Genomic DNA, 65,687 nt, shown 5'->3' on the forward strand with positions numbered 1-65,687 from the left:
GAAAATAATGATGGCTTAGAAGATTTTGTCTCCCTCAAATAAGATCTACCTTGGGGTAAGCGGTCCAGTGTTGCTATGGCAACTTCAGGACCCTTGGGATTTGGGGGTTTTTTCTTAGTTTATTTCCTATCAAACTTGTCCTCAGCATCCAGTATAGCTGCCACACTCCAGCCCTCGTGTTACATACAGCAGACATGGAGAATGGCAGAAAGCTATGTCTTTCCCTTTTAAAGAAAGTTCTGGGAGGTACCATCTTCACTTCTGCTCAAAGATCTCTAACCAGACCACAGTCATATGGCACTGTGGTAAAACGGAGACTGAGATATGTAATGATGTGCCCACCTAACAATGGATCCCGTGACTAAAGAGGAAGGGAGGGTGGTTCTGGAAGTCCCCTCCCCCCTCTTCTAACTCTTTTGTTCCAAGTTGACAAGTCAGCTGTGATTTAGGACGTACTTCTTCATCCTCAAACGATGCTATTTCTACTAGAATGATATTAGACTGCCTGTCCCTTGGTGTCTCCATATCGACTCTTCTTCATGACCAAAGAAAAATGATGCTCAGAGGGAAGCGGCCATGGTTACAGCTGGACCGCACAGCGGCAGTGGTGTGCCGGGCTGGCCTCCTCAGGAGGGCAGGTGACATCTTCCAGGGCAGGCTGGTCTGAGCAACCTGCCTCACCGCAAGAATACTCGGGAAACCAAGTTCCATCAAGCGATGAGAAAAACGGAGGCATCCATTGCAGATCAAAACTACACTTATATCCCACCTCACTCCAGTTAGAATGGCAGTCATCACGAATACAAACAATCACAAATGCTGGCCAGGATGTGGGGAAATGGGAGCCTAACACACTGCTGGTGGGATTATAAATTAGTGCAGCCGCAATGGAGATCAGTATGAAGGTTCCTAAAAAGACTAGAAATGGAACCATTATATGACTCAGCTACACTGCTCCTTGGTATCTTTCAAAAGAATTAAAGTCAGAATAGTATAGCAATATCCACGCTTGTAGCAGCACGGTTTACAAGAGCTGAATTACACAACCGGCCTAGGTGTCCGTCAACAGATGAATAAAGAAAATCTGGTATATACACACAATGGAATTTTACTCAGACACAAAGAAGAACAAAATTATATCCTCTGCAGGAAAACAGATGAAACTAAGTAAGATCAGGCAGTCCCGGAAAGTCAAGGGTTGTGTTTTTTTTCTCTCATATATGGAAGCTAGAGAGAAAATATGGAAAAAGAGACTTTGTGGAAATAAGACCAGGAACATTAAGGAATCAGAGGAGGGATCTGGGAGGAGGAAAGGAGAACTCACTAACACGTATGCAGAGATGGGTGTGCAGTGGTGGGCGGAGGGAAACATACCAATTACTGTGCACATGTATGTCTGCACCCCTTTGAACCTCTCTGTGATAGATAATTACAGTGAACCAATAAAAATCTAAAAATATCACAGTATCTTTTTCAAACAAGAGCATCTAGAAACAGGTGTAGGGATTGGTGAATTATGTTTTAAACTTAACAAAAGGAAAGAGAAGAGAGCTGTAGCCCACTATGGGCCAGGTACTGCGTAATGTGTAAGGGGGTCAGCTCCCAGTAACCCTCATGAGAACTCTGAGAGGTAAATGTAATTACCTCCATCTTCCACGTGGCTCACTGAGGCTTAGAGACATTGATTGGTCTCTTTACTGGAAACGGAACGCAACCCTTCCCATCCTACCATGTTCCACGTTGAAAGAATTAGCCCCAGCATGCGTAAAGGTTTCTGCACTGCGCCAAGCCCGTCACTCAACCCTCCCGGTAGCTGTGGCTCCACCTTGCTTATTGTAGCAGCTGAGATTGGTCCCAAACTCACGAGCGTGGGATTGCCAGGGACCTACTTCCATCCCTGTGCTCCTTGGAGTCTTCTGAAAGTTCTCAGAACTGAAGAGCGAGCTGTCGGCTTTCCTGGGAGTCTCATAATTAGGACGAGTAGTTAATTGGCGTGTACGGGGAGGCTGGTGAAGGCTCCTCACATCAACAAAAAAGGCTCGTTTTGCTTTTGTTAGCATCGCCCTGTGCCCATAGCAACAATCGGTGAGTCTAACAAAGTTGAAAAGAAAAAGTACCCGAGTTTGCAGGAAGGTTGATTGCCCCGGAGAGGTGGACTCGCTCACCAAGACGGAAGTGTTCACCCCTGGTCCTAAACGATGTGATGGTCAACCCCACAAATACAGAACTACAAAACGTGCCTCTTGTTTTCTTTAAGATGAGGATTCTGGTCAAGAGGTCTTTGTAATGACAGATGTGTGTAGAATCCATTTCCCTTCTGCCTGAAGGCATCTGCTTTATGTTCATAATAAACAGGGATGTTTGCAGCCACGTTCCTGGGCCCGGGCAGGCCATTGGGAACACTCACCGCAGGGAAAGGTAAATTGACTGCCTCCCAAGCCCGGAGCACTAGCACATTACATTTGCAGCAGCAGCACTTAACCCTCCCGGCTCACCTTCCCTTTCCGTGTCTCTGTGACAGCCCATGATAAATGGGCCCACAGGTGCTCGCTGAGTTATAGCTGAAACACGTGAGGCCTTGGCCAGCATCGCATTAACTGGCCGGCAAGGTGAGATGTGAGCAGCAGAAAAGGCCATCCTGCGGGAAGCCGGGGCCCGCCTTGCCAGGCAGAGGGCCGGGGGCAGCCACAGCCCTGTGGCTAGGCCAAGGTCCCTGAAGCACTCTGCTCCTTCCAGAACCACAACCGGAGTAGGTGAGGCTCAACTTACAGTCCTTCAGAGGCACCTCCTGGCTCACAAGATGAAATCTAAATCCACAGATCCGGGGCCCGCGGACTCCTCTGAGCCCCGCAGCCCGGGTGGAGGCCTGACAGTAGAGTGTCCGTCCCTCTGTGTTTCGGTACTGACTCTTCCTCCGTCCAAGGACAAATCATGTTTGGAGCCTCGCTGGTGAGGTTACAGCTGGACCAGATGGCTGCAGTGGTGTGCGGGTCTGGCCTTCTCTGGAGGACACATGACATCTTCCAGGGAAACCTGGCCTGAGCAGCCTGCCTGACCGCTTCATACGTGCCCAGGGCCGCCAAGGTTTTTTTGTTTTTGTTTTTATCATGGGTGACGAGAAAAATGGCAGCATCAAATGCAAGTCAAAACTACACTGAGATTCCATCGCACTCCAGTTCAGCATCAAGAATACAAGCAATAACGAATGCTGGAGAAGATGAGGGGATAGGAAGTCTTGTGTACTGTTGGTGGGATTGCAATCAGTGTATCCACCGTGGAGATCAGTATGGAGGTTCCTCAGAAGACCAGGAGTGGAAAACCGCACCGCTTCACACCCACGCTGAGCCACGCTGATGTCTCATTCATTCTCTATTTTCTACTGCTTTGTGGTGGTGCTTTCCAGTTCTGTTTTATTTTTGCTTTTGTTTTAGTACTGGAGATTTGAACCCAGGGGCATTCTACCTCTGAGCTACACCCTCCAGCCCTATTTTTTTTATTTTTGTTTTGAAACGGGGTCTCACTGAGTTGCAGAGGGCCTCACTAAGTAGCTGGAGCTGGCCACGAACCTGCGATCCTCCTGTCTCAGCCTCCCGAGTACTGGGATTCCAAGCGTGTGCCACCACGCCCGGCTTGGTTTCTAGACTTTTGCGGGACCGTTTTCCATGTCTAATATGGCTTTCCTGTCCCCACCAGCTCAGCTCCTGCTCCCTTCATGCCTAGGCTCCAGGGCCATTCTGAGAGCCCGCCCCTGGACGGCGAGTGTACGAGCTTCCCGTGGCTCAGGTGACCACCATAAACTTAACAGCTCACAACAATCCTGGAGGCCATGAGTGTGCTGCAAAGGTGGGGCACACCTGTGTCCACTCTGGGGGCTCTGAGGATAGGTCCCTGCCCTGCCCAGAGCCTACAGGCCTCTCGCAGTGCTTGGTGATGGCCCTGGCCAGCACCTCTGTCCTCTCTGACCACTGCTTCATCCACAGTACATCTCCTTTCTCCAGCTATCTGACTCTCCTGCCTCCCTCCTGCAAGACTCTTTGTTTAATTACACTGTTGTTCCCTTGTACCATGTAGCATAACATTCACAGGTCCCCAGGATTTGGACCTGGACATCTGGGGGCGTTATTCTGCCTGTCACAGTGAGGTTCTGAGCTCTCAGCACTCACCCTACTGGCTGTTGCATGATGAATCTTCCTCCTGTAGGTGACTAGAAACTCTTGAGAGGACAGGGGTCATATCTGCTTTGCCTCCCAAGGTACCCCAGTGCCCATAGCAGAGAGTCTGGCCATTAGCTGATGTTTAGTAGACAGTTGTCTGTTGGGTACGTGGACAGTGGAGCAATGCCAAAGTCCTGGCCCTGTGCAGACATCGGACAGTCTCTGAAAACCTGCAGTGACACGTCTTCAGAGGGATGGGGCGGCATCTGGGAGGGGATCTGGAAGGATCTGGCTGGACTGTGTCACAAGGCAGCAGCTGCTGACTCTGGTTCTCCGGGGCAGAGAGGAGTGAGCCGGGCTCAGAGTGCAGGAGGCGAGTTCATCTCTGCTGACACGGTCATGGCACTGACGACGGCATGGCAGAACGGGTATCTCAGATTTCTCAGTTGCTGGGAGAGGTCTTAAGTGCTTCCAGGAAGTCAGAAAAGCCCACATCTGGCTCTGAGAGGCTCAGTCCACTGCCAGTTTGGAACAGAACCAAAGAGAGGAGGCAGCCATCCCACTAAGACACGTGGCCAGGGCAGTCAATCCCCTCTCATCAATTCTGCACACCATTCCTGAGCACTGGACGTGAGCTGGGCACAGTGCTAGGAGCTGAGGGAACACAGATGAACAAAAAACCAACCTCTGGGATTTAGCTTCTCCTTGGCGACAGGCCACAGAGGGAAAAATTCATTTAAATAAGAGTGGTAAAACATATAACAGGTAAAGTGTTAATAGAGGGGCACGTGGAAAAAAAATATTCTAAGGAAAAACCTCAGCAGGGGGACTACCAGGGTGGCAGGGGTGAGGAAGGCATATCAGGAGGAAGAAGTAAATGACTCCCTTTCAAGAGGTGTCCCGTGTGGAAAAGCGTGTGTTGTATTAGAGGAACAGGTAATAATGAGAAGGAATGGGTGAGGTGGAGTGGCCTCGTCTCCTGTTGACTGATAAATTGCAAGAAGGCCCTAAGCCGCCTAACCAACCTGTTGTTAAGTCCTTCAGCTATAATTATTGACCGCTCTGTGGGCCTCCGTGAAATACTTACTGACAAGCAGCCTTCCCTATAGCAGAAGTCCCCACAGTTGTCTCAGTAGACATGGCTAGCTGACAAGGGCAGATGGGTCTCTTTTTATGACATGCATCTTGCGCTGTGTCTGATGACGAGGTTTGCACTCAGATCAGAACCTGGTTTATCTTCCTCATGGACCCCTGGAGCAAGACCACGTCAACTCGGTCGTCATATTTATCTAGGGTTTGCTTGGGAGAGTGCTCGGTCAGAGAAAGTCGGAGTATACAGATGTGCTGGCCTTGTTGCTGAGCTGGAAATGTGCAAGGGAAGAAAAGGAGGCACTTAATAAATAGCATCCACTCTTCCCCACATCACACACAGTGCCACCGAAGCCACCATTCAAATCGGTGTTCTAATTTTCAGCTTCTGGACACTTCTGGGGGGAAAAGACTGATTCAGAACCCCAGGTTACCTGAGATGCCGCAGTTACATGTTGTAATGGCTCCAGAAATTTATATGTTGTCAAAATGAAATTGAATTTTGAAAGGCTTCAAATGGTTGCGAAAAAACAGCCATCCCCTTCAAACGCACCCGTCGCGAGGCTGCTCTTGTGAATAGCTCGGCACGCTTTGCAAATAATATCTCATTAAACCACTCAGCCTCCCGGGGAAGAAGCAGTGGCAGCTTCTAGACTGTTTTCTTCACAAGCAGTAGGAGGGCAGTCCTGCTGTCTCAAAGAAAGTTTGGAGAGCCCACCCACCCCCGAGCTGAGAGTTTTTCATCTTCTTGGTAGCTCAGAATACATCCAGAACAACTCCTCAGCACGTCAGGAAGCTCATTAGGCCTTCCCACCACTAGGGGGCAGGCCCCACGCAGCTGGCCAGTCCCCTCTTCTCCCCCACTAAGCCCCACCCTGGGCCAGACTGCTCAGAGCTGAGACCCAGAGCCAAGGGGAGCTCCTACAGGGCATACTATACTGTAGGTACGTAGCACCTGCCAGAAGGTTAATGGATAGATTGTGGCGTGTGCTTTATTAAGGGTAAGTCAGAGATTGGCTGACCTAAGCCAGGTGTCACCAGCCGTCTCAGCAGCCTCCTGCCTGGCGGCTCCTACACAGCTGTACCTGTGGCAGCCACTATAGATGAGCTCATCCAAATCCCAGCCTCCTTTTCCCTCTTGCTCCCTACTGGAGAGGCTGGAAGGCTAAATGCATGGCTGTCCGGCCTCCTTTGTAACTACAGTGGCCTCATTCTGACCAATGAGCAAAATCTGCCAGGCTCTGAAAAGGCGTTTATGTTCTGATTAAGGAGAGCCCCAGTCTGGCTCAGCTCCTTGCTCCAGTGGCTTGCCAGAGGCAGGAGAGCCCTGTAAGCAGCCTGGCCTGGAGCTCGGGCTCTTCCCTCCTTTCCTTTAACCTTACCCTGCAGTTCAGAGGATGGGGCGGGAGAGGGGGAGCCTGGCCTCTCGGATGCTCAGATCCCAGATAAAGGACAACAGGGGAAATCAGAATAAGGTCCGTCGATTAGATAATAGTTCTGTTCCAATGTTAATTTATCTGATTTGAACCATTCTTTGTTCTTAGAAAACACATGAAGAATTTGGACACAAAGAGATATTATGTCCACAACTTACTCTCAGAAATTTCAGGGAAAACATTACATACAGATATTTACACATATACATGTATGTGCACATATGTGTATGGATATAAAAAGAATGAAAGATCGAACAAGCTTGGTAAAATGTTAACATCGGGGACATAGAAGTAAACATATATAGTAATTCTTTGTACAAGTTTTTTTTTACTACCTTTTTTTTAACAAGTCTAAAATTGCTTCCAAATAAAAAGGTTTTGGAAGTGCCCATGTACTCTAGGACCTCACTGAGTTCTATTTGCACAATCAGAGGTGACATTATGGGGACCTCGCAGACTTGTTTTGACTTCCAGTGACCCATTAGAGTACAGGAAGGGCATAAGTGTTAAAAAAAAAAAAAAAGAACATGGACTCCCCGCTCAGGTTGCCTGGCTTCTGGTTCTGCTTCTGGTTCTGGCTCTGACCCAGCAGCTTCTGAGGTTCCTGAGTCATAGAAAACCATTGTGGTTATTGGAAGGTTTTGGCAGAAGGTGTCCACTTCGAAGTGGGTGCCTGGCATAGTTCCCAGCCCTTGCTGAGTGTTGCCTGAACGCTACTGTTCTCATTGGCCCCCAAGTCCTCTTACAGTGAAAAGGAGCCCATGTGCGTTAGATACTGACCTAGACAGGTTTTTTTGGTGCTGAAGCCCTGATGTGAGCTTTTATCCCCATAAAGGCAGGGTGGCCGCAGCTGTGGGTGCAGACGTGCCTGCAAAGATGAAGAGCCGCATCCCCGTGGTGCTCCTGGCCTGCGGCTCTTTCAACCCCATCACCCACATGCACCTGCGCTTGTTCGAGGTGGCCAGGGACCATCTACACCAGACAGGTTGGTCGGGGAACCCCAAGTCCAACAGAATTGGGGAGGGTTGGGCTGCGTGGGACTTTGCTGACTGCTGCCATTGTCACCATTAGTAAACTGCTTAGTTGATGCATTTAGCACAAAGGGAATGGCGTACACATCCTCCATCATGTACAGGGGCTCCCGCGCCTTGGCTGTGTGGCATGTGTACAAGATAGATCCCAGGCCATAAAGGTGATCATGTGTCGGAGTCCCTCTCCTCCCCACCCACCTCACATTGTCCACGAACGCTAAAAAGACATCGGGCACTTTATGGAACCTGTGCCTCCTTCCAGGCCTTCCTGCTGGCACTCCTCATACGGAACTACACGCCCAGGGGAGTAGGTATCGCACGTCTTGGAAATCTCCCACTGCTCTTCTGTGGGAGAGCAAACGTTCCATCATGGAGATTTTCCTCTTGATGAGTAGATCTTTGACTATTACAAATTAACAATCTTGTATATATAGGGTATTGCCAATACAGATGGCATGACATTGTGAGGAATATTTAATCATCTGGAAACATATAATCTGGGAATGTTTCATCTCCTTGACTTTCCATTTCATTATTAAGGCAGTAAAATGGCATTCAGAATCCGCGTGGTTATTTATAAAGAATATAAGTCATTTATATGGTGATATCATCTATATGGAAATGTTTACTTATTATGGATTTATGTATGCTTTAGGTATTCATAAATATATTTTGTATTATTGAATTGTTCAAAAATTTTTGTCTCTAAGGGCATTGTTTTTACTCCAGAATCAATTCCTATTCACTTTTAATATAGGAAAAAGTATTTGAGTAACCTGTAAATCATTTCTTTAAGGAAATCATGTGCAAGTGTTAGCTTATTTTAAAGGAAAATGACGCCTTTGTTCATAAAACATATTTTCTTATTATTGAAAAAGTGAAAATGGATGCCAATCCTTTGTATATAAATAGCTCTTATGAGGGAATTTTTAAATATCAAACAATACTGTTGAAACCAGTGGATATCGGTAGCCACATACCAAACAAAAGATATGAATATCCAGTACATTTGAGGATGAATGCCCTAAATCACTAGAAGTCAGTGAAAATAAAAATTAAAACATGATAAACACCACAAGCTGATAAATACCCCGAAGGCAGCTACTCTCACCACAGAATTGCCACCATCTGTCACCGGGCTGGCAGTCGGGGCCCAGTAAACATCACTTGTGGTTGTCCATAGTTTTAGCCTATAAGACCGGCAAATATTAAAGGCTGACAGAATTTGGTGCTAGCAAGATAGGGGAGGGAAACAGCCATGCTCATGTACTGGTACTGATCAGATAAATTGTAAATTCTAAATTTATAAGATATAAATTATAGATTTAGAATCTGTATTCGCATTCATAGCAAGGAGAAAAATCAGCCAACGGGGAACCAAACCAGAACCGACAAAGAATGACACAGATGCTAGAATCGGTAAAGAGATGAAAACATTTATGTGCCATATGTTCAAAAGTTAAGAGACGCGGAATGCATAAAGACAACCCAAGTCACACTTCTTGACATAAAGACTATAATGTGTGAGATGGAAAATGGACTGAACAGGATCAACAACCCATTAGACATTGTGGAAGAAAAGGTAAGCGGACTTGAAGATGTAACAAAAGAAACTACCCAACATGGAATAGAGAGAGAAGAAATCATTTTAAAAAAGAAAAAGTAGTCGGGCATGGTGGCGCACGCTTATAATCCCATTTGAGAGGCTGGGACAGGAGGGTCACAGTCTGAGGACAGCCTCAGCTACTACTTAGGCCCTTTGCAATTCAGTGAGACCCTGTTTCAAAATAAAGATTAAGAGCCGGGTGTGGTGGCGCACACTTGTAATCCCCGCGCTTGGGAGGCTGAAACAGAAGGATCACACAGGTTCGAAGCCAGCCTCAGCTACTTAGTGAGACTCTGTTTCCAAATAAAATAGAAAAAAGGTCTGGGAGTATAACCCGGAGGTAGAAAGCCCCTGGGTTCCACCCCCAGTACCACCAAAAAATAAATAAATAAATAAATAAATAAATATTAAAAAATAGGGCTGGGGGTGTTAGCTCGAAGGGAGAATACCCCTGGGTTCCATCCTAAGTACCGGAAAAAAAAACAAAACAGAAAAAGTATCACGGATGTGTGGGCTAACCTCGAGTAGTTTCATACAGTTGCCATTGCAATTTCAAACGGGAAAAGCAAAACAAGAGGAAAGTGGAGGAGAAAGTGTTTGGAGAAACGATGACTGGAATTTCCAGATGTCATGAAAACGGCCCACAGATCCAAGTAGCTCGACAAACCCCCAACCACCGGAAATGGTAAGACCAAACCAAGACGTTATAATCAAGTTTCTCAAAACCAGGACGAGGGCATAATCTTACAAGAACAAGCAGATTGCAGATGGCAGAGGATTTCTCATTACTGAATTCACCAAAGAGAATTCAGTGCAGTCGACTCTTTAAAGAACTGGGGGGGGGGGGGACTGTTGACCTAAAATGCTGTATCCATTTTTTTATCCAGCAAAAATATCCTTTGGAAACAAAAACAAAGAGATAAATAGATAGATAGATAGATAGATAGATAGAGAAATATTAATGCCCAAATAACTCACCACCAGCAAACCTGCACTACAAAAAAAATCAAACAGAAATGATATAAAATGAAAATATTGATCTACAAAGGGAATATGCTAAGCGTTGGAAATGGTAAACACAAAAGTATTATTATATGGTACTACATAAGATTTTTTTCTTGTTCTCTAAATTTCTTTAAGAGGTAATTAACAGCAGTGGCACATGTGTATTATCTTGGTACTTGGGAGGCTGAGACAAGAGGATTGCAGGTTGAAGTTTTTCAATTGTTATTTCTTCAGACATTTTTTCCCCACTTTGCTCGGTGCCAAGGAGGGATACCTCCCATCAGGCAGCCGAGTAGAGATCCCGGGACGAGGTGACACCCAAGGCTTGAAGAATGTAGAAGACGGAGTTTAGGGGCACAGCTTAGCTAGAGGTTGTCCTGGGCAGAGAAATCAGAATGAGTAATAGCTGGGGTGGGGAACGTCACGTGGCAGGTAGAGAGGTGGGGCTGATGGGGCACAGAGCCCTGGGCCGCGGAGAAGGCCAGGCTCTGGCCATCCTGAGGGGTGTGGTGTACATCTCTGTGCAGTCAGGCACCCCCCACCCCTGCCCACTGCCCCAATGCCAGCCACAGCCCTGCACAGCCAGCAGAGCCACCGCAGGGCCAGGGCCCGCCTGGGGCCTCCCGGGGCCCCGGATAGAAACAGCGCCTTTTCTCTCCATCTGAACCGGCTTATCATCAAGGCAGAATGAAAATCTGGCCCCACAGCTGACTCTCCTTTTTCCTAAAGAAAACTAAATCTCCCTTCTGTTGGGGTAGTCACTGAAACAACTCACACTTTTAATTTTATTGCATGCATATAAATTGAGCTGAACAAGCCGAAGCACTTTGTGTAGTACCTTGGAGTAGAAATTAACGATGTCTTCCTGCCTTGCTGCGGACACACCGGCTCCCTGTTTGCTTTGAACTCGCCCCCACACGTGCCCTTCTTTGGACTGCCACCGTCCTGCCTTCCTTCATTTCTTCCTTTCTCTCCCTACGCAACAACAAACTCTTAAAAATGGATGGAGACTCTATAATAAATCAAAACAATCTTCCTATCTCTAGCCCTGTGTTAACACACCCCCCATAATGAAAAGCGCGTACATTGGATAAAAGGAAACCTACATCTGCAGAGTTTTATTGTTAATAATCCACTGCCACCGTCATGCGCGCTTGATGGATAAAATGTTGCCCCCAGCTGGCTTTTTCCCTCGCTCCTTTACTTGAAAGAATGTTTAGGGATGAGACACCGGCTGGTACAAACGAGAGGTATCTGGCGCTTTCCGAACTTTGTGCTGCTGGCCTTTAATCATAGACGCGTCCCTCTCTCCTTGTACCCTGGGCTCTCACAGGGGAGACACTCAAAGGCTTGACGGATGGATTTGTGGAGTGGGCGTCGGTGGCTTTTGATAGTTCGTTTGGGATTTTTATTCTCGTTTTGCTGATCTGAGACAGACACGCTTCTGCCCAGCATACGAGCTAGTCAATAGCCTCAGACACACCCAAAGCGTCCATTGACTCCACTAAGAACCCCGCCTGCATTTCTCTCGAGATGTTGGATGCCTTCCCAGTTGTAAGTGGTTGTTATCCCAACATGTAGTCACAGACTCACTAATGGAAGCTGAATTCAATTTAAATCTGTTTTATGTTATTTAGACGGTTCGTCATTTCTGATCAATATAATTTGGCCATTGGCCTGTGTTTCAGCAAACAGTCCACTTGTATTTCATTTTTAAAATCAAGTTTTGTCAGTTTAATTAATAATCTGCCAACAACTTGTTAGCACTCCTCGTTTTATGTACTCAGTGTACATTCATTCCCAGTGCAGTGGTGCACACCTGTGACTCTTGTACCTGGGAGGCTGAAACAGGAGATCACAGATTTGAGGCCAGCCTCAGCAACTTAATGAGACACTAAGAAACTTCATAATATATTTTTTCAAAATAAGAAAGGAAGGCTGGGGTGTAGCCCGGAGGTAGGACGTCTCTCGGTTCAACCTCCAATACCAAAAAAGGAAACAAACAAAAACCATACATTTAGACCTTTCTTTCAATTCAGTGGTATTCTAAGTGCACTGCGTGCACTTGCTTAATCTTCAGACAACCCTGGAAGGCGGGCGCCCTCACTGTATTTTACAGATGAGGAGACTGAGCCACGGCTCCGGGGTGAGCACCCTGGGAGCTCACAGGTCTAGGAAGCAGGAGGGCCGGCCCTCACTGCCCTGTGTCCTCCGCTCATTCATAAGGCTCCTGCAAGCATCAGTCTGTGCTGGGCGATGTGCCAGGTGCAGGGACATAGAGAAGCAGAAGTAGCCCCTGTGTTCCTGGGGGGCAGACACTGATCAGATCCCATGGGGGGTGCTCAGGTGACCTGTCAGTGCTATCAGTGTGAACAGAGCGGCGTGGCGCTTTGGTGTAGGTTAGGAGACAGGGAAGGTGTTTCTGAGAATATTAGGGCTGAGCTGGAGAACAATAGAACATGTTGTATTTGAGAAAACTACGTGGAGACAGAACCAGAAAGGGACATTTTCCAGTGAACTACAGGTAAAAATAAATAAATAAAAATAAATAAATAAATAAATAAATAAAGATATCTAGGACCAGAGAGCGAGAAAGAGACAGAGAGAGGGGAGGGCACGCTACAGGGAGAGATGAACCAGGAGGAACTGTATCAACCGAGCTCCACACAGCAGGAGGAGCTTACAGAGGACCCAGAGGAGACCCAAGAGATGAGGGGAAACCAGAGAGGTTCCGCTGTAGAAGACAGAAAAGACAAAGGGCCCCAGGATGGGTGTGAGAGCTCAGCAGTTTCGTTGGATGAGGGTGGAAAGGTGCGTCTGTGGGCTCAGCATCATGGACTGGTGGTGTCTGAGAGGGGCTTTTGTTGCAGCAGTTGTATCGACGGCCAGGTTAGCTATCAGCTCAGGAGGGAACACAGGCGGCTGGTAGAGACGGTCCTTTGGAGAGCAGCAAAGATCCAATGAGACGAGATCGAATGGACAAGAGCCAGGAGAAAAGCCTTGTCTCCAGTGGCCCAGGGAGCTGTGTGCCCCATCCAGGGAAGAAATAGCCACCACCTCTGACTTCTCAAGGGAAACTGGGAATGCAGATTTTTTGTGTGTTTAAATGGTTGGTGGTGGCTGCATCATTTGCAGTTGCACAGTATGAAAAGCAAAACAGCCTACTATAAACAAATATTCAACTTTATAAATAGGTCCCTTTTCCAGACACGTGGGTTAGCAGTGCTGAAATTACTTTCTGTGTATCCTGTGATTGAGCAGTAAGTAAATATTTTGTGGATAATGGAAGTCAGGTTTCTCATTGTTGGAGAAGGCAGTTACAAATATGAACAGAGGGAAGACAGAGATGCCCTGTGCTGTAGGAGTGGAATTGGAGGTTTTTATGTGAACTCATCAAGAGTCCAGATAGAAAGGATAGGTGGGTGGGTGGGTGGGTGGGTGGACGGATGGATGGGTAGATGGGTGAATGGATGGATGGATGGATTGATGGATGGATGGATGGATGAGTGGATGGGTGGATGGGTGGATGGATGCATCCGTGGGTATGGATTTGTATACCAACTTGCATACATCTCTATCTTATCCCCTATTTGCTAAAAGTGCCTAGAAATAATTATGCCCCAGTAACAGTAATTAGACTAGCACCCTGATTTTTATTTCTAATATCATTCTGTACTAAAAGGGCTTCTTAGAAAAACTCTGGGACTAGAGAAAAGAAGTAGAAGAAAAACCTGAAATACCTCAGGGTAATAGAAAGTAAGGAAGTTTTTAAAGAACGGGCATGTGTCAAAGGGACATGGACCAGTGTACAGGTCTCCCCCCAGCCAAGAGTGGGACAATTAGAGGATAAAAATTTAAAATGAAGTGTATATGTGTGTGTGTATATATATAATCACTAAATAAGTTTAAATCAAAGAGTTTAAACTCTCCCAGTCACTTATTTTATTACTTCTCCTTCCCTAAGGGCCCCCAGCCAATCCTGGAAGCCCCCAGCCCATCTGCACTCTCCCTGTGTACTTTATTACTGTTCTGTCTGAGATCCTAAGGTCAGACTTTTCAAGGATACTCACAGCGATACCTACAGCCCAAGTCCCCCCCTCCCCTCCACCACACTCCCCTTGCTTCTCCCTGATTGAACTCAGCCCCCCCACCCCCATTCCTCTGAGTCTTCTCTAGAGCAGCCAGGAGCTGCTGGGGAAGGCCACACCCCAGGAGCTCTTACAGTTTTGACCTCAGATGCATCGGCTGCAGCGTCCAGTGCATGAGGGTTCTGGTCCACATGGACTCACATGCACCCAACATCTTCTCAACTCTGAGCTTCCCAGGAAGCCTTGCTCCCAGCCAAGGACTGTGCCACCCACCCTTGAGGACAAGAGCAGCCACACAGGGGGCTCCGTCTCCTTACCACACACCACTTTCCAGCATCCACCCTTGTGCCCTCCACCTGCCATCTAAGTAGAACGGAGCAGGAGCTGGCCAGTCCATCCCCCTGGGCTGAGGCTTCCATCCCTCCTGCCCCAAGGGAACCCACCATGGAGGATGAAACCAGGCATCAGCAGCCTGAATCCACCATGGCAGCTATGTCTTATTTATATTTTTTAAGAATATTTTATGTTATTATTTTTGGTACTGGGAATTAAATCCAGAGACATTCTACCTCCAAGCCACACCCTCAGCCCTTTTTTATTTTATTTATTTTTGTGTGTGCTGTCCTGAGGCTAACAGGTGTTAGGTGGGTTGTCCAAGTAGACTTGGAAATTGCCCCCAGGTAATAGCCAAATTAGGGGTGAAGAGGAACATGATGTGCCAGGCTCCATGACCCAGGTGTGACCATGGCTTTATTAATCAGTAGAGGAACCCTTAAAAAAGGAGAAGATACAGGAGTGCCATAAGGAAGGTGGAGTGGAAGAGTTGGGGAGGTAGGTAACCGAGTCAGGGCTGGAGAGTATAGACCTTCATAAAAATTACCATGGAGTCCAAGACAAGAGCCTTATCAGGTGTGAAGTCCTACCTACAGCTATATTTTACAAAGATGTGTTTTATTTGTTTCTCAATAATACTTGAATCAAGCCTGGCGTGGCGGTACACACTTGTAATCACTTGGACTCACATACATCCAACATCTTCCCTCCTCAACTCTCTGAGCTTCCCAGAAAGCCTTGCTCCCAGCCGAGGACTGTGCCACCCACCCTGGAGGACAAGAGCAGCCACACAAGGGGCTCCGTCTCCTTACCACACATCACTTTCCAGCATCCACCCTTGTGCCCTCCACCTGCCATCCAAGTAGAATGGAGCAGGAGCAACTTCGTGAGACCCTGTTTCAAATTAAAACAGTGAAACAGGGCTGGGGCTATCGCTCAGAGGTAAAAGGCTCGTGGGTTCTATCCTCAGTACCACAAAAATATAAATAAATAAATACATAAATAAATAATAAAAGAATATTTGAATCGAATGGGACAGGAGAAGTTGGGATGGAAAGGAACACCTTAAGCACAAGAGTAGCAGTGGTACCCAAGAGAGCAGCACATGAGCTGTCATGACTAAAGGAGGCCGTGTAAGGATGCTCAGTTTTCAGAAGCTTGTATGACCTCTGCCTTCATATGCAGGGACACTGAGTAGACCTTGTCTCTTACACAGCTAGTGTGTGGGGGTTCAGAGGGACCTGAACTTGTGTCTCTGGCCCCTGGGCCTCGGTGATCCTCACCATCCTTGAAGCTTAAAGGCAAAGCAGGCTCTGCTGAATGTACAAGCCCCGAAGACCGATTTGGGGAAAGCGGATAGTCTTTGTGGACTCACAGGAGGTAGAGAAATGCCAGTGTCTTGGATCTTGGAGCCACGGATCCTCGGATCTTCCAAGGCCATTGATCTTGGAATCTGAAACACCAGGCGAGCAATGTGAACCTGAGATGAAGGCGACCCCACCCAGTGCTGGGGCTTGCTGACTCAGCGTCCTGGCCCTCTCTCCATTAGAGAGAGCAGGTCACCTAGTTAGACTCGAAGGGTCGCTTGTGTAGCGTTGGACACCCCCGCCTGCCTGCAGCTTGGCTGGGCGCGCATCCCCCACTCTTTGCCAAGGTGGTCTTGTGAGACACGTTAAATGCCTAGATGAGATTTTTGCAGTCATGGCTATCGTTGGCTTCCTCTTCTGGAAACTTCCAAATAGGCAAACGGCCCGCTCCCTGTGAACTCTTGCCAGCTCTGAGTGGTCATCACTGTTTCTAAGTGCTCGGAAACAGTTTGAAACTCTGTTCTTTGATTTTTGCTCTGGTTCAAATTCAGAGTTCCAAACTCTGGTCTCCAGAATTTGTCCTTCCTGCTTCTTCTACAGTGGACTCCAGAGATGCCTCTAGAAGATGCTGTGCTGGATTTCGGCCTTGGAGAGCAGACCTGGGAGCAGAGCTGCAGTCAGATCTCTTCCCTGTCCCTGGCAGGATGCAGAGGGTCAGGCCCAGGCCAGGCAGCCTGCAGCTCAGACCCCACCCAGACCCCACTTTCTGCCAAGATAAGCCCTGCACTGATTTGGCTGCTTTTGGGTCCCTGGATCCTCTATTTCTGCTTATCTTAGATGACAAAAAAAAAAAATAATAATGCAAGCTGATGGTGAACTTCAGAGGAGACACTGCTCCCCTCCTGAGACCATGGTGTCATAGAAAGAGGTCACTGGCTTTGAAGTCAAGCTTGGCCTCAAACTCACCCACCAGCTTTGAGACCTTGAGCAAGTCTCTCTAGCCTGCAGTTCCTCAATCATAGCAGAGGAATAATAGCTTCTAACCTTATAGGGTTATTTATTGTAAGACTCACATGAAATCATGTGTATCAAATGTTTTGTGCCAACAATATAGCAAATATGTGCTCAGTCTCTTCTCTTGTGCTTTGCTTAGGCCCCACTCAGAGCTGGCTCCAAGCATCTAGCATTTCTGTAAGCCATAACCAGACAGATTAACATCATGTTCTCTAGCCGGGCACGGTAGCACAGGCCTGTGAACCCAGTACTTGGGAGGCCAAGACAGGAGGATTGCAGACTCGAAGGCAACCTCAGCAAATAGTGAGACTCATCAACCTACTGAGACTCTGTTTCAAAATAAAAATAAAACAGAGCTGGGGGTATAGCTGAGGGTAGAACACCCCTGGGTTCCATCCCCAGTACCACAAAAAGAAACCCAAAAAAACAAAACAGACAACATAATATTCTCATATGTATGCATGGTAGTGTTAAAGCCACGTGAGCCTTCCTCCTGTTTTCTTTTAGCCCTTTCTTGATACTTTATGATGCTGTTACCTAACGATCCTGCCCCACATCCTTGTGGCATCGCAGATTAAATTACATCGTAAAGATAACAACCCCGTCCACAGCCCTGTCCTTTTCTCCCTTCTTTGGACAACCTTGAGGAGGGGACAGATAGTTTATGGCTCCCAGTTTTTCCTCTCAGTGACTCGCATTTTAAATTGAAGCATATTTATTGTAACATCATTTGCACCAGCAGTTTTTCTGCGTTAAATAAAAACGTCTGATCGGTGTCCAATATGATGCAGAGTACTGTTGCTGCCCCTGTGGTTTTAGTTTTAATTCGCTATTACACACTGCATATGGAGAGAATTAAATGCATCATGATAAGGCGGTGCAGTACAATCTGAGATAAGGGGGAAATTAAGCTATAATAATTCCATGTAAGGCAGTGACAGCCCCGGTTCTGGGTCTCCTTGGGCTTCGGGAGATACCATGAGAGCCCGAGTAAATATTACATAAGCTCAGCATGCTACTTTAATCTTGGGCTCACACGGACGCTTATTAATCAAATAGAGTGATTTTAATATATATTCATGGGCCGGGCTACAGCTTGACCTGAAAGAAACTGTTCACTTTCCCGTTTCTAATTTAAAAGATTTTTTTCTGGAGAAAATAGGTTTAAGAATGTTGAATCACTCCAGCAATTGTTTTGAACCAAGATAGTATTTTTTTTCCTATCGCATGAGGCTTCAAGGATTTGAGGTTACAAATGTTACATTCCAAAATCTTTCAGTGAGAGGTGCTTTTCTGATTTAATAACAAATCAGTATTTTTCTCTGTGCTTATATTTCCACCTTGAGATGGACCTTAACTGAAATGGATCTTGAAAGGATGTGTTGGGGACACTTTCCATGGCAGGTGTTTCTAGTGCCAGGCTCAGTGCAGGGTACGGTGTAAACAGCTCTGCACAGGTGCTGGGCTCTGATACCCAAAGTGCTATGAAAACTAAGGAACTCTTACTCATCCTCATGAACCCTTAGGCACCTCCCACCCCTTCTCCCATCTTCCCATCTTCTCCTCCTTTCCCCCAACCTAAATGCAAAACTAAAACATAATCAGCAGACTTGCCTTATCTTTTATTTATTTAGCTTTACTTTCTTATTTCTTAGAAGTGTTGCAAACCACACATCCAATAAGAGATTAGTATGCAGAATATATAAAGAAGTCTCAAGCCAGGCATGGTGGTCCATGCCTGTAATCCCAGTAGTTGGGAGGCTGATGCGGGAGGATCGCAGGTTCTAGGACAGCCTCAGTAATGTAGTGAGACACTCAGCAGCCTACAGAGACCCTGTTTCAAATAATAAAAAAGATTGGGGTGTATCTCAGAGGTAGAATATTCCTGGGTTCACCAGGTCTCCATCAACAGATGAATGGATTGCAAAACTCTGGAAAACACACACAATGGAATTCTACTCGGCCATAAAGAAGAACAAAATCATATCATTTGCAAGAAGATGGAAAGTCCTGGAGAGCATTATATTAAATGAGATCAGCCAAACACAGAAGGAGAAGGTACATAGGTTTCCTCTAATATGCCCAAACTAGGGAACGTAGAGGATACCAGTGGGACTCCAGGTAATGGAGGGGAAATACCAGCAAAGCTTGAATGGAAAGATAGGGGAGGAGGAAGACTGAACTTGTTAATGAGGGTCTACATCCGAATATGTGTAAAATTATGAATATGACATGGTTACCCTGGACAATCATTGGTGGGAGGGGGGAAGGGAAAACAGGGGTGGGGGAGCGGGCACCAAGTATAGTTTAAATGTATACCATTTATGTTCAATAAAAATAAATAAATAAATACAAAAAAGGGTATTCCTGGGTTCAATCTCCCAATACTAACAATAAAAAAGAAAAACTCTGAAAACTCAATATAAAAACACAGTTCAACTAGAAAATGGGCAAAACACATGAAGAGACATTTTGCTGAAGAGGATACAGATAGCAAATAAGCACATGGAAAGACATTTAGCAATATTAGCCATTAGAGAAATTCAGCTTAAAGACCACAATAACACATTACTGTATACCTACCAAATGCCTAAAATAAAAAATGGCAGCCAGGCATGGTGGCTGGTGTGCATGCCTGTACTTGGGAGACTGAGGCAGGAAGATTGCAGATTAGAGGCCAGCCTCAGCAAGTTAGTGAGACCTTGTTTTAAAATAAAAAAAAATAAAAAGTGCTGGGGGTGTAGCTCAGAGGTAGAATGCTTTGGGTTTAATCCCTAGTACCAAAAAAAATTAAAATTACTAAAAAATGGCAACACCAAATGCTGAAAAAGAGTGAACAGACACTGGACCACTCATAACCAATGCTGGGAGTGGAAAATGGAATAACCACTTAGGAAAGCAATTCGGAGGGTTATTATATAACTAAACTTGCAACTGCCTTGCGGTCCAGCAATTGTACTCTTGGGGATTTTTCCCAGAGAAATGAAAACTTAGGTATACACAAAAACTAGTACACGAATGTGCATTACAGCTTCATTCAGAACAGCCCAGAACCAGAAGCCGCCCAAACGTCCTTCAAGGGATGAATCCATCCACCACATAAGACGCTCCTCAGCTATAAAAAGAAACGAACTATCCACGCAGCAACCTGGACGAATCCCCGGGGAATACTGCTGAATCAGAAATGCCAATCCTCAAAAGTGGTACATCATCTGATTTCACTGACATACATTCTGGAGCTGAAACATCGTACACGCAAAAAACAGACCAGTGGTTGCCAGGGGTTAGGAAATGGACCTTGGAGGGCAGGAGGGAAGAAGGTGTAGGTATCAGAGAGCAGGGCAGGGGTTCCTCCTGGCCGTGGAGTGTTTGTCTTGGCTGTTGGTGAGGTGTGAAACTATAGATGTGATAAATTTCATAGAACTCACACACTCAGATGAGTGCAAAAGACTGGCTACATCTGATTCAGATCAGTGGGTCATGCCAACTTCAATGTCATGGTCGTGATATTGTAGTATAATATTTCAATATGTGCCAGGCGTGGTGGTGCACACCTATAATCCCATTACTTCAGAGGCTGAGAGAAGATGATCTCAGGTTCAAGGCCAGCCTCAGCAATTTGTCACAGCCCTATTTCTTATTATTCTTATTTTTTTTGTATTGGGAATTGAACCCAGAGGTAACCTACATCCAAGTTATACCCCCCAGCCCAATTTTATATCTTATTTGGAAACAGGGTCTCAGTAAGTTACTGAGGGCCTCACCAAGCTGCCGATGCTGGCCAACAACCTGCGCTCCTCCTGTCCCAGCCTCCCAAATACTGGAATTACAAGGGTGGACCACCGTGCCCGGCTCTGAGACCCTATCTCAAAATTTAAAAATAGGACTGGGGGTGTAGCTCAAAAGTAGAATGTCCCTGGGTTCAATCCCCAGTACAACAACAACATAAAAAAAAAACAAGATATTACCATTGGGAGTAACCAGGTAAAGGGTGAGTGGGATCATTCTGCTTTGTTTTCTTACAACAACATGTCAACCCACAGTCATCTCAAAAACACTTAACAAAAGAAAAAAAAACCCAAAGTATATTAATATACAGATGAACCGGTGAAGTACAGAAGGGACCCTGCCCTTCAGTGGACATCTTTCATTTCAAGTCCTCAAAACAGCTCTGTGAGACAAGTGGTACTGTGCCTGTATTACTAGAATAAGGTCACTTGAAGCCTGGAGAGGGCACATGTTCTGCAGGTGTTTGGTTCAGCCCCAGACTCAGAGGCTATCCCGCATGGGTGCCCCTTCTCCGGAGCAGACAGAGCTTTCTCTGGCACCTTTGGCTGCTGCCACCAGCCAGTCAAGCCAAACTCTCAAGTCCCTAAGGAGACAGCTCCAGGGTTAACATGCCAGGACTGGTAACCATCTCTGTCTTCCAAATGGGAAGTGACCGTCATTCAGAGTCAGGGACCAGCCCTGGGCTTCTTAGCTAAGTAGACCATAAAGAGAAACCGTGCAGAACATTCAGAAAACCCAGTCCCGCATCAGATAAGTCATTCGGTGAAGTACAATTCCCACCAGCACAAAGGGCATTAATTAAAACGAATTGAATAGATGTGTCTGTATAAATATTCCTAAAGATGAGGTTGTCAAGACAGAGTCAGACCTTGGGGAAATTTACGAGTTACTGATAATTATGGGGAAAATAAATTTAAAAGGACAAAATCATTTAAGACTAGATTTTAGAAACTAATGAGATTGGTTACTTACAGGGGCAGATGGGAAAAGGGCAGAAAGAATTCAGGGATGGGAAAGTAGCCGGAGCCAGGGGGAGCAGAGAGAGACCCTGCTTTGAGCATGCCTCTCTCCCTAGTGTTGGCTCTTGAACAAGGAAGCTGGTAAGAGAACCTAGCTCTCTCCCAAATGAACACCCACCGTCCCAGAAGGCAGTAGAAAAGAAAAGGCCTAACCTCAGTCATTTGGAAACAGCATTGTGACCAGATGCTGCAAAGCTCGCAACCAGAACAGCAAAACGTTTCCGCGGGTATCGTCCTCTAGCTGGTATGCTTCTTTTCCATTGGGGTATGAGGGAACAATCTTGGAACTACTGTATGTAAATATTAGAATCAAACAAAGGAATAAATTATTGTGGAGGATAGAGCCAGGTTTCTTACTGTTGACAAAAGAATGCTAATAAAAAATAACAAAAAGGAGAGGAGGAAGCTAGAATGGAATCTCTACTTTTCATTGGAATTGGAGGTTTGGGTATGGACACACACACACACACACACACACACACACACAAATTGTTATAGAAGTAAGTACAGAGACTTATGTGAGTGTATGCACTAGGAAAAGTAAGTAGCTACCCATATAGGCGTAGATATAGTAAATATAATTATACATCCATGCAGATAATTTCCAAGCTATGTCCCCTAAGAGGGCCTAGAAACCACAAAACCCCAGTAGCATTGAATGTAACGAGCCCCCTTGGCTTCTAAATGTCATTCTTCAGTAAAAGAAACCAGAGCCCCTTGGAGAAATGGGTCGACCCCAGGCCAGGGGCCTGACGCCTGTGGATCCAGAAAGCACAGAAGCGCTTAATAAGTGATGGGGCATGTCACAAAGACACGAGGCAACCTGAAGGAGCTTCCATTGGTCAGATGTGGCTGAGTCAAGAAACAAATAATGATTCTGGATTAACCCCAGAGAATAAGGTAGACACCCCTGGGTCCATATTGATAAAATGCAGGAGAAAAGGCAAACCTTCCTCATTTAAAGTTTTAATTACTACTCTAGAAAGAATGTTGGAAACAGAAAAATCCCCATCTCACACACATCGCAGGAATGATTGCTGCAGACCAGACTCGCCGATGGATGCTACAGTTAGTAGGCACGCGTGTCGTGGGAAACGGGATATTTGCATAGTCTCATGGTGTTTTCCTACATGATACTTATTAATTAGAGATACCCAGGGGAAAATAATAACTACACTGTGGGGAATTCTGACAGATACCAACTCAACCAAGTATCCAAGTTAATGTCCTCAGAACCAAGATAAATCAACATCCCTAGTAGCTCCGAGAGGATGCACAGAGGAGGGTGCAGCATCCCTTCTGGGGCATTCTTGCCTAGATGAATAAGCTTAATCTAATCACAAGAAAACATCAACAAACCAAGCTGAGGGAGGTTCTAAAAATAACTGGTCAGTACTTTTCTAGCATCCAGATCTTGAAAGACTGAGGAACTATCCCTGATGGGAGGAGACTGAAAATACTGGATGACTACATGCAATTGGAGATCCTGGATTAGACCCTGGACCACCAAAAAGGCTCAGGGGAACAGTAGGGAAATATGAAAGATCTCTCCAGATTAGTGGGTAGTGTTAAATTACTATTTAACTTCCTGGTTTAGATAATCAAACCTTGATAATGGAAGATGTTAACATTAGCAAAAGCTGAGGAAAGAATATATAGGAACTCTTTGTACTACTTTTGCAATTTTCCTGAGTCTAAGATTACTATAAAATAAGTCAGGTTACAAAGGAAGTCAATTATGTTGAAATCAGTATCCAAATATTTAAGCAAACGTGTTAGAATAAAGAAACTTAATTTTATCATAGAAGACTATATTCCATATGAATAGCTTGGCAACATATCACAAAATACGTTTGCATGCTGTTATTTAATCTCTAAAGCAAACCGATGAGGTTGGATGGAGAATGTTGAGGAGGGAGATTGGTGATCCCTGGTCCACCCCCAGTGGCTCTGCCCATCCATACCTATGCTTGGAAAACTTTACAGCCATTGAAATCTGAGGAATTTATTCTTGAGTCCTGCTTAGGACTTCAACACACGCTGGCCTCTCCCCGCCCAGTGTCTGCACACACAGAACCTCCTTGAGGACTGCTGACATGAATTATGGAAGAGTTTGCCTACAGAGAGTTGGCACTCCAGTGTTACATCATGAACTACAGTGCTTTGTGCTTGGTTGTCTTTCTCTTTTTTTTCCCTGAGGTTTTAGTGCACGGGCACGTCCTCTGGGGCTATGTTCAAAAATTAGCATAGGACAAATCACATATAATCAACAATACCCTGGACATCCCCAAATCACCCCATGCATAATGATGTGTATACAACTGACACTTATATACTGCACATGTGTGTCGATAAGGGGCAGACAGCACACTCAGAGTGAGTTTAGTGTTTTGAATAAGATCATGGACTCTGGAACCAGAGTCCCTGGGTTCAGATGTTAGTCCTACAATTAATTAGCTTTGCAGCTCTGGGCTAGTTACTTAACCTTTCTGTTTGTTCACTGGGAAAGTGGGAGTGACTGGTGAGGTTCGTCCATACAGGAGTTGTGAGGATTAAGAAGGTGACACATGTAAAACCACCAGCACAGCTCCTAAGAGTTTAACGTATACACCACCCCTTATTATCATTATTATGCATTTATATATGTGAGCATTTTGTATAGTGATACATCCATAAATGTAACTTTAAAATAGTTTAATTGCTAAGTGTCATGGTGTGGACCTGGAATTGCCCTAAAGGCTCATGTGTTGGAGGCTCGGTCCCTATTGCAGCAGTGTTCAGAGCCGGGGTTTAGGGTAAAGATTGGAGTATTGCAAGAAACCCGATTCCATCCGTGAATTAATCCATTGAGTGTTGGGAGGTGGTGGACTATGGGAGGCCTGGCTGGAGGGAGCAGGTCACTGAGGGCATGCCCAGGAAGGGCAGGTCCTATCTCAGCCTCTTCCTCCTTGTTCTCCCTCTTGGCTTCCTGGCTGCCATGAAGTGACTCTTCCACCATGTTGGTCTGTCTCCCCACAGGCCCAACGTGTTAGAGCCAGGTGACCATGCTCTGAAAATCTGATACCATGAGCCACAATCGGTCTTCCCTCCTTTAAGTTGATTTGCTTAGGGACTTTGTCACCGTGACAAAAAATCTAACACACTAAACAAGAGCACAGAGTTGAGTAAATTAAACTCTGTCTGCTGTAACTCCCATGCACCAACTCCTCAAAGCAGAAACAAGCTCCCTTTTGTGCTGGTGTCGGGCCCCCTCCATGGTTGCCTCTGGCTAGCACAGAGACGGCTCCCTAACAGCAAGCTGAGGTCCATGTCCATGTTTCTGCAGGCAGAGGGGGCTGGCGCTCCAGTGAGATTAGCTGGCACACATCCCTGTGTGGCAGCCTGTACTGCTGTGATGGGTGTGATTCAGGGACTCCCTGCCTCAGATCCAAGATCTTGTTTAGACTCTAGGTTTTATATTGCAGGATTCTGCTGATATACCATGTCCAGTTCTACTTAATGTGTATTGAGATGCCATAGTAACTGGGAAAAATGACCTGCAATTGCCTCTAGCCTTCCAAGCTTGGAGTCCAACCTGGAATCATGACGCTGCTCCCTGCCTCCTCCCCTCTCCTCTTGGGGCATGAGGAGGGTACTGGCAGTGGTGATAGCTGCTTTGACAGCAGTCTTGGTGGCCACAGTCGTGGTGGTGCTTGTACTAGTGGCTGTGGAGGTGCTGTAAGGAATGGCAGGAATTGTTGGCCATCATGGTGTGGTAGTGACGTTAAGAGCGGTAAGGGGAGAGGTGGTCCTGGGTTGGTGGTGTTGGTAGAGCAGTGGGAAGTGTGATGGTGGTGATGATGGTGTAGGTCATAGCGATGGTATTGGTCACAGCATGGTGGTGGTGGTATTATCACTGTGATAGTGATGGTGAGGATCCGGATGTTGGCCAGCGATGCTGATCATGAGTCGATGATGGTTGTTACAGTGTTGGAGATGATCAGGTAGATGTTGATTCCGATAGTTTAGATAAGTACTTAACCTGGATGGCAAAGGTAGGAGCGTTGTACTTGAGGAAGCTCCCCAAAGTGATGTGATATATATATCACATGTAGGTATATATATATATATATATATATATATATATATATATGCCTACAGTTGTAAAATACTTTCTTATGGTCTCATGGGAAACCAGTCTGATCCCACGATGTGATCTGCCCCTGGAGTTTACCGGGTATTTTACAAAGTGTGACCCTTTGAATGAGCATCCAAAGGAATGACCCCTGAAGGCTAAATGATCCATGTAGACCCTGGGGTTTCTGTCCCCTCATATAAGGTCACTATACACACCCATATGTCCAGGGCTCTCAAGTGAGCTTTACTCCACAGTCAAAATTTTTCTCGCTTTGTCTATTCCAGTGTTTTCCAAGCATCTTTGGTCCTTGAGCCCCTTTTATTTGGAGGAAGCAATAGGTCTCTATCAACCATTGCACAGAACAGTTAGAGAAACACTTGGCAGCACTTGAAATGAACGGAAAAATAAAACTGAAAAAAAGAACCAATGTTTTCCTACAGGGACTAATTTTTAAGTGCTTGGTAAGAATGGTTAGCTTTAGGTTAGTTTGAATTATTTTTTTTATCACAAGTAGATTAGATCATCTTAAATTTACATAACCAGAATTGACCAAGGGATACATTAAACGTGGTATAAATTTCAGGCATTGTTAGAAACAAGTCTCAAAATGAAATTGCATTACCTCTATATGATATTTACATCCTAAAACCTTGTATCCTTTTATTCCATACTCAGAAAATTGATAATTTGGTCATTATAGGAAAGTGGTCCTTGTTTACCTTGGAACCTGGGGCTGGAAATCTGGAGACTGGATGACCAGGGGAAGTTGTCTGTGCCTGTCCAAAGTTTTCTGCCAGCTTATAAGGCCCACCTGGGAAAAGTTAAAGTTCATGATCCCTGCAGGGCATGGTGGTGCATGCCTGTAATCCCAGGACTTATGAGGCTGAGACAGGAGGATTACAGGATGGAGGATAACCTCAGCAAGTAGTGAGACTCTCATCAACCTATCAAGACCCTATTTCAAAATAAAAATAGGGTTGGGAGTTCCGCTCAAGAGGTAGAATGTCCCTGGGTCCAATCCCTCGTACCAGAAAAATAAATAAAGTTCCTAATCAAGATCCTATTTCAAAATTAAAATAGTGTTGGGAGTTTCGCTCAAGAGGTAGAATGTCCCTGGGTCCAATCCCTCGTACCAGAAAAATAAAGTTCCTAAGCCCCGCTGGCAGTGAGGGGCCTGGGTGCAACTCAGAATAGGTACTTTTATTTATTTATTTAATTTATTTATTTTGTGTGTGTGTTACTGGGGTTCCTGGAAACCCTTCTACCTCTGGGCTACATTCCCAGACCTATTTTATACTTTTTTTATATTTGGAAACAGGGTCTCTTAAGCCAGCGCAGCTGGCTTCAAACCTGCGCGATCCTCCTGTCTCCACCTCCCAAGCGTGGGGATTACAAGCGTGCGCCACCATGCCTGGCAGAACAGGCACTTTTAGCCATGACATCTATATGGGCCTCACTTCGAGAAGTATCATGAAGATGCTGAAAGGCTCTCCTCTGCTCTTTCTACCCAGTGTTGTCTTGGAAAAGCGTCCAGTCCCAGGCTTCCTGTTCTTGCCACAGCTTCAGGAGCAGCCAGGTTGGGAAGAGGGTGCTGACTGTGGGCCCCTCCAGTCCCTTTCCTAACACGATGTCTGTTAACCCCGAGGCCAGAGTCCACGACCCCGGCAGATGTACTTAAAGAATCAGGCAAATGGCTTCCTGCTCTCCATGGTGCTCTCAGCCCCGCCACAGAGTAATCATGAGTCTTAACACGAATCGTAGGGAAAAAAAAAAAAGGCAGCTAAGCAGTTTAAATTTTATCCATAAAATTAAGCCCTATGTCTCACCACGGCATTTAACTCCATGACCTATTTTATTGAATCTCCTGGCAGATCTTGGACAGTTTCCTTGAGTGTAAATTACCATGAAGGTAAATTGAAAACGTATCAAGAAATGGGCAAGGATATTAGGGCTGAATCAAAGAGTCATCAAGCTTCGGTTGTTTTGAAGATGAAAGGGGGGAAAAAAAGGCTTCTTGCAATACAATTAAAGTGGAAAGATGGATTTGATGAACAACGTTGCATCTTTCCCGGTCACCATCTTCCTTTTGGGGCCATCTGTGTAGATGTTGCATCCTCCAGAAAGCCTGCTCGGGGCTGTTTCAGAGCTCCTGAAGCTGCCCTGTCCAGCACTGACCATCCTGCGGTGTCTGTCTGTCTCCCAAGGACCAAAGACCCACACACCGGTGAGGGCAGGGCTCCATCCATACTTATTTCTGAATCCACAGTGCTACTACCAAGCTTGAAATCCATGCCATCTGCTCACTAAAGGAAGGTGCAGACTCCATGGAATTTCCAGTGAGTGTCCAGCCACGTGCCTCCTCTGTCTGCTTCACCAAGCTCATCTGGTTCACACATGAGCCCTCTGATGTATGGGATATTTTTAATTCTCACTGTACAGGTGAAGGGCCTGGAGGAGAAGGGAGGTTAAGTAATCCCTTGAGCATACCACTACAAAGCCCATCTTGAGAATAAAGTCCAAGTGATAGATGCCCAGACTCAGCTATGTGTGAGCAGGGAGCAGGACTGCCCTGCGTGGATTTCGCAGAGGAAGCCCAAAGACTGCTCCAAGCTGCGTTCCCATGAGCTCTCCCCACATGGAGGGCCAGAAATGCCCGATTCCAGCCTGTCATCTCACTACTCCATCCCCACCTGCCTTTCTTCAGAAAGTTCCTACCAAGTCTAAGCCCCTCCCAGAGAAAAGGTAATGAGTTTCTGAGGCGCCAGGAAACCCTAGCATTTGAGAGTTCTGGTGTGTTCTTTTTAAAGCCCACCTCCTCTGCAAGGATATCCATTCGGTTCAGCAGAAACACACATGGCAGGAATAAATGATAGATGATGGAGGTATGTAGGAGAAATAGATCCTAATGTCCTACAAGCCTAATGATCCCAAGCCTGTGGCCACCCCACCGGGGGCTGTGTCACTCCTGGGACACAGAGGCACTGCCACCCAGCCAGAACCAAGTGCCTGGGACTCTGAGATGGCAATAGAGAGAGGGGGCCGAGAGAGGGAGCAAAGAGAAATGTCTTTCTGCTCAGACCCAGAAGGAAATTTAAACTCTTTTGAGAGATCACTGCTTTGTTGTTTATTTTGCCAAGTTCTTAGGAAGTTGCCTGCAAAGGAAGTAGGGCATTTGGAAATGAAAGAACGAAACCTCACGCTGACAAGCTCAGACACTGGAAATTGTGGAGAGAAGAGGGGGCCCTATGTTGTGCGGGAAGTTTGCTGATTGAAAGATCCCCCTTCCACTGCACAGACAGAAGGAGGTGGACAGAGCGGATAGGTTTGCATGCACCCAGGGTGCTGAGTAGGGAGGGCAGCGATCCACACTTCAGGAGGCCGACTGTGGTTCCAGAGAGCCAAGACTCTGCTCTGGGACCACAGGGCGCATGGATCTGCTTGTGACCCAGGCTTCTGTAACCCAGGCATGTGGTTGCCTTTGCAGTTGATGGGAACTGCTGGCCAGCAGGGCAGTAAATACATGGTCTCTAGTGCACTGCGACTAAGCCAGCTAAGAGCTCTGGAAAGAACACAAAATGTGTTCAATGCACTCGGAATCAGATGAAGAAATTAAAGAAAAGGTGTCCACCTGGCATCAAAGCCCCAGCAGCCTCAGCCAGTTCCATCGTCCAGGCTTAGCTGGAAAGCCAACTCAAATCGCGATAATCTCTTTTACAAAGTGTGCGCATCCGTTTGGCTGCGATTCCGGACGCCTCTCTTTTTATGTACTTATTGTTAACCTGCCATGTTGCTCCGGCTTTCGTTCCTTGTTTACTTGATTCCTAACGGCTCTTGCAGCAGTTGCTTCTGAGACGTCTTCACTTGTCGCTTTTCAAGGCCTGGTCGCTCAGGGCGCTTTTCAGCCGGCACAGCCGAAAGAAGGAGAAACGGGACAAAAGGAGGCACCGAGTGGACCAGCCCCACTGCGCCCGTGCCCGCAGGGATGCTGGGCTTCTCCCTGCAGAAGCCCCACGAGAGAGTCTGCAAGAAGGAAGAGGGGAATTAGAAATCAGCGTGTGCTTCCGGAAGCCGCATCAAGGATTAACCGATGCTTATCTCAATTGTTTTGACACATGTAGTTTTGTTTTAAATATGGATGGTAATTCTTAATAAAATCCTGATAAATGTGCCAAGGCATTCTCTGTGGAAATAATGAAGTTTTTACAGTTTGGAATGCATTTAAGTCTTTGCTTCACGGCATGTAGGGCTGCTCGCATTTTAAGCAGCAATAACGTTTTATTGAAGCCCAGTCTCACAGGGAAAGATGGTCTCACGGTTCAGCTGAGCTCCAGAGGGGGTGGTTTCTCCATCGAACCCCAGCATGACATGGTTGGGGTTGTGGATGGAGATAGGGTTATCTAGCCGTGTTCTGAGCCCTGGCCGGCTTAGTCTCTACCTCTGCAACTTTCACTGGCCATGGTCAGTACAGCATAGTTTTTCTTGGCTTCAAATCCCAACCCTGCCACTTCAAGCTCTTGGTTCCTGTCCCAGCTATTGTTACTGCAAACAAACCACTCTAGGCTTAGTGATGCAACCTAGCCATGGAGACAGGATCCAGCTGGGAACTCCAGCCCATATTGAGTATCAAGAGCACAGTGCATCTACGCGGCCACTCTGGGGTCTCTCTGCATGGGCTAGTTTGGGATTTCACAGTATGGCAACTACTAACCACTAATTAAGAACTCTTGGCAGATTCTAAGACCAAACGTCCCAAGACCCCAGGAAGGAGGTGCCTTAGATGTCACACTGTATCATTTCTGCCACTGGATGAAAGTCACATGAAAGAGCTGCCGGCTTCTCCAAGCCCCATGGGCTGTGTTTGGAAAAGACAATCTCCCACAGTTCCCTGTTGGGACTGCCAGGCCGGCACGCAGCAGGAATTTCTGTTGCCGAGCTAAGTGCCGTGTTGTCTAACTGTGCATGTGTTATCTAATTCCAATTATATAGATCTGAAAAATAGTATCCATGCGCTTCTTTGTTATCCCAAGATAGAGGATTTTATCCATCAACTTCGGCTGCATCTAAACTACAAAACATCAGTGGCGCTTGAATAAGCGGTTTATTTCTTGATCACCTGTCTGGGGACGAGTGTGTTCCTCCCCTCTACTTCTGGGGTTTAGGAAAATAGAGGGGTGGTAGCCAGCTAGTAGCTGATGCCCATTGGGATGATGCAGGCTGGGGACCGCACGCTCCACCAAGCAGGCACGTTTAAGTCCCTTCGTGTCCCATCTGCTGATATCCCCTTGGTCAAGGCAAACCTCATAACCCAACTCAAAGTCAAGGGACGGAGGAGTACGTTCTGCCTTTGTGCGAGGCTTTAACACCGGAGTGAGGAATTGGGACCAATAATTCAACTCACCGTAGCCATTTCCTAGCACAAAGAAAATTGGATAAGGATATTGTGGCATTACAGCTAGTGTTTAACAGCATAATCTTGGATGCAAAATACCCATATAAAGTAGTAGGTTATCAAATTGCTAATAAAAGAATAATTCAACAAGACCAGGTAGCATTTATCCCAGGTATTCAAGGGCAATTTGCTATAAAGATATCTATTAATATATCACATTACTAAGACAATATATTTTTATGAAACCAAATCATCATCTCAATACATACTCAGAAGTCATTCAATAAAATCCAATACCTTCTCGGGGATATTTTTTTTTTTTTGCATTCTTAGGAAATTGGAACTACAAGGATACCTCCCTAGCATATGCTCAATGGCAGAACACTCCAGAAGCATTCCTGTGGAAGCAAAGAAATAGGGAAGAATTCCTAGTCACGGCTGTTATTTCCAATGGTGTCAGTAGAAATAACAAATATAGAATAGAGGCGCAGTTTTCATTGTTTGCAGAATATTACTCTATCCCTAGGAAATCCAGGAGAGGCAGTTTAAAAACTATTAGAACTAAGAAATTCAGTAAGACAGCATAGATCCCAAATACACCAAAGTATAGGGTTTTCTGTAAAGAACCATAATACGATGTAATGAAACAAACATATATATGAGAAGATAGAGTGGGGAAAAGATCCCTTTCACAAAAATAACCGCAAAGGATGCGTGTCCCCAGGGCTAACGAGCCAGGTACATGGAGGTCAAGGGGCAGAGGCTCTTCCCTCTGCTGAGACCCTGGACTCCGTGGAAATATGACCAACTCCTCGTGGGGATGGCCGCTACTCTTGGCCAGTGAAAATGCCAATGGAGGGGTCTTTTGTTTTTATTTAACTGGAAAACGAATTCCAGAAGATTAACAAGGTGCTCAGAAAGCAGTTCCAGGTATTTCAATATAACTGTTTAAGGTGATGAATATGAGCAGCCGGGCGTGGTGGCGCACGCTTGTAACCCCAGCATTCAGGAGGCTGAGACTGGAGGATCGCAGTTCACGGACAGCCTCAGCTACTTAGTGAGGCCCTCTGCAACTCAGTGAGACCCTGTTTCAAAATAAAAAGAATAAAAAATAGGACAGGGGGTGTAGCTCGGAGGTCGAATGCCCCTGGCTTCCATCCCCAGACCCGTAAAAAAAAAAAATAATAATAATGCATATTGTTATGGTTTGAATGGTGGGGGTTCTTTTTCTTATTCAACTAAGTTGGTTGAATAGAAAAATTAAAACTAGCAGGCAGCTCAGTGCAGCTTTAACAAATCTTTATTACAAAATTAGTAGGAAATAGATCAGTTGGAAATAGAGAAGAGAAGGAAAAAGCAGCGTGCTGACCTGCATGCTGGAGAGCCCGAAAATGGAATTCCAGCCCCTTTTGGGGACCCCAACCTTTAAATAGATTTTGTGTTGGTATCTTTCTCAGCAGCGTTACCAAGGCAATGGGCTAGTTACTTGTCAGGTGGTGCCTCTTTGTCTCCAGACAGTGCACTTACTAAGTGCCGGGTCAAGAATCTACCTGGCCCTTGGCTCTATTGTATTGGGCAGTATTGGTTGCTCATCAACTAGGGTGCTTTGAAGCCGCACACAAAGTTTACCTTTCCTATGTCCAGGCCGGATCACAGAGGAGAGGAGGTAAACAGAGGCACCAGTTGACTCTATTGTAATTATAGGGCTAATAGCTTCTGTTGACTCTAAGGCTTTTACTATAAATTAATCATTAGAATGAAGGGCAAAGATAGAGAGGACCTCTGCATTGTAACAGCTGCAGCCCCCTCCCTGCCTGAGTGCTTGCACAGCACCTAGGCTCTGACTAGATTTTACACTTTGGAAGTTATCAAAGCAATTTTCCAATACCAGCACATTAATACATTTTGATGCCTCTTCCCAATACTGGTACAAATATGATACTGACTCCAAAAAAGCACAATGGAATATATTAAGAGAATATTAAAAGAATAGCTGGATATGGTGGTGCATGCATGTAATCCCAACCCTTGGGAGGCTGAGATGGGAGGATTGCAGGTTCACAGCCAGCCTCAGCTACTTAGGCCCTCCGCAACTTAGTGAGACCTTGTCCCAAAATAAAGGATAAAAATTGGGGCTGGGAGTATAACTCAGAGGTAGAATGCCCCTGGGTTCAATCTCCGGTACTGCAATATATATATATATGTGTGTGTGTGTGTGTGTGTGTGTGTGTGTGTGTGTGTGTGTGTATAATTATTATATATGTTATATATAATATACATTACATATTATATATAATATCAAGTACCACCATATATATATATATAATAGATGATAAGAAAAAAGCAAACCATCAAGGGGTGGGGAGGCAGATTTTTCAAGAGACTCAAGAGAAGAATGTAATAATAACAAAAGAATAGCCTGTCCTGAAAAAGGAGCAGTCTCTCAGGATAGGGAAGCACTTCTAAGATGAAAAACATCATTGCAAAATTAATTCTCAGGGTACAGGGGGCAGACAAGAGGCTGTTTCTGGCAATGAAACAGAATTAGAACTCCTGGCTAAGGAATATGTGCAGAACTCAGGGAAAAGAGAAGGGGATGAAAACTATGAGACAAGACACAGAATAAAGCAGGACAGTAGAGCAGCAGGGCAGCGGCAATCCTGAGAGGAAGACTTGGGGCTCTGCCTCATATGAAGGGAGAGATACGGGCAGTCTAAGACCTGGACCTAATTCCCTCAGCCAGACAGGAGCTAGGGGAGCGGCCCGTGACTTGGAAGAATCTTCCCTGCATGGTTGCCTTGTGAGAAAAGGTCTCTTATTTGGAAGAGCATCCTCTCTGTGTGGTTGCCAAGAGAACCAACAGGCAAATGTTGAATGTACTTGTTAGGAAGAGTTCATGTGTATCGGAGACAGGCACGCAAGAATGTGAGCAGGCTCTTCACAAAAGGAGAAATATAAATATCCCTTACGTGTGTAAAAATCACTCGAGTAACTTTAAGTGCAGATTTAAACCACAAAGATGCCTACATATTGGCAAAGATGTTTTTAAATGAATAGTCCCAGCTAGGTGTGATGGTGCATGCTGTAATCCCAGTATTTGGGAGGCTGAGACAGGCAGATCGTGAGTTCAAGACCAGCCCCAGCAACCTAAGGAGGCCCTGTTTTAAAAAGAAAATAGAAGCCGGGCGTGGTGGTGCACGCTTGTGATCTCAGCATTCGGGAGGCTGAGACCAGAGGATCGTGGTTCACGGACAGCCTCGGCTACTTGGTGAGGCCCTCTGCAACTCAGTGAGACCCATTTTCAAAATAAAAAATAGGGCAGAGGGTATAGTTCGGAGGTAGAATGCCCCTGGGTTCCATTCCCAGACCCTAAAAAAAAAAAAGAAAGAAAAAGAAAGAAAGAAAGAAAGAGGGAAAGGAAAGAAAAGAAAGGAAAAGAAAAGAAAAGAGAGCTTTAGGTGTAGCTCAGATATAAATGGCTCTAGGGTCAACCTCCAGTACCAAAAAAAGAAAGTCCCAGTACTAGCCAGTATATAGTAAGATAGGACCTTTTGTTGCTGCTAATAATCCTCACACTGCCTGCCCCCCGATTCAGAATTTCTGAAAAGCAGTTTAGCAAGACACAGCAAAAGTCCCCAAAATCTTTAAGCTATTTGAATAATTTAATTAATAATTTAATTAATAATTTAATTAATTTTAATTAATTTAAAGATTAATAATTAATCTTTTAAAACTATCCTAAACTTTCAGCTAAGATCTACAAAAAAGAGCCACTCTATTGATTCTAGCACACACATACAAAAATTATTTGCATTTTTTAATCTCCATTATATGACCATTAAAATGAAGGTTGGGGTTTTTTTTCACTTTTCAATTTTTTTAAAGATGCGCAAGAAAAACTATATGTTGGTTCACACATCCCAAACTATTTGCTGTCTTTCTCTTAGTAGCAAAATGTCTGCCAGTTCTTGGTCTGAGTGATCGGTAGTTAGGCCAAATACAAAATTCTAGGTTGGAAATCATTTTCCTTTAGTGTTTCAATGATTTTCCTCCACTTTCTTCTGGACTACAGACTTTCTGTTGAGAAGTCAGATACTTTTCTGCCTTCCAGGCCTGTGTTTTTGACATCCGATTTTCTATCTAGAAACTTCCAGAATCTTCTATTTAAGCCTGGAGGTATGGAATTTTATAATGATTCACTGCTGTGTGGACTTTCTTTTATTCAAAGTGCCGAGTGCTCAGAGGTTTGTTGATACTAAAAATGTGTGTCCCAGTCTGAGAAAATATTTTTCTTCTTTCTTTCATAATTTGGTCTCCACTCTTCTGATCTATTCAATTTGTCTGCCTCCCGGCTCAATCCTCTAACACCCTCTTCTTTCTAGCACACCAGCCCCTCAAATTTGTCTCCTGCGTCTTCTTGATGATCGTGTTACTGTCGTCTACCAGAACACGATCCCACGTGGGCACAAGTCACGCAGCTCCATCACCACTTGTTTCTTTGATATCCAACACTAGTGTAATAGACCATCAGCAAATAATATTGAGTGAATACATTTTAATCTCTGAGATATGCTCCTGTCTTCTGATTGTTCCTTTACAAAGCTCCCCATTCCTGTTTCAGGGCTGAGATATCATCTCTGCAGTTATCTCCAACTGTATCATTGGAAGGTTTTTAAAACTTTCTTCCACGCTCTTCATTGCCCTGGGTCCTCCGAGATTCTCTTCTCCTGATGACTGTCTTGGTCTCTGTCTTCATGTACCTTTCTAAAATTTATCTCTCCCTAGGCCATTGTCTTGGTCTGTTTTCCGTTGTGATAACAAAATGCTTGAAGCTAGGTGTCTAGAAAGAAACAGTGTCGCCTCGTAATTTTGGAGGCGACAGCCACGATCAGGCATCCCCATTTGCCCGCCTCTGACAAGCCTCTCATGGTGAACAGCCTCAAAATGGCCAGTAGCATCGGGAGGTCAGAGGGCAAGGCAGGAAGCCAGAGACTGGGCTGAGTGCTCAGAGGCCTGTTGATCCTAAAAAGGGCCAGCCTCGCCCTTTTATAAAAACTCACTCTCCTGAGAACTAACTCGTTCCACAAAACTATCACGGGTCTCTCCCAAAAGTGATCCCCCGGTGACCTGAATTCCACCAGATAGAGCCCACCTCCCCGCACCACCACTTTTGAGACCAAGCTTCCAACACGTGAGCCTTCGCGAGTCGTGCTTAAGCCATACCCAAACCACAGCAGCTGTCCACTCATTTTTGCAGATCCAGCCACAGATGCAGGCTGGGAGCTTTGGGTCTGCAGATGAAGCTGGTGGGCCTCAGCGCCACATGATTATAGCCCTAGGTCCAAGACCCCCAGATGCGAATGTGTGTCTGTGCCTTCTGGATGAGTCTGTTTTCCAGAGAGACATCTCCAATCTTATTCTGGAAGACAGACTTAATCTTCCCATCTTAAGGATGCTGCTTCTCCCATCCTCCAGCTGTGCCTGTATCAAGGAGGCCCAGTTCCCTCTGGTGCAGCCTAGGCAGAAAGCGGATAGCTTTAGGCCAAGATAAGCAAGGTAGACAATTGGCCTGGGGTGGATGTCAGACAGACTTGCAACTGGTCCTTCTGTGCTCAGGGTACCCCAAAGAACACTGCTCCTCCATTTCTGAGCCACACTGGGCCCTGCTGTGCATGCAGCTTGCCCCTCCCTGCCTCTCCTGCCCACAGGCCCTGCCAGGCCTGCTACTATCATCCATCAGTTCTCCAGCTTCCAAAATCTTACTTTTCACCATCTTTCCCATTCCCTTAGTCTAAGTGTTTCCATTCCTTATTTTATTCACTTACTGCCATCTTCTTAGTTCTTGGAGGGAGCAGAGAGAAGCAAGGATCCTATATCGATCATGTTAAACTCATAGCTGGGTAAAGCTTCGATCACCCCGGGGTAAGGATGGTTTAGCTTCCTACTAACTGAAACACGTATGGCCCAGAAAGAAAAGACAAGTTCATACCTCTAAGGAGCACTCAGTCTTGGGAAAGATGAGGGTGGACGGCTCATTATCAAACAGGTGCTGTTGGGAGAAGAGGCTGAGGAGCAGAGTCACAGGAGAAGAGCCTGCCTGTCGTGAAGGGGTGAGCACCGGGGCCCCTAGAAGGCAGCTCTAGGACTGTGGCCGAGAGCATCAGGAAAGGGAAAGGCTCCATCTCAGGACCGTTTGGAGGGCAAGCAGGAGATTTAACTCAAATTGTTGTTTTTATTGACCCTTCTCTCCTGGGTGCTATAAAAAAGCATTGATTTCTCAACGTATGACCTGTGCTGTCAAAATGAGCTAAGCCATCACAAGTGACACTGGGTATCCAAGACGCCTCGCAGAGCTGCTTGGGCAGGCCTGGCCGCCTAGCCCTATTTCTTCTTCCTCATGTAAGAGATGAATGGGAAGTCAAAAGAATGTAAATTGTACCAGAAAATATCAGTGCTCAGTAGGAGCTCCAGACCCCCACTTTGTGTATGTGTGTGGTACTGGGGATTGAACCCAAAGGCTTTTGACCGCTGAGCCACACCCCCCAGCCTTTCTCTTTTTTTTTAAATTTTTGTTCTGAAACAGAGTCTCACTAAAGTTGCTGAGGCTATCCTTGAGCATGGGATCCTCCCGTCTCAGCCTCCCAAGTACTGGGCGGGCCACCATACCCAGCTTCCTTTTAAAAAGTAAAAGAATATGTATGTCCCATGGATGACATAGGGCACAGATGTGCTGAAATGTAGCTTTGCTTTCTTAACAGTCAACATGCTCTTAAGACAGCATTTCTATGAATGGTGAAAAAAATCTTTTTTCTTGGTTCTGGGGATGGAACCCAGGGTCAGTCTACCTCTGAGCTACACCCCAGCCCTATTTTATTCTTTCTTTTGAAACAGGGTCTCACTAAGTTGCAGAGGGCCTCATAAGTTGCTAAGGCTGGCCACGAACCTGAGATTCTCCTGTCTCAGCCTCCCAAGTACTGGGACTACAAGCGTACGCCACCAGGCTTGGCTACCACTTTAATTTAATCTCTTACAGGCCAATTATTAATCAAGGTCATCATTTCCTGCCTACCCGTCCAAGAGCTCTTCAGCATCCTGGGAGGCTTCGCATCCTGGCGTCCAAAGAGGGGCATCTGCCCCTCACTGCCCCTTACAGGAGGTTCTGGCCTATGTGTTGAGCATTGAGCATTAGCCTCTGTCCTCTCTGCCTCCACTGTTGAAGCCTCTGCAGCTTCTCTTGGCTCTGACACTACATCCCTGCTGCCTAGCCCAGGGCCTGGCTCTCCTTGGCACTGCCAGCGCGATGGTCCCTGGCATTGGGCTGCACACCCTACACCTCTGCACCCTGGACTCTTCTCCTGGGAGCCATGCTAACCCACAGTATCCTTCACAGCCGTCCTCCAGGAGCCTTGGGGGTTTTCACGAATCCTTGGCCGGCCCTGCAGGAGCTGCAGGTGGGGTATTTTCTGGAGCCTGTGCCTGCCTCACTGCCATTTCTACTGTGCCAATGTCATTCCGCATTGGGATGGGGCAACGGGAGAGGGTATCCTCCCAGAATTCCAGGAGGGAAGCAGAATACAAGCCCACCTGCCCCACAGTTCGTGTCCTAGCTGGGCCTCTTAACTATGCCTTCTGACCCCGCCTCTGACAAGCTTTATCTTAGAAGGGTAAGAGTGGAGGCAGTGGGCCTCAACTCGTGTCTGAGCTCTCTGAACCCCAAAGCTTTCTCCTAGGTTCCTCTTCACTCTGCTGCCAGATCGCCTCAGCCCACCCTCATCCCAGAGAGGCCCTTTCCTGTCTGTGTTCACAGGCTCACCTTCTTAATACCCTGCGGATTTTTAAACCACGTGCTGAGAATCTCTGGCTGTGGTTCTTGTTGGTTTTTTGTTATTTTGTTTGTATTTTTTTTTCAAAAAATTTAAACATTTTCTCTCTCCACAAGCCTGGCTCTTACAAATGAAAGTTTTGGCCCTGCAAGGGGTACCTCTGAAATGGGTTTTAGGAGCCAGCTCTAGAAGTCAAAAGCTGAGCAGGGCGTGGTGGCGCACGCTTTTAATCCCAGCATTTGGGAGGCTGAGACCGGAGGATCGCGGTTCCCGGACAGCCTCAGCTACTTAGTGAGGCCCTTTGCAACTCAGTGAGACCGGGTTTCAAAGTAAAGAATAAAAAAATAGGGCTGGGGGTGTATCTCAGAGGTTGAATGCCCCTGGGTTCTGGAAAAAAAAAAAAAGTCAAAAGCTGGACACTGCTGTCTGCTTGTTCTCAGCCGGTTTCTGTCCCCCCTTGAAGCAGGGAAGAGTCAGCCTGTTGGGGAGCCCGGGGGTGGGGGTGGGGGGCAGGATGTCAGGGATGCAGAAAGCTCTGCTCCTTGAGTCAGCTCTCCTGCAGAAACAACATCAAATGACGGAGTGCTGCTCGTCACACTTCCCTTTTATTCTTTATGCCCTTATCAGGGCATTGTAATTACACAGTACAGTGAGTAATTACACATTAGAATTATACATCATACATGAGTAATAAGTGAAGTTCAAGGTGCTAAAACACACGTGTGTGCAGCACTCCGTGTGTTTCCATGGACAGCCCACCCCCCCACCATGCATGTCAGAGAGGTCGGTAGCGAGACCTTCGTATATGGACATAACACTGAAACGCTTCCTTCCTTCCTCCTCCTTTCCTCTCTCCCTGCCTCCCTCCCCCAACCCCTTGCACTATTGTCCTAGTCTGTCTCACTTAACACTTGGAAGATGAGTGGTAAACATCTGTAACCAGAGAGCTTAGCAGGCTGCTAGAGCAGCAGAGCCCGAGACCCTGTGGGCCCTTGAAGCCAGAACCATGTACTTTAGCTATGAATCAACTCCGGGGTGACTTTCCCCACATAGAGCTTGACTCCCAAGGAGCAACGCCCTCAGGGTCAGGGGTCAGGGTGAACTCACAGCCTTCCCACAGTCTTCGAAGGCTCCAGACAAGCCTAGGTGCCATGGTGCTAAGGCAGGCAATAAAAGAGAGAAAATATCTCTAAGAAGGAGTGGCCACACACAAGCCCTTATCCTGATTTGCAACCCGCAGCCTAGATCACAAAGAAGCTGAAGTTGGAAACCTGACTTAAGGTTCCTGTGGCTTGTAGTAACTCCAGATACCTAAAAAAAAAAAAAGCATGGGGCCTTTCTGCATGGCAGGTGGATCTATATGAAGAGGAGTTCCCACAAATAGATGATCGGGGGCATTGACCTGTAAGCACTCAGAATCACTAAGTAGCCAGGCCTGGTGGTATACACCTGTAATCCCAGTACTTGGAAGGCTGAGCCAGCAGGGCTGCAGGTTCAAAGCCAGCCTCAGAAACTTAGCCAGGCTCTGAGCAACTTAGCAAGACCTTGTTTCCAAATAAAAATTTAAAAATAGCATTGGAGGTTTAGCTCAGAGGGAGAATGCCCCTGGGTTCAATCCCCAGTCCCGACCAAAAAAAAAAAAAAAAAATTATGCACAGAAGAAGCAAAATGATATGACTAAGAACTAGTAGCAATAAAAGAGAGTGAAAATAACACATACAGATTCTCAGATTAGTGTAGTCAAATACAGATATTGACACAGTCATATCTATATTTAAATTGAAAAGACTATTAAAAAGTGACTCGCCAGGTTTGTCGAAGAAGCAATCAGATTTTCTGGAGATGACTAAAATAAAGGTACACAAAACAAAAGAGCAGAGTCTTGAAATACATAAAGCAAAAGCAGAAGGAGCCATAGGGCAGAGTCGTCCAATTCACAATCATAGGTGTGTATTTCAACACCCGACCCGCGGCAGTGACCACTGTGGAACAGAAAACCAGGGAGTGTGCAGAAGACCCAAACAGCGCAACAACCGGCTGTAAATGAGGTTTACAGAACTCGCCACCCAACAAAAGCAGAATGTACTTTGTTATCAGCGTCATTTTTTATCAGAACAATATGATTAAACATTATAGCGAGGTTCCGAGTAATGAATACATACACGCACACAAGTTGTGTGTTCCCTCTGGTTCCTACCCCGCTTCCTCGCTCCCCATAGGTAATATTTACATAGATACACATGACCTCATGTATGAGCACAGGATTATTTGAATAGCTTCTATCATGAGACCACCCCTTTCTCCCCCACTCCCACCCCTGTGTTTATCTGACATCCTCTTTGTTTCCAGTCTCTCTCTCTCTCTCTCTAGCTTCCACATACGAGTGAAAACATAAGGCCCTTCGCTCTCTGCGACTGGCTTATCTCACGGAGCATAATATTCTTGAGTTTCATCCATTTGCCTGCAAAGGACAGGATTGTGTTCTTCTTTATGGCTGAGTAGAATTCCATGATGGTGTGTCTATACCATAATTTCATAAGCCATTTGTGTGTTGATGGACACCTAGGCTGTTTGATGGACACCTAGGCTGGTTGATGGACACCTAGGCTGTTTCATGGTTTTGGCTCTTATGAATTGTACTACTATAAACATGGAGATGCACTTTTTTTAAGCACCAGTGTACCATTCACCGAGTTATTCTGAACTATAAAATAGATCTCAACGAGTTTAAAAGAATTTTAGTCATATAGAGTACGGTCTCTGACCACTGTGGAATCTAACTGCCATCAATAAAAGAAAAGCAACAAAAAAATGTTAAAACACATGGAGATTGACACATTTCTAAATTACTCGTGAGTCAAAGAGAACATTTCAAAGGAATTTCTGGAACTGAATGAAAGTAAAAATGCAGCAAACTAAAATATAATGAGTGCAATTAAAAGTATTACAAGGAGGGAAATTCATACCACTTAATGTTTATACTAAAAAAAAGAGAGGTCTAAAAGTAAAAAAGGCATACACATTGGAAAGGAAAAAATAAAGCTTTTTCTACTTGCGAATGAAATTAGTTTTCATTTAGACAATCCCAAGGCATATACAAAAAAAGGGAGGATGGACTTCTAGAATATAAGGAAAAACTATAATTTAAAACACAATACTATTTAAAATTGATCTAAAGGCAATTAAACTCATAAGCATAAATTTAACAAAATGTGTAGAATTTGTGTCCTGAAAATTATAAGATGCCAGTGAAAGAAGTCAAAGAAGATTTAAACAAATATGTGCATATATATCTATATGTATATAGATATATAGATAGATAGATAGATATGTGTCATGTGATGTACAGAGGGTAAAAAAAACTCCAAAGATCAATGAATGAGTGTGTGTGTGTGTGTGTGTGTGTGTGTGTGTTAGTGTAAATTGGGATTAAACCCAGTGAAGTTCTACCTCTGAGCTACACCCCAGCCTTTTTCTATTTTAATTTTGAAACAGGTCTCACTAAACTGCTGAGGCTGACCTCGAACCTGAGATCTTCCTATTTTTGCCTCTCAGGTACTCGGATTACCAGCATGAGCCACTACATTTGGCCTGATGAATAATTTTGAATCGGATAGATGGAGCAAAATATAAATGTAATCAAATATAGTCAAATTATCTATAATAGAGCACAGAGAAATAAATTTCTTTAAATTTCAGAAGAGAGGCTAAGAGATATAGAGACTCCAACTACCTAGTGAGATACCTGGAAGAAAAGGAGGAAACAGAGTGGAGGCAATTTCTGAGGGGATAATAACTAAGAATTTTCTAAATGTAATGAAAGACACCAATCCACAGACTAAGGCCCCAGGGATCCCAAAGCAGGAGAAATACAATGAAATTCATATATAGACAAAAACAGCATTTACAGTATCCAAAAAAATAAAGATTACCTTCATAAGGATAGCAATTAAATTTAGGACTTCCCAACATCAATAATATAAGACAATGAGCCGATAATGTGAGAACGCTAAAGAAAAATGATCACAACAAACCGTTTTTATACCCAGTAAAAATATCTTTCAAGACTGAGAGTAATAGTTTAAAAATGTCTTTCAAGAATAAAATCACTTGCTTAGGAAATTCTTGAGCCAATTCTGCTAGAAGGAGAGTGATTTTCATATAGACAGTCTGAAAGGCAGGAAGAAATAAAACACAAAGCAAATAGCCAGTAAAAGTGGGTGAATTTAAGTGAGAGCATCGGGTGTGTAAAACAGAATAACAAGGTCTAATAGAGTAAGGAGAGAAATTAACTTGCAACAGTGATGAGTAAGACAGGAGCATCGCAGGTGGAGTTACAGAGCTTTGAAGTCCTTTTGTTACTGAGTTCTTCCTTTATTGGGAGAGAGGTCTTGATTTACTGTGGCTATAAGACTGTGCATGTAACTTTTGGTCTGAGAAAGAAAAAAAAAATCAACTAATAAAATTCACACAGAGTCAAAAAAAAAAAAAAGAAAAGAAAAACAAAACCAGAACATGTATGATGGGAAAAAAAACACAAAATAAAATAACTTTAAACTCAAATACATCAGCATTCACATTAAATGTAAGAAAACCTAGGTTCCAGTTAAAAGTCAAAAATTGCCAAGCTCAACAGTGGTGCACACCTATTATCCCAATACTTAGGAGGCTAAGACAGGGGGATTGCAGATTCCAGGACAGTCTCAGCAACTTAGGGAGACACTGTTTCAAGATTTAAAAATAAATAAAATAGGGCTGGGGGCGTAGTGTGAAGGCAAAATGTTCCTGAATCCAATCCCCAGTACAAAAAAAAAAAAAAAAATTGTCAAACCTAACCCCAAAAAAAAAAAATGTATTAATGGGATATTTTGCAAAGTCTTCCCTAAAACAAAAGTATAGAGAGATTGAAAATAAAAAGATGGAAAAAATATTCCATGCATATACTGTGAGCACTGTGAGGTCTGAATGTGAGACCTGGCCAAGAAGGTTGAGAACAAAGGACTCCAGGGGAAGGAGAGAAAACACCTAACCATCTACCTGGGGCCGGCGTGGTGGCGCACGCTGGTAATCTCAGCATTCAGGAGGCTGAGGCTGGAGGAGCAGGGTTCAAGGACAGCCTCAGCTACTTAGCTAGGCCCTTTGCAACTCAGTGAGACCCTGTTTTTAAAAAATAAGGCTGAGGTGTAGCTCAGAGGTACAGTGCCCCTGGGTTCCATCCCCAGTACCAAAAAGTAAATAAATAAAATAATCATCTACCTGCCTCTAACCCCTTAATTTGCCTGCTCTGGCCCCATGTCCAGCCTACCAGAGAAACACAGGACAGCTTTGCTCCCCCTCCTCTCAGTGCCCCATAGAAAGCTCCCAGTCTGTAATAAAGGGGACTCCTGCCTCTTGTGGGCTTTTTCCCAGTCAGTTCCCCTCTCAGGCTTTACTCTAAATAAAGCCTGTTCTGGTCTATCAAGCCATGTGTCCCTGTTACTACTATATTTTGTAACATATACTAACCAAAATAAAGCTGCTGAGACTATCTTATCAGACAGATAGGCTTTACATTTTTCAAAAAAAATCACAGTTTTACCTAAGATAAAAGGCTCAATTCACAGAAGCATACATATGACTTAGAAATTTATAGGCGCATAATCACATAGTCTTAAGATATATCAAAAAGAAGCCGAAAGAACTAAAAGGAAAAATAGAAAAATCAACATAGAGATTTTCTGTCTTCTTGTGATTAATACAACAGGCAGACAAAAAAAATCAGTACGAACATAGGTTTAAACGAAACAGTAAGTAATTTTGACTGAATGGTCAGAACATTACACCAGACAATCACATAGTACAGGTTCTTTTTAAGCGCATTTACCAAAACTGAACATATACAGAGACCTAAAGCAAGAATCAACACATTTCAAGCAATGGAATCAATCTAGAGAGTATTCTCTGACCACAAATAGAACCAAGCTAGAAATCGATAGCAAAAATAAATAAATAAATAACCCGAATATCACAATGTGCTTGATAATGAAGAAAAATAGTTCTAAATAACTTCTGGATCAAAACAGACATCCTCATGGAAATTAGAAAATATTTTGAGCTGAATGACCATGCGATGCAAGCAAAGATGTTCTCAGAAGGAAATGTCGTAGCCTGAACTGTGTCTTTTCGGGAAGTAAGACAAACTGCACATTAATTAGCTGAGTACACATCACAGGCAGATAGAAAAAGAACAGCTAAATAGCACCAACGGAGTAAGAAGGACAGAATTAATAAAAAAAAATAAGAACAGAAATTGGCGAAACACAGAAAACAAACATTCCGCGGAGAAAAATCAATATGCCAAAAGTTGGTTCTTTGAAAAGACTAATAAAATAACACACCTCTAGTAATACTGCTCTAGAAAAAAAGAAAAGAGTCACAACAAACACTGGGAATAGAAAAGGCCATTCGCACAGATGGTACAGGCGACACACAGATAAGAGAACATTGTCTAAGAGCCCGCTGCCAGAACATTCCAGGCTTAAATGTAGGGGACAAAATCCTAGGAAAATATAAGTTGCCAAAAATTATGATAAGAAATGGAAATCTGAGTCAGAGTTACTAACAGAAATTAAATCAGTAGTCAAAAACGCTCACACAAATTAAATTGTGTCTCATAAGACTTCACGGGAATTCAACCAAACACTTAGGAAGAAGTGTTATTTTAGTCCCATAAGAGGAAAATAAAATTTTGAGCCTTCTCATAGAATAGCAGAAAGAGCTCCCCAGCCCTTTGGAGGAGGCTTGTGTAACCTTGATACCAAAATCTGATTAGGCCAGTAAGAATAAGGAGAATTATAGACCTGTCTTCCTTCCTAAAAGCAACTAGCAAAGTGAACCCATCAGTACCTAAAAAAGATAATGTATCTCCACCAAATCCAGTTTATCTCAGGAAAGCTAAGTTGGTTTAAGATTAGAAAATTAATCAATCCAATCCATTATATTAGCCCACCGAAGGATAAAAATCACACAATCATTTCAGCAGTTGCAGGAAAAAAAAACTTTGGATGAGATTTGATATTCACGGATAGCAGAAGCTCTTAAGCAAATAACTGTTAAATTAACATTATCAGGATCGACTGGATCGGCTTCAGTAACAAAGGCCTTAGTTTCAGGGACTTAACACATCAAAGTTTATCTTTCTTCAGATAAACCCCATGTAGGTCCACAAGATCTATGGGGCAGTTTCCATGGCTGAGCAGCGCAGTCCAGGTAGGCCTTCTTCCACCGAACTCCAGAGTCACTGTGGGCCTGAACAGATAGTCCACATCCCCATCCACTTCCTGCTGAATCCCATCTCCCCATCTTATAGCCTACGTCCTCTACTTGGGCTAAGAAACTACATATATCTCTTGTTCCACATAGGGGGCATCATGATGGTTCTTAGACATACCCTGATCCTAACTCCACATCACTACCCCGGCTTCTTGCCTGGGCTCTCCATCAAAGTACCATTCTGGGTGGAAGAAGACTCTGGGAGCAAGACCTTTGCCTTCGCCCCTTCCTGGATTCCTGCTGCCAGGTGCTGATGCAGCATCGCTGCCTTCCCTCCCCTAGGAACGTACCAGGTGATGGAGGGCATCATCTCACCTGTCAACGACAGCTACGGGAAGAAAGACCTGGTGTCTTCTCGTCACCGAGTGGCCATGGCCCGGCTGGCCCTGCAGACGTCTGACTGGATCCGGGTGGACCCCTGGGAGAGCGAGCAGGCGCAGTGGATGGAGACCGTGAAGGTGCTCAGGTAACCCAGGGTGATCACGCTCTGCCATGGTGATGTTTCCAGGGGCTGAGGGGGGAGAGCTGGGGAAGGCTTGCCGAGGGGGGACTTCAACCAGACCTCTCCAGCCAAGGTCCGAGAAGTGTAATGACTTAGAGTGAGAGAGAGCAACAGATTCACCTTTTCAGAGAGGTTCCCTGAGCAAAAATAAATTACAGTTATGGACCAGTGTCCTTCAGGAGGCTCTGTGGGAAGACCCACCAGCCTTGTTGCAGAGGGCTGAGGCATCAGGCCTGGGCAGCCCGTTAGCAGCTCTGTCAGGCTGAGCCCTGATTAACCTCTCAGAGACCCATTTCTCACTTGCAAAATGAGGACAATAAAACCTAATGAGGTCCCTTTTAAAATGTAAATAGCTTTCCTGACCTACAACCTCCTCACATCCTTTTACTATTAAAAAAAAAAAAATGCTTTTACTATTTACATCATAGACTAGATTGGAAACTGCAACCAGGGTATATAGTCTGCTTGCACAAGTCCTGGGTTCTCTAAATGTAGGCTTTTATGTAAAAGAGAAATAAAAAAGATTGTCAATTTCAGTGTGGTTACTCGAGATAGTCTGAAAAACGTTTTGGAATCACAGTCAGTGGTCAGCAAAGTAGCATAGCTGTGTGAAAGCCCAGGACCAGCCCTGCTGTTGGGACAGTGGCGCACTCGCTGGCTTGTGTCTGGAAACTTCACAGGGTCTTTGCTGGAGGAGGAGCAGGGGTTCCAGGGCAGCCGAGGGGATCTGCCTGGTCACCAAGGAAGAGATTGAGAAGTGGCAGCTGTGTCTTGTATTTGGAAGCACCAGGATCCTTAGGGAACCCGAGGCCTAAGAGACAAGGGCAAATAATTGGCAGGCCTGTTCAAAATGCGTTTGCGTCTTCATTTTCTACTTATCTCCAGAGGCACCCGGGAGAAATATGTTTACCTTTTTAGTAAAGGTAAACATTTCATTTCAATGTCCGGGTTCTTCCGACTTACCTTCTACTGGGGAAAGAGCCAGATAGAAGCGTTCGGCAGTGACAGTTATGTTGCAGGGCCGGTTGCCAAACTAAAAGAAGAAGGAATCTGAAATCGCCATCAGGATATGTGCTGACTTCTGTTCTAACCTCCCATCGGTATAAGCAAAGACGCAGATGTTGGAAATTGCTCAAGGAATAAATTTACACCTGGATCACCCTTTTCGAATGAGCCATAGTCACCTTGCATTGATTCGGCTAATTCAGGGGAATGGAAACAAGACAGCAGATCAGCTGACCACTCATTTGGCATTAGTATGTGTCAGGACCAGGTTCTTGCTCCTCCACCCTGGGAGAGGCCACGCTGCCCGCCCAGGGCACAGGTCACGCAGCCGAGTTTCCAGCTTGCAGGACTTGGTCTAAGGGACTTGACCTCCTTCAGCCTCAGTTCCTCACCTAACAAAATAAGAATGATATCACTGACTTCACAGTATTCAGCGTGAATTAAATGAGCTAATGGAGGAAAATTTCCCAGTGTGTGGCAGGTGCTCAATAATGCCAGCTACCTTCGCTGCGTCCTTCACACTGGTGCGCGATAGATCCCCGAAACTGGTAAGCCATTCAGAGATACATAGGCACGGACCACGGTCATTATGTTAGTGCTGCTGCTGCCAAGTGCAGGTGTGAGCAGAGAGTTCACTGGACTTCTTTTTTCTTTTTCTTTTTTTCCTCTTTTTTTTTTTTAATGTGTGTTCTCTCCTTTAGTCTCACGCTTCTTCATGTTGACTGCACATTAAAACTACCTAGGGAGCTTTTACAGGTGCAACTGCTGTGGTCTTACCCCAGAGACCTTGATCGCCTTGGTCTAGAGTGGGGCCCTGGGGTCATAGAGCTTTCCCTGTGATTCTGCAGGGGGGGCTCGCCACCGAGCCTGATGACCTGGCCCATCATCATCCTGAGAGCCACTTGAAGCAGTGCTCCAAACCCTGGCTGCAGGAAAACAACTTTAAAACATACACTCCCACCCCAGAGGTTTTGATTTGCCGGGGGGGGGGTTCACTCTCAGCAGGGGGCACCTTTATTTTTTAAGCATGGTTAGTTTTTACAAGGTCCCGGGTGAGCCAGTCATGGTAGCATTTGGGAGGCTGAGAGAGGAGGGTTGCAGGTTCAAGGCCAGACTCGGCACCTTAGCAAGACCCTGTTGCCAATTTTAAAAAATGAAAAGGACGTAGAGCATCCCTGGGTTCAATCCCTAGTACCAAAAAAAGTCCCAGATGATTCATGTTCTGGTACAGTGATTGGGATTCACTGGTTTAGTCAACACAGTTTAAACAGCTGATTAAAAGGTGGAAAGTCTGGCAAAAATTGTAAAGTCAAGTGATTATAGAAGCGTGACAGGAACAGACACCATCATTTTCTCTATTTAGAACCCTATTTATTTATTTATTTATTTATTTATTTATTTATTTTGGTGGTACTGGGGTTCCTGGAAGCCCTTCTACCTCCAGGCTACACTCCCAGACCTATTTTATACTTTTAGTTTGGAAACAGGGTCTCTTAAGCCAGCGCGGCTGGCTTAGAACCTGCGCGATCCTCCTGTCTCCTCCTCCCAAGCGCAGGGATTACAAGGGTGCGCCACCACGCCCGGCCCTCTTCTTTTTTTATTTTGAAACCGGGTCTTGCTTCGTGGCTGCAGCCGAGGGTCTCTTCACTAAGCTGCCAAGGCTGACCTCCAGTGTGGTCCTCCTGTCTCAGCCTTCCACGTACTGCAGTTACAAGTGTGTGTCGCCTGCCCGACTTATTTAGTACCCCCTTAATAGACTCAACAGTGAATTGGCATTATGGCAACATCGTAATGGATGTCACTGTGACACCAGTTAGCTGTGGGGTTTATTTTTCTTCTTATCATCTTGTCTCTTTTTATGGTAATTTTTTAAAATCTTGGCCACCTTTCGTGTCTTAAGGCATTTGATGGTGTGCTCACCTTTCCCTGGTGTTGAGGGGGAAAAAGCCTTGGGCACAAAGCCATTTCCTGGGGTCCATCATCCATCACCCTTATCATCCCACGACCCATGGCAAACATGATCTTACACTGTCCTCATTTTACAAATGAAAAAACGGAGGCAGAGACTTTTCATCACAGTCATACAGCACAGAAGCAGGAGGTACACTCCAGTGTGTTCAACTCTGAAGCCATGCTAAGGCCATCTTTTAAAAATGGTAATGTTAGCCAGGTGTGGTGGTACACACCTATAATTCTAGTACTTGGGAGGTTGAGACGGGAGGGTCACAGGTTCAAGACCAACCTCAGCAATTTACTGAGGTCCTTAGCAATCAATCAAGACCCTATTTTAAAAAAAAATTAAAGCCGGGTGTGGTGGCGCACGCTTGTAATCCCTGCACTTGGGAGGCGGAGACAGGAGGATCGCGCAGGTTCGAAGCCAGCCACGCTGGCTTGAGACCCTGTTTCCAAATAAAAATATAAAATAGGTCTGGGAGTGTAGCCCGGAGGTAGAAGGGCTTCCAGGAACCCCAGTACCACCAAAAAAAAAAATAATTAAATAGGGCTGGGGTGTAGCTTGAAGGTAGAAACCCCAGAACCCTAAAAAAAGAAAGAAAAGAGAGAGAACAGGAAGAGGAAGGGAGGAAAAGAAGGGAGGAAAGGAAGGAGGAAAGAAGGAAGGGTGGGTGGGTGGGGTGGGGTGAGCCTTCAGCTCAGGAGCTCGGGGTCTGCAGGGTCCTTGGCTAACGTGATGGAAAAGAATTTCAGTACGCGCCAGTCAGAGAAATGGACAGGTTTGTTGGGGGAAACGGAAGGAAACACACATTCAAGAGAGAATGCGGCCACCTCGAGATGAGGAAGGCATTGGGGGAGTTCAGGGTTCTCTTCTCGTGGGGACTCCGTGAGGGGTGGGCTGGAGGAGGTATGTGAGGAGGAGCTCGGTTTCTGGTGGGCAGGTGGTCTGGACAGTCTCAGGGTGGATGATCTCAGGTTGATTGGGGTCCTCATTAGCTGATTGGCAGATAAGCTGGAATATTCTAAATTATAGGCTTTTGGGAAATACTGTGAAATCTGTTGTATTATCAATGCATGGGGCAATTATAATTTCTTTTAGTTAACTCTAGGATCTACTGGTTTTCCAGGAATTCGGAGATTCAGGCCTAGGAGGGAGAACTGGTTTGTGGATTTTAGGCTGAAGCACTTCAGCTCCAGGTTCTTGAAGTTATGTTACTTTTTCTTCTGGTCTTTCTCCTTTCTACCTACTTATTTCTTCTATCCTACATCAGAAGGATGGATGGATGGAAGGAAGGAAGGAAAGAAGGAAGGAAGGAAAATGGAAGTAGAGTCACTCCAGATCAACCCAGGAGTGAGTCCTTAGAGATGAGACTTCCAAAGCAGTAAAAAGAAAAATGGAATAAAACCCAGCTGGGCCCTGAGGAAACCTGACCTTGGTCTGAAGTATCTGAAGTCATCCCAGGGGCTCTGGGCCAGGCCGAGATCTTCCTAAATTCAGCAGACCTTCAGTGGGCTCTTTCCAAAACACCAAGAATATGAAGATGAACTAAAATGAAGTCCCTGTTCACAGCTGGAGTTCATTGAGCACTGAGCGCAGGCCGGTACTAAGCTCTGCTGTTCCACAGCACCCCTCCAGTGACAGTCGACAGCAGGCTACTCCCCCGGTGTTTTGCAGGGTAGAAGAAGCCCTTTCTCAGTCTTAGTCCTGTGATCATCTATCACACTGAGGCTTTCGCAAGCTCTTGATCAATGCACAGGTGAGGACATGACATCCAGGTCATACAGACTGGGGAGCCCAGACTTGCACCCACACTGGCTCAAGCACCTGTGTTTTCCACCCGGCCCTGCTGCCTCCCAGATGTAGCTTGAGAAAATGCATCATTCAGCAAGTGAAAGATGAGAGATCAGACTGATACGAGAAAGGGTAAGCAGTGGTACCCGTGTTCAGTAAGCCTAGAAAGCACAGGTATCTCCTGATTGGAGGAAGATAGATGGCTTTAAAAGCCGAGCGTGCTAAGTGGGTCTAAGTCTACTCATATCTGAAGTGTGCGGTGCACTTGGCATGAATTAATGCCTCTCATCTTCCTAGCCACGCATCAGAGGTGTACACTGTCATGACTCCTGTTTGCAGACGCAGAACCAGCTGCACAGAGACCTGCGGTCACTCACCCGGGGTCACACAGCCAGCCTGAGCAGGAGCCGGGACTCACCCCAGGCTGCCCGACTCCAGGCCCTGACTCCGAGCCATCACCCTATTGCATTTCAAAACACAGGTTTATAATAAGAGCAAGCATCTTCATTGTGATCTAGTTGTGGGCCGCGCCGCACCGCACCAGTGCTGAACGTGTGTAGCCTCTTTACTTTAACAAAAGCCTAAAAATAGGCATGATCGTTCCTTCTTTCTAAATGAAAACGGGTGTGCTTTTTACTCGGGTGTGTTCTCAACTGCCACATCCTGAACCCATACAACGCACTAACTCCTATATTTTTTAAGTGGGAGATAGTGAAGAAAATGCTAAAAAAAAAAAAAAAAAATAGAAACTTCCTGCCTTCACCCAACGTACCCAGAAGGCAGCGATCAGTCTTGAAGAGGGTTCCCCAGGAGGATCCAGGCGGCCTCTGCTTTCTGCCCCAGCGCCTCGCCCAATGCCTGGCTATCACGTGGTCCTGACAGGTATCTATGGAGTGAGCAGATGAAGATGGATAGACGCAGGTGGAGACTTAATTCTGAACCCCCAGGCTGGCCTTGAGGCCTGAGTAGGACAGGCCTGAGCCCATGTGTTTTTGCTACAGGTATCACCACAGTCAGCTGCTCCGATGTCCACCTCAGATGGAAGGCCAAGACCCCGGCAAGGCACCATCAGTGCCCACAGGTAGGTGTAGACCCTCTTCTCTGCGGGACGGGGTGGCATCAGAGTCCCTGAGAGCTAATAGGGTCACAGTGCAGAGGGCTGCAGTTCGGCCCTTTGGACATAGAGGGAGTTTGAGGCTTCCTGGTTGGGGTGACTCTTCCAAGGTCAAAGGCTCAGATTAGACAGCCTGCAGCCCTGCCCATAAACTGTTGTGCTGATTCGGTTTGGGATACCTCAAGGGAGTTTACTCACCCTGTGACTAATACTTGTGACATGGATTACAACCAGGGACACGCTGGGACATAGCAGCAAGGGACGCTGGGCTTCCTTCAAAAGCTCACATAGCCTATTTCAATGGAAACTGTGCCATTATAAAATGTGGGCAGAGAAACTAACCCTGTCTGTGTCTGTGTGTGTGTGTGTGTGTCTGTGTGTGTGTGTGTGTGTGTGTGTGTATGTTACTGGAGATGAACCCAGGGACATTTTACCTCCGAGCTACACCCCAACCCTATTTTGTATTCTTTATTTTGAAACAGGGTCTCACTAAGTTGCAGAGGGCCTCACTAAGGAGCTGAGGCTGGCTGCAAATCCGTGATCCTCCTGTCTCAGCCTCCCAAGTACTGGGATTACAAGCCTGTGCCAGCACGCCTGGCTGAGACTGACACTTTCCAGCCGGTAAACTCAAGAGTTGACTCAGAGGAGGAAACCTATTTTTAAGGGAATTTAAAATTGGTTCGGAAGATCTCCTTGTCACCCCGGGTTTCTTCCCTGAGGTCTACCAGTGCTTGACCTGAGTCTGGTTGCCTGTGGTTTTACTTGACATCCACGGCCACGGGCCTGGCCCTCAATACAAATCAGCAGGTGCACATGGAGAGGGAGGGCACGATACAACATGAGCTGGGAGTCACTGGTCCCGGGGCCAGAATCCAGCAGGTCATCCGCACAGCATCCGACTCCAGGGTCCACAGCGTTGCTGGTGTGGTACACTTTCAGATCAGAAGGGTCTGGGACCACCAAGGATAAATGTATCCAATATTTGTAGCCGGGCGTGGTGGCGCACGCTTGTAATCCCAGCATTCGGGAGGCTGAGATCAGAGGATCCCAGTTCGCGGACAGCCTCAGTTACTTAGCGAGGCCCTCTGCAACTCGGCGAGACCCAGTTTCAAAATAAAGAATAAAAAATAGGGCAGGGGGCGTAGCTCGGAGGTAGAATGCCCCTGAGTTCCATCCCCAGACCTGAAAAAAAAAAAAATCAGTGTGTGTGTGTGTGTGTGTGTGTGAAAGAGAGAGAGAGAGACAGATACTGGGGATTAAACCCAGAGGCAGTCTACCTCAGCTATATCTCCAGCCCTATTTTTATTTTTATCTTATTTATTTATTTATTTATTCATTCATTATTTATTTATTTTTGCAGAACTGGGGATGGAACCCAGGAGCATTCTACCCCCAAGCTCCACCCCCAGCCCTATTTTTTTATTCTTTATTTTGAAACAGGGTCTCACTGAGTTGCAAAGGGCCTCACTAAGTAGCTGAGGCTGTCCGGGAACGTGATCCTCCTGTCTCAGCCTCCCCAATGCTGGGATTACAAGCGTGCGCCACCACGCTATTCTTTATTTTTGAAACAGTCTCTTACTGTTGCAGAGTTTCTCACCAAATAGCTGAGGCTGGCTGCAAACCTGCAATCCTCCTGTCTCGGCCACACCAAGTACTGGCTGCGATATGGTCTATTTACTACAGGACTTTTCACAACCTTTACTATGTTCTTTATGATCCAACACGAAAGAAAAAACCTCCAAACATTCCTATTCCTCAAAACAGCAATCCTCCTGTCCCTGCCTCCCAAGTACTGGGACTACTTTTTAACTTTTTAACTATAGAACTCTATTTTTTTCTATTAATTTCCATTAGTATTTCTCAGAACTAGTGCTCCCGGAGCAGAAAATAACCCCTCTTAGAAACGGCACCAAGTCCTGAAGGTGCAATACAGGCCTCGGTGCTGGTCAAAAGAACCCACGCAGCAGAGTCACCCACGGGGCTCGAGGAAATACTGAGTCCCAGGCACCCCCAACCTCCTGAGCGCAGCTGGGGCCGGGAGCCTCGGTGTTTGATAAGTACTTGGGGGCTGCTTTATGGCCAGTGCTGGGGACTGGGCTCTGGAGGGCGGATCCAAGGACTTAGATGTGCAGCCCACTTACAGCCTGGTGCCGTTTCTTGGGCCTCTCTGCCTTCCCTCTTTACCAGCCTGGGCTCCTCTCGTCCCAGCCCCAGTCACCGCCATCCTGGGCCTCTGCTCCTGTCTGCATCTGCCCTGGCTCAGCAGGCACTCTGGAAGGGTCCTACATACACGTTGCTCCCTGGAACCGCCCCTGGCTGGGCTGTGGGCCCTGTCTGAGGTTGAAGGCCAGGGGCCGGCTGGAGCAGAGGCAGGGACCAGCCTCCCCGTGGGCACTGCTGCCTACAAATGCGGACTCCATGAAGAGCAGCCGCAGTGAAGTGGGAAGGGTTGCCATCATCCCTGTTTATTTTTGTTTTGGGTTAGCTTGTGTTATGTTGTATTGTGTTGTGCTGCGTGGTACTGGGGACTGAACCTAGGGGTATTCCACCTCTTAGCTAAACCCTCAGCCCTTTTTATCTTAAAACAGGGCCTTGCTGAGTTGCTGAGGCCGGCCTCGAACCTGCAGTCCTCCTGTCTCAGCCTCCCAAGTACTGGGACTACAGACATGTACCACAGGACTGGCTGAGCCCCCTTCCCTGTAAGATCAGGCCCGTCCTGGCTGCTCTCCTGCGGAGGGGCCCCTGGCTCCCTCTGTGAGACACCCCCACCCTGCCATGTTCTACAGGATCAGTTGTCCAGAGCTGCTAGCTTACTCTACCAGGCTCCAGAGTGTTTGTACTCCCCTTTCTTTATTCAGATGCTAAATTCTATTTGTCTTGTTCTAAAGTCACTGTGCAAAAAGTAAGCTCACATGGAATGAAAAGTGGGCTTTTTAATTTACCAAAATGTATCAGGGACTTTACAAAACCTCTTCGTGCCCTTTGCTTGAAAAATCCCCCTCCTAGGGATCTAGGCGATAATTAGAGACAAGGAGATAATTAGGAACTGGGATGAAGACTTCTAAAGAAAGATGTTTATCGCCGCAGTTTTTACAATGACAGAAACTGAAAGCAGTCTCCTTCCTTGTTTAAATGTAAAGGAACGTGTACGTAAATGATAAGATGTGTATGGGATGAAGAATCTGCTCAGAACGTCTCAATGACGTGGAGAGATGCTTGAAGAAAACGGGGAAAATTAGGACGCAGCACTGTAGGTAGAGCCTCAAGTCTATAAAAAAGGAATACACTTTCCCATTTGTTCGCCTGTCTGAATCAACAGAAAGCCTAAGGAGATCCACCAGCGTGCGGGTGGTTTCCACAGAAAGCAGAATTATCCCTACTGTGGCCGACATCGTTGTCTGTTTTAAACACTGACATCGTTTCCATAGGCCTCGTTAACGAACACACGTTTCGTGTGTGTAATCGGGAGAGAAGGCTAGCGGTTCTGAAAGGGAAGGTGGTTTGCGCAGCGTCGGTTTGGCTTTTGATGAGGTGGCGCGTGTGATGCCCGTGACACGTTTCTAAAGGGCGTTGCGTGCGCGGTATCTTACTGAGTGTGTTTCTGCCCTGAGGTTGCAGCGCGCGTGCTGAGCTCAGCGTCTCGGCCGCCCTGCCCGTCACTTCTGTGATCTGTGGCCTTGCTGTGTCCAGAGTTGCTTGGGCGTGATACTTCGGAGTGGATGGTGTCTCCTCCCATCCTCTAAAACCTGCCTCTGCCTGTCTTTTGGGAAGGTGGCCCCGCCCTGGGCTCAGGGGCTAAGCATGAGACTCCTGGTGCTTGGAGGACTCTCTCTGTGTGACGGTGGAGCAGGGAATTCACCTGTCTCCATTTGACACTGAACCGTCAGCTCCGGGACTGTCTATCAGACGCCGGTTCCTGGCATCATCTCTCATGTCCTACTCTTTGGCCCAACAAACTCCGCCCTTCTGAGTTGACCTGTGGGGCGCGGCGACAGACGACCGCTGGGTGGCTGTATTCATACCCTGCACCAGGCAGAAAATTCACACCGCCTCCTCTCTCCATCTATTTCTTTAATTTCCACAGTGGTTTTTATTATTCCCGTTTCATAGCTGAAGAATCGGGCCCAAAGGCAAGGTCGCTTTCCCAGGGTAACAGCCGATCGAAACGTCAACCCCGGGGCTGATTGACCTCAAGGATGGTATTCTTTAATGCCAACCGAGGGCAAGCAGCCATCCAGAGGCGGAGGCCCCAGGGAGCCTCAGCTGGGGTCTACATCCTGGCTTCATCTGCTTTTCCGTAGCGACTCAAAAGGCAGAGCACGGGTCCCCAGAGTCCCCGCAGGCGCCCTGTGTGTGCGCCTGGGTCTCTGTTAGGATGGATCGCGTTGGCAGCCTCTTTTTCCCTCCTTGGAGTTAGGTTCTTTGGACCTGGACAGAGTGGCTCGGTCTGAACGTTTTGTAGCACAGGTGAGGGTGGATTTGGAAGGGGCCTGTGCATGGCTGTGCGGCACCTGAAGACAGGACAGCTCAAAATGGGGTCTGTTGCCCGTGCTGTCGCGAGACTTGGCCCGTTGCACGGTATCGTCTTGTGGGACGCGGGTACCACCAGCCAGGGGCAGGGGGCGAGTGGACAGCTGTCCTCTCTAGGCAAGGCTCAGAGTGAGTAGGGCTCCCGCTGTCCGTGCTCAGAGCTCAAACAGTACCTCATATGGAGCGGACTTGTGGAAATTGTCTTCACAAAACCCACTGGGAGAGGAAGGGGTGTCTCTTCTGCTCCCTGACCTGTGGAAACAGAGAGGATGTGCCCCGGGCCGCAGGAGACCCTAGAACTAAATGTGCGTCGTTTAACCTCCCCCATGGGAAGACCACAGAGAGCCATCCAGGAAAGGCGAACACTGGACTCCTGCTGTTGTACAGAGGTCAGATAAATAAGACATTTGTAACTGTGTACCCTCGCAGTCACAGAACAGAGAACAGTGCCAATCCACGTGCAGACGGGGGGTGGGCAATGAGGCCAGCCCAAATTAGTGGAAAATGTGATTATAAATCAATTTTTTGTGTGTGCTACTGGGATGGAACCCGGGAGCTTTCTACCCCTGGGCTACACTCCCAGGCCTATTTTATACTTTATTTGGAAACAGGGTCTCACTAAGTTGCTGAGAGCCTCACTAAGTAGCTGAGGCTGGCTTCGAACCTGCGCGATCCTCCTGTCTCAGCCTCCCAAGCGCGGGGATTACAAGTGTGCGCCACCACGCCTGGCCTTATATTAATAATTTTTAGATGAAATTGTATTGCTTTAAAAGGGCCAGGTATTTTGGAGATGATTCATAAATGTTGAGGAGATGAGGAGATTGGTAGCTATCACTGAGTATATGATAATTAATTAAGGGCAGTTAACATATATAGCACTTACTTTGTACCAACCACTCTTCTAAGTACATTACATTTATAATGTAATCAAATACAATTTAAAGCTAACCCTATAAAAGTAAGTACTGGTAACATCCTCGTTTTAAAGTTAAGATCACTCCAGGTACTGAACATCAGAACCAGAATTTGAATCTCTAGCAGCCAGCTGTAGAGTCTTACTCTGTGACCACTAAGAATCCACACAGACAAAGCCAGGCACGCTTGTGATCCCAGCACTCAGGAGGCTGGCACGGGAGGATCACGATTTGCGGACAGCCTCCGTTACTTAGTGAGGTCCTTTGCAACTCAGTGAGATCCTGTTTCAAAATAATGAATAAAAAAATAAAATAAAGAATACAAAATAGGGCTAGAGGTATATCCCGGTGATAGAATGCCCCTGGGTTCCATCCCCAATACTAACCAAAAAAAAAAAAAGAATTCACACATACATACATGAATGGAGGAGAGTTTGAATGTCATTTCTATTCGAGGAAATTGTCCTGCAGGGTTTGAAAAGTGTGTTTCCATAATTACATATGTTTCTTTGAATGATTCCAACACCTTCTGCCTCATGGATGGGGAACCTGAGGCATGGAGGAGTAATGGTCTTCTCTCTCCAGCCCCACAGCAGCATATGCCCAACCAGCACCAAACCCGGGGCTCCCCACGACACCCCAGTCTCTCACACTGCCCCTCAGCCAGCCCCGTGCCCCCATGCAGACCCGTCTCTGTGGCCCACATGCCGATTCCTTCAGAGGTCCACCACAGAGGAGCCCACACTGACCCTGGACACCAAGTTGTCCCCTCCTTACTGAGGCATCCTGGTGACACAGACATGCCAGCCACGTAGGAGCCCAGCTTTTGCCATCGGCTAGTGCTCGAGGACATTTCCAGAAGGACCAGACATGCTGCCATGTGCTTCTAACATGGACTTGCTTTTTCCCTTTTGTATTAAGCTACACAAGAAAGACCTGAGCGGTGAAAATCCAACTGGTCCCCGGGGCCCGGGAACTTCTGGGTTATGAACCCAGCAGTACAGATTCCCACCAGCAGGCGGCAGCAGAACCTAGCAGGTCCAAATGCCCCACCCGGAGGCTGGCTAACCTAGGAGCCCAGGCAAATCAGTTCCCCCTCTGCAAAATGGGCCTGACAATTCCTACCTACCCCATCGAGTGGTCTGAAGATGCACGGTAGTTGACACATACAGCGCTTAGTCCCACCCTGGGCAGCTAATAAATGTTAGGCATTCCTTAATCACAATCCGCATCCTGTTAGCACAAATTCCAAGGGCTTACCCACCGGGGCAGTTGCTCTTGAGCTTTGTTTAGTGGAAACTGACATGCAAAGGTCACCGGCTGAGGTCCAAGAGACCATGAGATTATCCAAAGAGGCTTTATAGTTCAGCTTCGGGGTGAAATTTTAGATAAAAGTACCGAGTCCTAGTACCTAACAGCACAGTACTGAAATGGTTTTCAAATAGAGCAGCGTCTTGTCCAAGACGTGTTGGTGCTAGGACTTTAAAAACCTCACCTTCTGTCAAAAGCAGGACTCTGGGGGCAGCACACCCACCTCTCTCTGGCACTCTCTGCCATATTCCAGAAGGGACTGCAGGCAGAATTCTGCTACAACAATTTAAAAAATATATCTTTTTTTTGTTGTTGTTAATATACTTGGCACTTTGCCAATATTAAACAAAAGCCGTATTGATTAAATCATTACTTGCAACTGTATGCCCTGGAATCGCTTTGGTGCATTTACTCATTTTTTTTCTTTTTTCTTTCTGTTCTGTCTTTTTTTTTTTTTTTTTTTTTTTTTTTTTTTCAGTACTGGGGATGGAACTCAGGGGCATTCTACCTCCCAGCTCCACCTCCAGCCCTGTTTTTTATTCTTTACTTTGAAACAGGGTCTCACTGGGTTGCACAGGGCCTCACTAAGTAGTAGCCGAGGCTGCCCTCCTTTGCTTTTTAAGTCAAACACAGAGACACTGAGTTCTCAGTGAATTCCAAGTATCTCTCAAGCGTTGCTGGGACCCACTTTGGTTTCACAGGTGTCCCAGAGCTGAAACTCCTCTGCGGAGCAGACATCTTGAAGACCTTCCAGAACCCTGACCTCTGGAAAGAATCGCACATCCAGGAAATCGTGGAGAAGTTCGGCTTGGTGTGCGTGAGCCGGGCGGGCCATGACCCCAAGGGCTACATCTTGGACTCGCCCATCCTGCAGAAGTACCAGCACAACATCCACCTGGCCAGGGAGCCCGTGCAGAATGAGATCAGCGCCACGTACGTCCGGCGAGCCTTGGCCCAGGGACAGAGCGTCAAGTACCTGCTCCCTGACTCCGTCATCGCCTACATCAGAGACCATGGCCTCTACACCGCGGCCAGCCCCTGGGCAGGCAGGAGCGCCCAGAACAAAGGGAAGGCCAGCTAGCTCGCCAGCCAGTCCTCCTGGGCGGAGGGCTGTTAAGGTTGGCATTTGGCTTTGATTTTTTGCTTTTCCATTTCTTAAAAATACTTTGATTGGCGCGTTGTACTTACACGTCCTCCTGATGAGTCTTGCACTGCAGAACTAACCTTCTGCTCTCGTGGCAAGGATGATAGACGTTGATGAAAGAAGTTAAAAAGATGCGGCAGGTCATTAGGACTCGGGAAACCTCTCAGCAGCTGGAATAGGAAGTTAAGTGGTAACTCCGAACGCACATTGAATGCTGTTGTTCTGGGCGAGGCGGGGCCCCGGAGGGTCAGATCAAAATTGCCCACGTGTATTTTTTAACTAGGACCAGGTGCGGCCTGCTGGTCTTGATTGGCGGGATTTGACAGGATGCTAATTACCGAACAGTGGGCCTTGTCAGCGTCCTTGTTTCGAACAGGATAATGCTAACGGAGAAATCAAAAATTTGGAAACAGCACTTAGTTGATTTACCCGGGCAAGCCACTGTCTGCATGTATAAAATTTAAACTAAACTCTTTCTCAAGAGTGATCCTCAAGTACTATTTTTGATACAACAAGTAGTTTTGTTTTGTTTTTAAACACGGCCCTACTCTAAATGCCAGCGCTCCTGATTTCCAAGTTTCTAAAAAGGGATGGAGGTAAAACAGATGCCCGTTTTAAAGGATCTTTTTGAATGTTTTATGACTACCTGCCCGTCTGAATATTGGCAAAGGGATAAATAATAAATTGACATCAAAAGGCACTAATGAAAAATTTCTTTTTTTTTTCTTTCTTTGTTATTATTTATGTCAGATATACCGGCTGCTGCTTTTTTTTTTTTTTCTTTTAAGCACTTTATGAAATTTGCTGCTATTCCAGTCGAACCAGCATGAATTTAAAAGTTTGTGTCCCAGGTCCGGGAAGGGGAGGAAGGAATTGCTGTCCAGCTCTGTGCAGATTTCTACACCGCAGCACCTGCTGGATGGCTCCGTTCGGGTGGCCCTGGAGGATGGGAAGAGGCCTCCTGTGTGCTCAGGCTCCACGTTCCAGTCTCAGATTAGGGAGAGGCTCGGATGCACCCGGCTGTGTCGGAGTCCGCTCCTGAGGCCGCTGTTGCGCTGCGATACGCTGAGATTTGCCTTTCCGTGGTTCTGCTCTGTCTCGTCTTGGCTACATATTCAGTGCTGTGGAAGAAAAAATAACCAAGGGACACACAAGAAGGGTCTAATTTCTCCCCTAAGGCAGCCCAGCATTTGCCTCTGTGTCTTGAAATAGAAAATCCAGATCAGGGGACCTTTTTTGGGGGGGACCCAGACATCCCTCCCTGCCTGGGATCTGCCCTCCAGGAGGCCCCTGAGGACTTGGGGGACTAGGAATCAAGGGGCTTGCCCATAAGCTACCATACAAGCAGTGCCACTAACTCCCCTTCCCCTGTGGGCCTCAGTTTCCCCACCTCTGAAATGGGCAGTGTGACCCGGCATCCCCCCCCCATCCTCTTTCAGCTCTAATTTTCTAACACTAGGCGCTTCTGATGTGAGTCTGCCCAGCCCTTTTGAGGACTCTAGTGTATTTCTAGCCATATTGGAAGCTCCCCCAAGGAATCAGAGATCTTTGGCTTGCCAATGTGTCCCAACTGCCTAAAAAGTGGGGTCCCAGGCCAGCAGTGTTTGCACCCCCTGGGAGCTGGTTAGCAACAGACTGCCAGACCTATTGATCTTCTCTCAAAAGGACCTTTGTACATGTACAAAGTTTAGACACCTCAAATGGATTTGCCTGGTGATGGTGTAGACATCAGAAAACCCACAAGGGCCTTGAGACCTGAAGGACGAGGCGCTAAGGCTCAGGGAGGGTGGAGGCAGCTGCCTTTCAGGAAGAACAGCATGTGCCGAGGTCCTGAGGCACCTGACTACGTCGGGCCACGATCTCCCTGCCAGCCTTTCTCTTACCCAAGCCAAATAGGCCTGGTGGAGACGCCTGCATCTCCCCGGCCCATGTCTGTATCAGGTGGGTCCCTCCAGGTACCATCGGTTCCTGAGCCATTACACTATCTCTAAAATAAAAGAACACAACAAAACCGACTTTATTAAATATACATATGTCGGCACATGCACCTTAATTTATCTTAGTTTCTGTGCTCTCTCTTTGTCTCCTTGATTCAGGCACCCTCTGTTTTTTAGTAGGAGTAACAGGCACGGCGGCCGAGCTCTGATGTGCTGCCTTGACGCCAGACCTGATCTCACATCCCTCTCCCCTCCCTCGGGCCATCTTTGCATCTGATTGCCAAGGTGGTTCTGTTTATTTGGCAAGAAAAAGAAAACAGTGATTTGGGCCCCTGGGTAAATAGAACTTCCAGCCTTGAATAAAGGTTCTCCTGTGATAGCGTTTGCTGCCCAAATGAGAGGCGTGCCGTATCCTTGCCTGGGGAAAGAATTTTTCATTTCTAATAACGGTCTGTGTCGCTTGGGCCGGAATGATGTGAAATCCCATTTTAAACCGGGAGCGCCCCGCACTTGCAAGGTACGTTCGGTAATTGGGTTAATACTAAGCCTGAATTTCTTCATCCTCGTCCTCCCGCTCTCTGGGCCAGCGACGTCTCTGCTCTTGCTTTTCGGCAGAGGTTTCCATGCGTATAGTTGTGTTCAATTACAGTCAGGAAGTTATTTTCTTGGCTCAGGACTTGGCAACACGGATACATATATGTATGACAAATAAATAATCTGCAGTAATACACCCAGGCATGTGCCTCAGAATAGCTTAGTGTTATTAAAATCACTTCCAAAAGGATTGTTTGTAGCTGAGCATAGTGGCGCACACCTGTAACCTCAGTACTTGGGAGCCTCACTAAGTTGCTGAGGCTGGCCTCAAACCTGCAATCCTCCTGTCTCGGCCTCCTAAGTATTGGGATTACAAACATTCACCACCATGCCGGTGTATATAAAGATTTCTTTTTAAAATCCTCTGAGCTTCCTCTGCTTTTCTGTGAAGTCCCGGTGCCTCGAGGTGTCCGGCTCCACCCAAAAAAACTTTCTCTCCTTCACCCACGTGGGCTTTCCCAGTTTCTGGCCCCTCCTTTCTCTTTCCCATCCAGGCTTTTCACAGGAAGTCTTCTCTTGTAGGAAGCCCCCTGGGCCCCCACTGTCCTAGCACGCTCTTCTCTTCTGTCACTGTTTACAGATTCCACTATTGACTGCCCCAGCACAGCACCTGGCTCATAGCAGAAGCCCCATGAATGCTTTATGAAGAACATGGGACAAAGCCTGGCATGGTGATGCATCGCACGCTTGTAATCCCAGTACTTGGGAGACTGAGACAGGAGGATCACAGGTTTGAGGCCAGCCTCTGCAACTTAGTAAGACCCTCACTATCTTAGCAAGACCCTGTTAAAACATTTTTTAAATGGCTTGAGATGTAGCCCAGAAATAATAGGATGTCCCTGGGTTCAATCCCCAGTTAAAAAAATTTTTTGAACAAGCATCTGAATACCTCTAAGACTGATAAGCCTATCTAACATTGGGTAAAAGCACTGTTTTTGAAACATGCTGGGCACAATATCTCTTCTTATACTTAATAATAGGTGGGACGTAAATGTCAGAGGAACAGTTTGTGCTGTTCTTATCTACTGGTCTGTTTCTAGTTTTTGTTTTTTTGTTAGAGGGGGGGTGTTTTTTGTTTTTTGGTTTTTGGTTTTTGTTTTTTTGGCCACTACTAATAATTCTGCAATAAACACCTTCTACATAAACCTTTACGAGGCATTCGCGGGCCAGACTCCCGGGAGCGGCACTGCCGGGTCAAATGGCATGTGCTCTTCCTGTTCTAATAGATGCTTGCCGCCTGCAGACACTATACGGGTTTTAGGTTGTTACTGCTCAGAAAGCAGGCTCTCATGGAGCTGCGGGAAGGCGCTTGGCCTCGTCCCTGCGCAGAGAACTTGTGTAGCTTTGACGCAAGTCAGCAAAAGCCGCTTTATTGCAGTGGGTGACCTATGATGAAGTGTTTGGGGAACTCGCCCGCCAATCCAGCAGACATCGTGTACAGGGTTCGCTGGTGCCTTCCTCTGCCAAGGGGGACATTTTCTTTTTGACAAAGAACTCGTCTAATAGACTAAATAAGGGACAAAGGAGAATCAGGTGTAATAAGTATGTCAGCCATGGAAAGACACGGGACAGAAGGACCTGTGTTTGTGTGTGGGGGGGGGTGTTTGTGCATGTGTGTGGTATGTGTGTGCATGTATGTAGTGTATGCAATATGTGTGGGTGTGCATGTGTGTGTTATGGTATGTGGTGTGTGCATGGCGTGTATGTGGGGTGTGTGTGCATATGTGTGTGCATGTGTATGATGTGTGCATGTGCGTGGTATATGTGTGGTGTGTGTGTGTGTTTCAAGAGAAACTGGAAACAAGACCTCTCTCCTCCCTCCTCTCTTCCTCCTTTTCTCTCTCCCACTTCTTTTTTTCCTTCAGGCCTAGCCTGTCTTGGCCTCTCCCCTTCTTTTCCCCTCATCCATCTCTCTCTCTCTCTCTCTCTCCTTCCCCTCTCTCCTATATCTCTCCCCCTTCCCTTTTTTCTTCTCTCTTTCCCTCCCTCCCTTCCTCTCTCCCTCCCCCTTCCCATCCTCCTCCCCCATCTCCCCCCATCTCCCTCTCCCCCCCTCGTCCTCTCCCTCTCTCCCTCACCCCTCCCTCTCTCCCCGCCCCTGCCCTCCAGGCTGGCTCTGGGCTCCCCTCAGCCACTCATCCTGCAGCTGGCTGACACCTGTGCCCAGGTGACCTCGCCCTTCACCCTCTGTCACAATCTCAGCTTCCTCTCTGGGCCACCTGCAGTGGGCAGCCCAATAAATGACTCCGTGGTATAGAAATAACAGAAAGAGCATGGGCTTTGGGATCATGGAGAACCGGATTAGAATCAAGTGTTGGGGGAGCTTAAATATCTATGCGGCTTCCAGACATTACTCTCCAAACTCTGTTGCTTATATCTA

The 65,687-nt window shown here is 46.3% G+C and overlaps 1 protein-coding gene across 1 annotated transcript; it reads left to right on the forward strand.

Moving 5' to 3' along the window:
- Positions 1-7,522: 7,522 nt before the first annotated feature.
- Positions 7,523-60,713, forward strand: NMNAT3 (nicotinamide nucleotide adenylyltransferase 3; the record flags this gene model as incomplete). Its single annotated transcript, XM_080696605.1, has 4 exons — positions 7,523-7,664; positions 46,794-46,977; positions 52,765-52,844; positions 60,334-60,713. The coding sequence occupies exons 1-4, from the start codon at positions 7,556-7,558 to the stop codon at positions 60,711-60,713; spliced, it is 753 nt and encodes a 250-aa protein (XP_080552731.1). The 5' UTR covers positions 7,523-7,555.
- Positions 60,714-65,687: the final 4,974 nt, after the last annotated feature.

This window comes from Muscardinus avellanarius (assembly GCF_963383645.1).
Source record: "Muscardinus avellanarius genome assembly, chromosome: 5".
In the NCBI taxonomy this organism is placed as follows: domain Eukaryota; kingdom Metazoa; phylum Chordata; class Mammalia; order Rodentia; family Gliridae; genus Muscardinus; species Muscardinus avellanarius.